At 44.5% G+C, this 72089-nt stretch overlaps 1 protein-coding gene across 1 annotated transcript; it reads left to right on the top strand.

Moving 5' to 3' along the window:
* Nucleotides 1–24217: 24217 nt before the first annotated feature.
* Nucleotides 24218–24673, top strand: LOC127346973 (E3 ubiquitin-protein ligase SINA-like 11). Its single transcript, XM_051373206.1, has one exon. It carries the CDS (start codon nt 24218–24220, stop codon nt 24671–24673), a length of 456 nt encoding a protein of 151 aa, XP_051229166.1.
* Nucleotides 24674–72089: the final 47416 nt, after the last annotated feature.

A 72089-nucleotide genomic window follows, 5' to 3' on the forward strand; every position in this document is an offset into this window, starting at 1 on the left:
CTATGTTGTGCTCAACAGAATTGACACTTTCTTCGTGTATGTAGAGCCACCTTTTGCGCCACCCTTGGACAGAATCAGGAAATTTGACGTCGAAGTAATCAACGTCAGATCGGACACAGATAACAACGCCGCCTATGTTATAGGTGGCGTTGTGGGAGCCATTGCGGCGGATGCAGAAAATGAGTTTCCACAGAGCCCAGTTAGGAGGGACTCCAAGGAAGCACTCGCAAAGAGTGATAAAAATGGAGACATGGAGGATGGAATTGGGGGTCAACTGGTGCAGCTGAATCCCATAAACAAAAAGAAGGCCGCGGAGGAAATCGTGAATTGGGGCAGAAAGGCCGCGGATGAGGTGATCAACGAAACTAACCCGGTACTCCATTGGAGGGGTTGGGTAGCTTTCTTCGCTGGGAAAGCGGATGGCATCCTCTTTCTTCATCAGGCCTAGCCTCTTCAACATGTTGACGTCTTGATTGGAGATTTTAGATCTCTCCCACTCAAGATCTTCAGCGGCCATCTTGGACTCTGGAGTACTGTGGCGAGTGAGTCGCGTGCGCGGTGGCATCAACGGCACTGGAAAAGCAAAGTTCGTGCGTGTGTAAGATCAAAGGGAGTTGGGCATAGTGGAAGTTTTCGCAAAGAGGAACAGATGTGCGGCGCAAACGAAGGTGCGAACGGAGGTTGAAGAAAGGTTTATATAGGAATTGGGCGAAGCAATGCACCGTTGGATGAAGAAATCGTGTGGTGAAAAAAGATCTTGTAGATAAAGGGTAAAAAGGTATTTTTACTGAGATGGAATAGAACAGGCGTTACAGTACGTGCGCCAGGAAAAGCGGAGGACGTGTGTCCCCCACTTGCACAACGTGTCAACGTGGTGGAAACAATGGACCCACAAGTCAGAAAAATCACGACTATTAACAGAGATGAAGTAAATTTGACTAAGGGAAGCATGCCGACAAGAAAAATAAAAGAAGATTGGCGACAGGAGAAGTTATTGAATACTTCGGGAACCTTTGATCAAATACAAGTTTTTGCCCAAATGCTCGGGGGCTACTTCGACAAAAGTAAAATTTCGAGTATGGCAATATAGAAATTGTGGGAGCCTACAACCAATCACAAGTCCTTGGCTGTAGCCTCGGGGGCTACTCCCATCGGGAGCGCTGTTCGCGCACCCGAGAGATGAAAAGAAGATCATATCGAGAAATAATGACAATATAGCGACAAGGTGGACTAAAATGTTGAGCCTACAACCAAGCACAAGTCCTTGGTTGTAGCCTCGGGGGCTACTCCCATCGGGAACGCTGTTCGCGTACCCGATGAAATTAAAAAAGAAAGATAGAAGAGCAAAAGAGTATATTTCGAGTTATAACTAACTCCACATATACTCCCATCGGGAGAGCAATATAAGTCATCTTTGACTCGATAAAATGTGCCACTCCAACAGCCGAAAAGGCACTCGACAATATATTCTCAGAACGCCAAAGTTGCGATCAATTTCTGAATGCCGCAAATTTGCGAAGGTAAGACCCCAGATCCGTTCTGCTGGGCGTGGCATCGCCGAAGACTGCGCTCTGCTACTTTTATCCGTATCAACAGATACGAAGAAAAATCCTAACGGACGCGTTAGGTACCCGATAAATTTTACTGGGACTCGATAGAATGGTAAGACCTTAAGCGGCGCCTGTCGAAGTTTGCACCAGTATCCCGAGGTCATGTCCAGGGACGTGATCTTGAAGTAGGTTTTTGCGGATTGCCACGAGAGCAGTTAACTAGTACCTGATCCGTCAGATGAACTAGCCCCAACTACCATTATCCCTGTACAATATAGAATTTTATGTGAAGAAATATAGGAAAGTTAAAGCTGTCGAATAAAAATAAATAGTGGAGATTTTCCCTGACTCTACGATTCAAGCAAAATCTCGGGGGCTACTGACATAGGCATCCCAAATGGGCCTGCCGAAGATAGTACCCGGGGTTTACTGAAGGCCCACTACCCGAAGAATAAGAAGATTCGGGAGCCCAAGATATATTAAGGAAAGTTAGAGTTGTAATAGAAAGTGTTATTTGTAATCTGGCGGGATGAGTTAGAAACCGTCCCGGACTCTGTAACTTGTACAAAACGAAACCCTCGGCTCCGCCTCCTATATAAAGGGGGAGTCGAGAGACGAAGAGATCATCGAATCATTGTTTACAAACCCTAGTTTTCATAATCGTCGAGTACTTTTCGGCTGAAACCTTCGAGATCTACTTGCCCTCTACTTCCAACTAAACCCTAGCCTACAATCCATAGGCATTGACAAGTTGATACCTTGTCACCAAGGCATCCCCTTCTTCATCGACAACATTATCAGGTTCCTCTAGTGAAACTATATTTTTATTCCATGACATCTTATGTGCTTTACTTGGAGCGTCTGTATGTTTTTGTTTTTGTTTTGTTTGAATAAAGTTGGATCCTAGCATTCATTGTGTGGGAGAGAGACACGCTCCGCTGTTGCATATGGACAAATATGTCCTTAGCTTTACTCATAATTTTCATGGCGAAGGTTGAACTGCTTCGTTAAATTGTTATATGGTCGGAAACGGAAAATGCTACATGTGGTAATTGGTAGAATGTCTTGAATAATGTGATACTTGGCAATTGTTGTGCTCATGTTTAAGCTCTTGCATCATATACTTTGCACTTACTAGTGAAGAAATACATAGAGCTTGTTAAAATTTGGTTTGCATGATTGGTCTCTCTAAAGCCTAGATATTTTCTTGTAAGGGTTTGAACAACAAGGAAGACGGTGTAGAGTCTTATAATGCTTGCAATATGTTTTTATGTGAGTTTTGCTGTACCGGTTCATACTTGTGTTTGCTTCAAATAACCTTACTAGTCTAAGCCTTGTATTGAGAGGGAATACTTCTAGTGCATCCAAAATCCTTGAGCCAAAAACTATGCCATTCGTGTCCACCATACCTACCTACTACATGGTATTTCTCCGCCATTCCAAAGTAAATTGCTTGAGTGCTACCTTTAAATTTCTATCCTTTGTCTTTGCAATATATAGCTCATGGGACAAATAGCCTAAAAACTATTGTGGTATTGAATATGTACTTATGTATCTTATTTCTTATTAAGTTTCTTTTTGTGCGATAACCATGTTCCTGGGGACGCCATCAACTACCCTTTGTTGAATATCATGTGAGTTGCTATGCATGTTCGTCTTGTCTGAAGTAAGGGCGATTTACCATGAGTTGAATGGTTTGAGCATGCATATTGTTAGAGAAGAACATTGACCCGCTAACTAAAGCCATGATCCATGGTGGAAGTTTCAGTTTTGGACAACAATCCTCAATCTCTTATGAGAATATTATTTGTTGTTGAATGCTTAAGCATTAAAGAGGAGTCCATTATCTGTTGTCTATGTTGTCCCGGTATGGATGTCTAAGTTGAGAATAATCAAAAGCGAGAAATCCAATGCGAGCTTTCTCCTTAGACCTTTGTACAGGTGGCATAGAGGTACCCCTTTGTGATACTTGGTTAAAACATATGTATTGCGGTGATAATCCAGGTAATCCGAGCTAATTAGGACAAGGTGCGGGCACTATTGGTAATCTATGCATGAGGCTTGCAACTTGTAGGATATAATTTACATAACACATATGCTTTATTACTACCGTTGACAAAATTGTTTCTTGTTTTCAAAACAAAAGCTCTAGCACAAATATAGCAATCGATGCTTTCCTCTGCGAAGGGACATTCTTTTACTTTTATGTTGAGTCAGTTTACCCATTTTCTTCCACCTCAAGAAGCAAACACTTGTGTTAACTGTGCATTGATTCTTACATACTTGCATATTTGCATTCATCATATTACTTTATATTGACAACTATCCATGAGATATACATGTTACAAGTTGAAAGCAACCGCTGAAACTTAATCTTCCTTTGTGTTGCTTCAATGCCTTTACTTTGAATTTATTGCTTTATGAGTTAACTCTTATGCAAGACTTATTGATGCTTGTCTTGAAAGTACTATTCATGAAAAGTCTTTGCTATATGATTCAGTTGTTTACTCATTGTCTTTACCATTGCTTTGGATCGCTGCATTCATTACATGTGCTTACAATAGTATTGATCAAGATTATGATAGCATGTCACTTCAGAAATTATCTTTGTTATCGTTTACCTACTCGGGACGAGTAGGAACTAAGCTTGGGGATGCTTGATACGTCTCAAACGTATCTATAATTTCTTATGTTCCATGCTACTTTATTGATGATACCTACATGTTTTATACATACTTTATGTCATATTTATGCATTTTCCGGCACTAACCTATTAACGAGATGCCGAAGAGCCAGTTGCTGTTTTCTGCTATTTTTGGTTTCAGAAATCCTAGTAAGGAAATATTCTCGGAATTGGACGAAATCAACGCCCAGGATCTTATTTTTCCATGAAGCTTCCAGAACACTGGGGGAGATACGAAGTGGGGCAACGAGGCGACGACACGCCAGGGCGGCGCGGCCCTGTTGTGTGGGTCCCTCGCGTCACCCCTAAACCTACCTCTTCGCCTATAAGAAGCCTTCGTCGATAATAGTTCCAGTACTGAGAGCCACGATACGGAAAACCTTCCAGAGACGCCGCCAATCCCATCTCGGGGGATTCAGGAGATCTCCTCCGGCACCCTGCCGGAGAGGGGAATCATCTCTCGGAGGACTCTTCACCGCCATGGTCGCCTCCGGAGTGATGTGTGAGTAGTTCACCCCTGGACTATGGGTCCATAGCAGTAGCTAGATGGTCGTCTTCTCCTAATTGTGCTATCACTGTTGGATCTTGTGAGCTGCCTACCATGATCAAGATCATCTATCTGTAATGCTACATGTTGCGTTTGTTGGGATTCGATGAATAGTGAATGCTATGTTATGTTGATTATCAATCTATCATCTATGTGTTGTTTATGATCTTGCATGCTCTCCGTTGCTAGTAGAGGCTCTGGCCAAGTTTTTACTTGTAACTCCAAGAGGGAGTATTTATGCTCGATAGTGGGTTCATGCCTCCATTAAATGCAGGACGATGTGAGAAAGTTCTAAGGTTGTGGATGTGCTGTTGCCACTAGGGATAAAACATCAATGCTATATCTAAGGATGTATTTGTTGATTACATTACGCACCATACTTAATGCAATTGTCTGTTGTTTGCAACTTAATACTGGATGGGGTTCGGATGATAACCTGAAGGTGGACTTTTTAGGCATAGATGCATGCTGGATAGCGGTCTATGTACTTTGTCGTAATGCCCAATTGAATCTCACACTACTCATCATAACATGTATGTGCATGGTCATGCCCTCTTTATTTGTCAATTGCCCAACTGTAATTTGTTCACCCAACATGCTATTTATCTTATGGGAGAGACACCTCTAGTGAACTGTGGACCCCGATCCATTCTTTACATCGAATACAATCTACTGCAATACTCGTTCTACTGTTTTCTGCAAACCTCATCATCCACACTATACATCTAATCCTTTGTTAGAGCAAGCCGGTGAGATTGACAACCTCACTGTCACATTGGGGCAAAGTAATTTGGTTGTGTTGTGCAGGTTCCACGTTGGCGCCGGAATCCCTGGTGTTGCGCCGCACTACACTCCGCCGCCATCAACCTTCAACGTGCTTCTTGGCTCCTACTGGTTCGATAAACCTTGGTTTCTTACTGAGGGAAACTTTCCGCTGTACGCATCACACCTTCCTCTTGGGGTTCCCAACGGACGCGTGCTGTACGCGTAACAAAGCATCAAGCTCAAGGCTGTTTTTCTTCGAGAATTGGTTAACCTGGGAAAAGATAATCCTTATCCTATCATCATAGGGGGGATTTTAATTTGCTCAGGTTCTCGCACGAGAAAAGTAGGGGCCGTTTCGATAACCATTGGTCCTTCTTATTCAATGCTCTCATTGACAACCTAGATTTGAAAGAGATCGAAATGGTTGGGAGACAGTTCACTTGGGCGAATAGTCTTCCGGAGCCTACATATGAGAAGCTTGATCGCGTACTCATGGACCAAAATTGGGAATCAAAATACCCTATGGTTAATGTGCGTGATCTTCCTCGTATTGAAAGGTTATCGGATCATGCTCCCATTCTATTAACAACCGGTAAGCATAGATCACAATGTAAACGCCAGTTCAAGTTTGAACTAGGTTGGTTACAGCGTGAAGGCTTTTCGGATATGATTAAGAGAGTATGGGAGAGGCCTATTGCTAGCTCCAGTCCTATTCAGAGGTGGAATAATAAACTCCGCGCAATGCGAAAGCACCTTGGGGGATGGGCTAGACATGTGGCATGCTTGTTAAAATCTGAAAAGCTTCGTCTAACAACGTTGATCGATGAACTTGAAGCCCTCGCAGAGACAAGGTTGCTATCTCCGCAGGAAATTGATTCTAAGAGTCAATATAATGCGCAGATGGCTTCCATGTTGAGAGAGGAGGAGCTAAAGTGGTATCAAATATCAAAGGTACAGTTTATCCTTGAAGGAGATTCAAATACAAGATACTTCCACTCTGTCGCTAACATCAGACATAGGAAGAAACTTATTCATTCTCTTGTTCAGGATGAGGGTACAATTGTTGGACATGAGCAACTCAAATCTTATATTACTAATTATTATAAGGGCCTATTTGGGGAACCGGAAGAAGGAACTTTCAGTATGGAAGAATCCAAAATTCATGATATTCCCCAAGTTTCCCCGGATGAAAATACTTTCCTAACAGCCCCTTATTCCGAGGAGGAAGTCAGAAAGGCGGTTTTCCAAATGGAGCATAATAAAGCACCAGGACCGGATGGTTTTCCAGCTAAGTTTTATCAAAACTTCTGGGACACAATCAAGACGGACATGTTAGCTTTGTTTTCTGCATTGCACAAAGATCAACTACAACTATTTCGTCTTGATTTTGGCGAGATAGTTTTATTGCCTATTGTTATGGAAGCAGAACGGATTCAACATTACCGTCCTATATGTCTCCTTGATGTTAGCTTTAAGATTTTCACTAAAACCGCTACTTTAAGACTAAACTCGGTTGCTGATCATGTTGTGCGACCGTCTCAGACGGCATGCATGCAAGGAAAGAATAGCCTAGATGGGGTAGTCACTTTGCATGAAACAGTGCATGAGCTTCATAGGAAAAAGTTGAATGGTGTCATTTTAAAAATTAATTTCGAGAATGCTTATGATAAAGTCAAATGGTCTTTCTTACAACAAACACTCATAATGAAAGGTTTTTCTGATGAGTGGCGTGCTCTAATCCATAATTTCATTTTCGGAGGAAGTGTTGCCATCAAAGTCAATGACGATGTTGGCAAATACTTTCAAACGAAAAAGGGATTGAGACAAGGAGATCCGCTTTCACCTATGTTGTTTAACATAGTGGCGGATATGCTTGCTATTATTATTGAGCGCGCAAAAGCTGATGGTCTTATTGAAGGGGTAATACCACACCTCGTTGATGGTGGTCTCTCCATACCTCGTTGAAAGCGACGAACCTTAAGTTGATTCTATCAGCTTTTGAGAAACTTTCAGGTCTTAAGATCAATTTCCATAAAAGTGAATTGTTTGTTTCGGCGAAGCCCAGAATGAGGCCTCCCAATATGCTAAACTATTCGGCTGCGGGCTTGGCCAGTTTCCTATTAGCTATTTGGGTATACCGATTCATTATCGGAGACTAACATTAGCTGAATGGAAACTTGTTGAGGAAAGACTTCAAAAGCGGTTATCTAGTTGGAAAGGAAAATTACTATCTCTAGGAGGTCGATTGGTGCTCATTAATTCAGTACTAAGTAATATGGTGCTGTATATGATTTCCTTCTTCCAATTACCTAAAGGTGTCTTGTATCGTTTAGATTACTTCCGATATAGATTCTTTTGGCAAGGAGATAGTGAGAAAAAGAAATATCGGTTGGCCAAATGGAATGTAGTTTGTCGACCAAAGGACCACGGAGGGCTTGGTGTTCATGATCTTGAAATCAAAACCCGAGCCCTCCTTGGGAAATGGTTATTTAAACTTCTTTTAGAAGAAGGTATATGGCAAACAATTCTAAAAAGAAAGTATGTAGGCTGGAAGGTTTTGTCACAAGTGGTTTGGAAACCTGGTGACTCACATTTTTGGTCTGGACTTATGGCGACAAACAAATTCTTTTTTCCTTCTAAAACTTTCTCTATTAAGGATGGATCTTAGATACGGTTCTGGGAGGACAGATGGCTAGGACCTACAACCCTTCGAGAATAGTATCCAGCCTTATATAGCATTGTACGCCACAAATCTAATAACATTGCAACGGTGATGCAACCAACACCTGTTGAAATGTCATTCAGACGGGATTTACTAGGTCCTAGGCTAGCATCTTGGAACGCTTTGCTTCAACGACTCGAACGGGTACAGTTGACGCCAGGTCCTGATGTGGTTAGATGGAATCTAAGCGAGAGTGGAAAATTCTCGATGGGTTCAATGTACAATGCGCTGATTCAATCCGATACTCCAGTTTACAAGAATACAAAAATCTGGTCTACGAAGATACCTTTAAAAACGAAGATTTTTGCTTGGTATCTTCGTAGGGGGTAATTCTTATTAAGGATAATCTTGTAAAGCGTAATTGGCAAGGTAGCAAAAAGTGTATTTTTGTCATCACGACGAGACAATCAATCACCTTTTTTCCAGTGTCAATTTGCGAGATCTATATGGTCAATAACCCAAATAGGTTCTACCTTGCATCCACCTCAGAGTGTTGCTAATCTTTTTGGCAGCTGGTTAAATGGGGTGGATCGTAAGTATAAAACTTTTATTAGGGTGGGGGCGATTGCCATTATTTGGTCGCTTTGGCTATGTAGAAATGACAAGATTTTCCATGATATTAACTCTTTTTGTTTGCAGGTTGTCTACCGATCCACCGCTTTGCTCCGTTCGTGGTCTATGCTACAACGTACAGAGAGTCGAGACCTCTTTATGGAGGTATCTTCACGATTGGAGGATGTGACGAAGGATATTTTTTCCCAACATGGATAGCGGCGTAATCTTCGGATTGAGCCTTCGGTGTCTTAGGCGTTCGCCTCTGTTGATGTCTTCTTTTAGTTACTCCAAAGACTTTTGTTTTTGTGCGTGTGTACGCTGATACTTTTGTGTGTGTGCGGCTGTGTGCATCTTGTTATGCAGAGGCCGGGTGTAATGCTTATTATAAGTAATCAAAGCGCCCTTTATCGAAAAAAGATGTTTTAGGTTCACTGATTTCGGTCCATATCTAGTCCACGTTGAAATATGTAAAATTTCTTATGATATTGAACAAGTGAGTAATATAAATACATGTAGGTAGGTAGAAACTAACTCTGATCACCAAACATGCTGACTATCTCTGTTATAAGATTTTTTGTATTGCATAATAGATCACTTTGCAAAACTGAAGTCCAGATTGTGCAAAATTGGTGGCAGCCTAGTAAGTGCACGGTCATGTACGTAAGCTGAATCATATGTAGTACAGTATTATATTTGCAATTTGATTATAGGTTTAGAAAATTGTTAAGAATATTTATAAATGTAATTGTTACATGTGTTGTGTTGTATTAACCATTTCATAGTCCCTATGTTTCTTGATATGGGCCATATAGCCTTTTCAAGAAAAAAAATGGAAATATATATAGCGTATTTGCATTATATAGACAAATTTACGCCTCGGCTGACTCGCCCCATGCAATTCCAATTATTGAGGAGTATCTGACTCCCACGTGCAATCGCTTTCTTCGAATTGCCCTCATGCCCTGGAATTAGGAGGACGCCAGATTCTGGGCCACCGTCGACGTTGTGTGCTGATCTCCAACGCCCACGTTTGTGATCTCCAGCTCCTGGACATGCGTGAGGCTATCGCGACAGACACTGCTCCTGCCTTTGCCCTCCTCATGTTAGCATCTTTGGAAACAATGGAACCTGATGTTGTTCCGTGGTGACACTCCGTCCCTACTCCTGCTTCTGAAATGCGTTGTGACGACGCCACTCTTTGGCGCGGTCGTTTCCCCACGGAGCTTCACTGTTCATTGATGCCTGGCTCAACTGCCAGCGACCCTGCGGTATAAAACCCCATCTCCTCTACCTCTATGCTCTCTGTTGTAAACCTGCCCCTTTTTCAATATAAATTCAGGTGGGGATCTTCTCACCCCATTGAAAATTCGAAAAAAAAATCTTTTAATGGACCAAACTGAAAGCTACTTTATAAAGGATCGAAAAGAAGAAAATGCACCGTCAACAAAGCTCTAGACAATGACTCTTGGACCACTAATATCAACACTCAAGATGGCCTCTCACTAGATCACATTATACAATTTACCAATCTTTGGGAGATAACTCATGGCATACACTTGGACCCTAGCACAACGGATTCAATCCTATGGAAGCTAACCAAGAATGGTTGCTACTCCTCCAAGTCGGCTTACACCATGCAATTCTTTGGACACCCGAAATCTTGTATGCCTTCCTTGGTTTGGAAGCCATGGGCTCCACCGAAGTGCAAAATCTTTGCTTGGTTGATCATCCAAAATAGAGTTTGGACGGCGGATAGACTTCAAAAGAGAGGATGGCCAAATTGTGGAACCTGCAAGCTTTGTAATCAAGCACAAGAATCCGCCTCTCATCTTCTTTTCGAATGCCGGCTCACCATTTGTGTGTGGTCAAGGGTGAAGAATTGGCTAGGACTACAAGACGTTAATCCCGCAACTTGGCGTACTATGAGGAATGTAAAGGAGTGGTGGAATGAGGCGATCCACAAGCAAGGGCAATCAAAGAAGGCCATGGCGTCCCTTGCAATGTTGGTCTCATGGGAAATTTGGAAGGAAAGAAATGCTCGTGTTTTTCGGAACAATGCCTCCACTTTAAGTATGTTGGTGACCAAGATAAAAGATGAAGCCGCCATTTGGAGCCTAGCCGGGGCTAAGGCCTTGAGTGTTGTAATGCCGCGAGAGTAGGCTTATGTTTTGGACTTGACCTTGTGTCAAGTCTTGGTTTGTAACAACTCTAAAACTTCTTCTTAATCAATGAAAATGGCAAATCTTTTGCCTTGTTTCAAAAAAAAAAAAAACTGAAAGCTACTTCAGTTTCCAAGAACACTGAATTCATTTGACCAAGCTATACATAAGAATAGCACAAGTCATTGCATAATACTAGTATCTTACTGCATATGGCGAATACTTGAATCGTAACAACAGTTCATCATGTCTGCGGTTTTAACAAGATGGTAGTTGTGTGTTAATATTTCAGGTTTCAATTATATGCACAGATTTACTGGTTTCATTTTAAAATGTTGTTTTATTGTATCTTGTGTCATCTTTTATGATATGGGTTAAAGATAAGGTCGTAAAAAATGAATCAGTTTTTTGAAGTTTATAGCGGGGAAGAGTAATCTAATTATTTGTTTTGGCTCAAAGTTATGGTTAATTTTAGTGTATGCGGTGGGATTATTTAAAACTGAAAACACAAATACGTTGCTTTTCAAAAAAAAATAAAACTAGTTTCCAAATAAAAGGGGTCAAATTAAGTAGTATCCAAAATCCAGATGGCCAGGGCTCATATCCAGCCCACTCTCTTCAGCGCTTTCTTTAGGCTGGGTGGTCAGCATGGAAAAAAATAGCGCGGTATTTCGACGCTAATAGCACGCTATAGCGTTTCTGGACATGCCACGCTACATCATTTCGGCGCTATAGCGTGCTATAACGCGCTATTAGCGCGCTATAGCACGCTAATAGCGTATTTTTTGGGCGACGCTATTTTATTATAACGCGCTATTTTTTTTCCTTGGTGGTCGGTCTCAGTCCCATGTCCCCTTTCACTCTCGCTTCTCAATCCTGCCTCCTGCAAAACCCTGCCGCCGTCGCGCTCGCCGCCTCCTCTCTCGGGTCCCCGTCGCGCGGGCTCGTTGAAGAGATCAACGGAAAGGGAGCAGTAGTCCCCACGGAGGACAGGGTCACCGGAGGCGGCGTGCTCGTTTCCGATGGCGCCGCCATCCTCCTCGAAATAGGCTTTCGCCCCGCTTTATAAATAAAGCAACAACCATACAAGGAATTCGCACACACGAAAAGCGCTGGGGCAGCAGCAAAAACATGCCCAACAACAAGAAAGAAAAAGACACAACTCGGAGATAGCACGGACGAAAGCGACTAGCGACTAAGCGAGATAAGAGCCATCCACCATGCCGACCCCGGAACTTGCCCTACCACCACACTTCTTGCCACAGATCCCCGAGCACCAAGGCAGCACCTTCAAGAAGGGATGCGACGTCATGACGCCGCTGCTGCCCGGGCCAGCAAGCTGGTCCTAGGGTTTCCCCTGGCACTCGACGGGGAATGGAGAAGGGGAAACCACGACGCCCTCCAAGGAGGAAGGACGACACCCACAGGCGTCGCCGCGTCGGTGCCGGACACGCCAGCAGGGATTTCTCCCGTTCCTCCAACACACAAACCCGTAAGATCTTGGCCGAGAAGCCCCAAGGGCGCCGCCAGGTCCAAACCACTCAGGTTTAGCACTAGCGCAAACGTGCACGAGCAGGAGGACGTAAACAGCAGTAGAAGGCAAGCATGCCGGGTGCAGCTTCCGTAGAGCTCGGGCCCATCAGGCCCGCAAAGCATCCCCAGACCTAGGCCCGCCTGGCCCGGGTCCGACGCGCACACTCGAGGACGCCGCCGCCCCCGTCTTGCCGCCGTCCGGCCACCCCCACGTCCGGCTGACCCGTAGCAGGAAAGGGCGACCTCGAGACCGGCGAAGGCGACTAGGTCTTGCAGTGGATAGCTCCTGAGGCAACCAGGTAGTTCAGGTAAGGCTGCATTCTGCATCCATCTCCATTAGGATCCTTCCTCCGTCTTCCGAGTCACTGCTTTGAACAGAATAAATTTCCTCTTTTTACTGTCTCACTGTCAGATTACTCGCATGTGCCACCAGGTAGTTCAAGTAAGCCAAATCTCAATACTTTTTGTTGCAAAGCAAGAAAAACAACATATCTGCAGTTGGAGCGTTCTACCTCTCTGTTAATTAGGTTGTATGTAAATGTTTGCTTGTTTTGTTGCTATTCCATTGCTAGTTGTGGATAAATGCGCTTTCTAAATCGTGCCTACACCCTACAGTACCAGCATCACTTTTGTCAGCATATATTGTGGAACTGGAAAACAGGGTGGTGAGATTGAGCTAATCAATACGTTCGGGTCTTGTAATACCAGCAGGGTGCTGGAACCTTTGAGTTTTGTTGGCTATGGATGCTAAAGCACAGCGCGAGGGAGCGAGCAACGGCAAGAGACTGACTGTGACCATGGAGGTCGACACCCTGGAGTGCCCCATCTGCTTTGAGCCCCTCAGGCCCCCGATATTCCAGGTAAATGAACTACTTCTATGAGCATATATCGACTTGTCTTTGTACTCATGATTTTATTTCATCTCTGATAAAGCTCACTGTAAGAGGTTTGATGAATAAATCATTGGATGTAGTGCTACTTGGCAAGAAAGTGTTTCCTGTGAACCCATAATATCTGTAGTAGTAGTAGCTGAAATAATGAAGGTCAATCCTTTCTATTCCACAGTGTTCTGTGGGGCATTTTGTGTACTTGTGTAGTCTATCTATCTATTATATACTAAAAGCAAGATACGAGGGTCTAAAATAAAGACACTACGTTAATCCACATCATCAGAATTATTTTAACCGTTAGATCTACAATTTTAATGGCTTAGATTTAAAAACATTACGTAACATGTAAAAGCATATATTTTTGGACCTACATAGTATGTCATGTTTGACACGTAGGGTCACCCATATGCACAAACGAAACTCCCCTATATGTACATGGTTACCTGAATTAGTCTTCAACTTTCTTTTTTCACGTAGCAGAAGTCCAATGACCCCACACCTGTGCTACTCCGTGATTTGAAATTAACGTCAAGTCTAATTGATCTAACTTAAATGCTTCAATGCACTACAGCAATTTGAATATTTCTTTTCGTCTCCAAACCGTAGTACGTTCATTAGTTGCATGATTGCATCCTTACCTAAATAATATTGTTGGCCTATCAATAGATGAGTGCATGTCTAGCAAATGTTGCAAGGAAAATACATGAATAGACCGGTTTAATAGAATTTATCACACATGAAGTACATATAATTTTTTGCGGCATATGTAGGAGCACATCTATATTAATTAAATAATATGTAATATAATACTCTTTTCGCCTCAAAAAATATGTTATACATTTGTCTAAATTTAGATATATCTACACACTATTTGATATATATATTTGTCTAAATTTAAATACATTCAAATTTAGATAAATTTGCCTTTGTGAACAGAGTAGCATAAATTTCGAGAAAAAATAGTTAGTGGCCAAATTCTCATATATAACTTGGGGTTAGAACATACAAAGAAATAATGATGTGCTACTATGCTTGACCACATATGACTACGGAATAATTATTAGTATATGTCTCCGACGAGAGACACCACGTTAATCCACGTCACCCGGATTATTTCGATAGGTAAATATTAAATATGTGGCTATGATTTAAAAAATATTATTAGTTACGTAACCTATTTAACACACTATATGTGAAGAAAAATATGTGACATGGTCTATATTAAAAAGAGATCTTAAATATATGGCTAGGATTTAACAAAATATTAGTTACCTAACCTGTTTGACATGCTTTTCGGGTAAGAAGAATACCTGACATATAGTTTATAACAAAAAATATGTACTCTACCTCTTTTAGTTAACGGAATCAATACACCATTAACCACGTCCAGGAATCAGTCATGTCTAGGACTCCAGCACATGCATCAGAGAAGTATGTTTCTAAGAATTGTATGTTTCTAAGAATTGTATCATAGATAGCTACCTGTTCAATATAGAAATATCTGTGTACCGTTAAAATATGCATTTATATGAAACGAGCGTGGTCTAGCTCGGCTAGCAAATAATTAGCACATAAATAAATAGACCAAGGCACGTACATAATCTCTTATTTTCTGTAAATGAGACTATTATGTATCGATCACATATATGTACACGTGGGATTCATCCATTAGATGATCTACCTAGCAGGCTCATACAATGATGGCATCGGCAAGATGCACAAGATACCCGGTCTTTTTCTTAGATTGGCAATAGTTTAGGCTAGAGATTACTTACTGATGTAAAGATCAAAGTTTACCCGCGCTTGACATGTAGTAAATTGGTGAATAATTAATACTTCGAACTTTTTTAGCAATCTAAGTTGGTAAAGTCATCTCATATCTGAAGTGACACAAAAATATACAGGCATGTAAAACTATCGATCAACTGAACTGAATAGCGGAAAACTGGAAGGAAGTTTAAAAATCAGAATAAAACAACCTACGTTACAAAATGGTGACTTGGCATGTTTTTAAATGTCACATAAAATATTGTTCCACAAATTAAATTTGGCCTAGGAAATTTTTAGAGGGGTACTATTTACTTAACACAACATTTTTTGTGACTACAGAACAACAAAGTTTAAACTTTCATACTTTGATTGAGTATCTCTGAAACTATTGACTAATTACGTAGACATGTTCACCAAGTTGAAGTTAATGCTCTCGGATTTGCGAGGGCCACCTTGCTAGTTTATCAAAAAACAAAAGATTTCTGTTAGAACTTATCTTTACAAGGATGAGTGTTCTATGGGGCTTTTCACATCATTTTGTGGATTTGTGTAGTTTATTTGAAACAAAATATTGTTGTTAAAAATTATCTTCATGAGGAGTCGGCAGCCCAGCTAACCCTTTCTCTTCCACAGTGTTATGTGGGGAATTTCATATCATTTTGTGGACCTGGGTATTATTTTTTAAACAAAATATTGCTGTTAAAAGTTATCTTCACAAGGACCCAGCTAATCCTTTCTCTTCCAGTGTTCTGTGGGGCATTTTATATGCTCGTCATGCCGTGGCAAGCACCTGGATAACAAGTGCCACATATGCCACTGGTAGAAAAACAGGCTTCCGTCCAGCCCCATAAGTCGCGAAGCTATAGGAACCGCGACTAATGGGACCTTTAGTCGCGGTTCGGGAGGCGAACCGCGACCAAAGGCCTGGGCCCAGGGCGCTCAGTGGCCAGCTGGTGCACGTGGGGGGCTTTAGTCGCGGTTGGCCAGGCCAACCGCGACTAAAGGTGCCCGAAGGCCTTTAGTCGCGGTTGGCCAGGCCAACCGGAACTAAAGCCCCTCCCCTATATATACCCATCCAGCAGCCAACACTTAGCCATTTGGAGCCATTCTCTTCACAAACTTCACAAGTGGGTGTTAGGTTTGCTTTTGGTTCCTCTTATGCACATAAGGTGTTTGATGAAATGCCCCAAGAGCATGAAACAAACATGATATGAAGTGTTGGAGCCACACTTGAGCTTTCTCATTTATTTTTTCCTCCTCGATCGCGGTTAGCAACTTGAACCTTTGATGTGTCATTGATAAAATATGCATGTGTGTAGTTCATTGTTTAATTTATATTGTTTGTAGCTAGTTAGTTTAACAAATGCATGATGGTTAATTATATATTTTATATTATAATAATGCAGATGAATCGGCAATGGATGTACGGTAACCGACTCTCCGGCGAGTTCAGTACGGGTTTGAAAGATTTCCTCTTAGTGGCTAATGCGAACAAGCAGGGGGGTTTTGTTATCTGTCCATGTGTTAACTGTAAGAATCAGAAGGGTTACTCTTCCTCAAGAGATGTTCACATGCACCTGCTTCGGCACGGTTTCATGCCAAGCTATAATTGTTGGACCAAGCATGGAGAAAGAGGGGTTATAATGGAAGAAGATGAAGAAGGGGATGATTTCATCGATGAAAGCTATCTTGCTCATTTCGGTGATACTTTCATGGAGGATGCTGAAGGTGAAGGGGAAGGTGAAGGGGAAGGTGAAGAAGAGGCACGTGATGATCCCGTTGATGATCTTGGTCGGACCATTGCTGATGCACGGAGACGCTGCGAAACTGAAAATGAGAGGGAGAATTTGGATCGCATGTTAGAGGATCACAGGAAGGCGCTGTACCCCGGATGCGATGATGGTCTGAAAAAGCTGGGCTGCACACTGGATTTGCTGAAATGGAAGGCACAGACAGGTGTAGCTGACTCGGCATTTGAAAACTTGCTGAAAATGTTGAAGAATATGTTTCCAAAGAATAACGAGTTGCCCGCCCGATACGTACGAAGCAAAGAAGGTTGTCTGCCCTCTAGGTTTAGAGGTTACGAAGATACATGCATGCATCAACGATCGCATCCTCTACCGCGGTGAATACGAGAATTTGAATGAATGCCCGGTATACCTTTGCATTGCGTTATAAGATCAGGCGATGACCCTGGTGACGATGTTGAGGGCCGAAACCCAGAAGAGGGTTCCCGCCAAGGTGATGTGGTATGCTCCTATAATACCACGGTTGAAACGTCTGTTCAGGAACAAAGAGCATGCCAAGTTGTTGCGATGGCACAAAGAGGACCGTAAGTCGGACGGGGAGTTGAGACACCCCGCAGATGGAACGCAATGGAGAAAGATCGACAGAGAGTTCAAAGATTTTGCAGCTGACGCAGGGATCATAAGATTTGGTCTAAGTACGGATGGCATGAATCCTTTTGGCGAGCAGAGCTCCAGCCATAGCACCTGGCCCGTGACTCTATGCATCTACAACCTTCCTCCTTGGTTGTGCATGAAGCGGAAGTTTATTATGATGCCAGTGCTCATCCAAGGTCCGAAGCAACCCGGCAACGACATCGATGTGTACCTAAGGCCATTAGTTGATGAACTTTTACAGCTGTGGGGCAGACCTGGTGTCCGTGTGTGGGATGAGCACAAAGAAGAGGAATTTGACCTACGAGCGTTGCTTTTCGTAACCATCAACGATTGGCCTGCTCTTAGTAACCTTTCGGGACTGTCAAATAAGGGATACAATGCATGCACGCACTGCTTACATGAGACTGAAAGTGTACATTTGCCAAATTGTAAGAAGAACGTGTACCTTGGGCATCGTCGATTTCTTCCGAAAGGTCATCCAGTAAGAAAGAAAGGCAAGCATTACAACGGCAAGGCAGATCACCGGCCGAAGCCTGCGGAACACACTGGTGCTGAGGTATTTGATATGGTCAAGGATTTGAAAGTCATCTTTGGAAAGGGTCCTGGCGGACAATCAGTTCCGAAGGGAGCTGACGGGCACGCAGCCATGTGGAAGAAGAAATCTATATTCTGGGAGCTAGAATATTGAAAAGTCCTAGAAATCCGCTCTGCAATCGACGTGATGCACGTTACGAAGAATATTTGCGTGAACCTCCTAAGCTTCTTGGGCGTGTATGGGAAGACAAATGATACAAAGGAAGCACGGCAGGACCAGCAAAGTTTGAAAGACCCTGATGACCGGCATCCGGAACGGTTTCAAGGTCGTGCCAGCTACGCTCTGACCAAAGAAGAGAAGGTCATCTTTTTTGAATGCCTGAGAAGTATGAAGGTCCCGTCTGGATTCTCGTCCAATATAAAGGGAATAATAAACATGGCGGAGAAAAAGTTCCAAAACCTGAAGTCTCACGACTGCCACGTGATTATGACGCAATTGCTTCCGATTGCTTTGAGGGGGCTCCTGCCGGAAAATGTTCGAGTAGCCATTGTGAAGCTATGTGCATTCCTCAATGCAATCTCTCAGAAGGTAATCAATCCAAAAGTTCTACCACGGTTACAGAACGATGTGATCCAATGTCTTGTCAGTTTCGAGTTGGTGTTCCCGCCATCCTTCTTCAATATTATGACGCACCTCCTGGTTCACCTAGTCGATGAGATTTCCATTCTCGGTCCTGTATTTCTACACAATATGTTCCCCTTCGAGAGGTTCATGGGCATATTAAATAAATATGTTCGTAACCGTGCTAGGCCAGAAGGAAGCATCGCCAAGGGCTATGGAAATGAGGAGGTAATTGAGTTTTGTGTTGACTTTGTTCCTGACCTTAAGCCGATTGGTCTTCCTCGATCGCGGCACGAGGGGAGACTAAGTGGAAAAGGCACGATCGGAAGGAAATCAACGATATGTATGGACGACCATTCTCGATCGAAGCACACCACACGGTTCGACCAATTCCAGCTTGGTGGCTCCGTACTTTGAGAAACACAAGAATATTTTACGCTCGGACAACCACAGGAAGCCTGAATCCTGGATTAGGAAGGCCCACATGGAGACTTTCGGCAGTTGGTTGAGAAAACATTTAATGAATGACGATCATGTTGTAGATCAGCTGTACATATTGGCCAAGACACCATCTTCGACTATAACGACTTTCCAAGGGTACGAGATAAATGGGAATACATTTTACATGATCGCCCAAGATAAAAAGAGCACCAACCAAAACAGTGGTGTCCGCTTTGATGCAGCAACCGAGAATGGGCAAAAGGTCACATATTATGGTTACATAGAGGAGATATGGGAACTTGACTATGGACCCTCCTTTAGGGTCCCTTTGTTCCGGTGCAAATGGTTCAAGCTAACAGGAGGTGGGGTAAAGGTGGACCAGCAATACGGAATGACAATGGTGGATTTCAACAATCTTGGTTACCTTGACGAACCATTCGTCCTAGCGAAAGATGTCGCTCAGGTTTTCTATGTGAAGGACATGAGTAGCAAACCGAGGAAACGGAAAGATAAGAAAACGATCAGTACATCATGCGATGATCCAAAGCGCCACATTGTTCTTTCAGGGAAAAGAAACATCGTGGGAGTGGAGGACAAGACAGACATGTCAGAAGATTATAATATGTTTGCTGAAATTCCGCCCTTCAAAGTGAACACCGACCCAAGCATTAAGTTAAATGATGAGGATGTTCCATGGATACGGCACAATCGTAAGCAAGCAGGGACACAAGGAAAGAAATGATGTGTAATAATTTATTGTACCAAACTTTGTTGAATGGATCATGTGAATTATATTACCCGTGATGTGTTTGGTGCCCATTTTCGAATGATTCAATTGACTCGAGATAGCACTGATGATACATGAAATTTGGAGTGATTCAGTCATACTCCTGCCTAGGCGTATAATATGCATACTCGTAGTCTTCATAGCCGCCGCCGTTGTACTGGTAGTCGTCGCCTTCTAAGTTGCCGCCGTCGTCGTCATTGCTTGTCGTCGCTGTCGTCGGGCGGCGCTCGTGGCTCGAATCGAGGGTAGCGCGGGCGGGGATATCGCCGGCCGTGATGTAGTCCATGACGCTCTGCAGAGTCCGGCCGTACCACCATAGCCGACGGCCGGCCTCGTGGAAGTTTCCAGGAGGCAGACCGTCCTCCTCATACCTGGCGAGCGCCCTCTCACGCCGATTGATGAAGAAGGCGTCCCAAGTATGCTGGTTATCGGGATGCCAGCGGGGATTCATCCGCTGCTCCGGCGTGAGGTTGAGGTAGTAGTGGTTCGTGATGGCTGCCCGGCGCGCAGTACCCTGAGGGACGGGAGGGACCGGCACGCCGCCGGTGCTTAGGGTCCAGCCGGCAGGGACGCGGTAGCCCGGTGGGCAAGGGTAGTTCGAGGCGCAAAGCTCCTCCACCTGCTGGTAGGTTAGAGTGGGTGCGGTGGAAGCCATGAGAGAGTGATGAGAGATTGTAGAGATGTGATAATGCTGGCCAAGCCGGGCTACCTATATGTAGTGAGAAATGGCGGGAAAAATGGGAGCGGGAAGACAGGAGGCGGGAAGAAAGAGGCGGGAAGAAATTGGCGGGAAGAAGAGGCGGGAAGAAAGTGGCGGGAAGAAAGAGGCGGGAAGAAAGAGGCGGAAAGAAAGTAGCGGGAAAAAAGAGGCGGGAAGAAAGTGGCAGAAAGAAAGAGGCGGGAAGAAAGAGGCGGGAAGAAAGTGGTGGGAAGAAAGAATTTTTTGATATATTATTTTTCTGATTTTTTTGATATATTATTTGTATTTTTAAGAATTTGAATTGAATTAGTTTTATTTTTCTGAATTTTTTGATATATTATTTGTATTTTTAACATTTTGAATTGAATAAGTTTTATTTTTCTGAATTTTTTTGATATATTATTTGTAATTTTAACATTTTGAATTGAATTAGTTTTATTTTTCTGAATTTTTTGATATATTATTTGTATTTTAAGATTTTGAATTGAATTAGTTTTATTTTTCTGATTTTTTTGATATATTATTTGTACTTTTAACATTTTGAATTGAATAAGTTTTACTTTTCCGATTTTTTTGATATATTATTTGTATTTTTAACATTTTGAATTGAATTAGTTTTAATTTTTCTGAATTTATTGATGTATTATTTGTATTTTTAAAATTTTGAATTGAATTAGTTTTATTTTTATGAATTTTTTGATATATTATATGTATTCTAAACATTTTGAAATGAATTAGTTTTATTTTTCTTAATTTTTTGATATATAATTTGTATTTTTAATATTTTGAAATGAATTAGTTTTATTTTTCTGAATTTTTTGGTATATTATTTTTATTTTTCACATTTAGACATGAATTAGTTTTATTTTTCACATATAGAAAATGAAATAATTTTGAAAAAGGCCTTTAGTCGCGGTTGGCCAGGCCGGGGCGAAAAAAAGGCTTTAGTCGCGGTTGGGGTCACCAACCGCGACTAAAGGCCCATTAGTCGCGGTTGGTGACCCCAACCGCGACTAAAGCCCTCTCGGCTATAAATATCGCGCGGAACGACCGCGCCGGTTCTTCTTCCTCCGCCCTCGCCCTCTCCGCTCGCCTGCGTCGTTCGCCGACGCCGTCGGCTGCACGTCGCCGCCCTCGCCCGCCGCCGACCGTCGCCGCCCTCGCCCGCCAACGCCCGCCGTCGCCGCCGCCAACGTCGTCCTCCGCGCCCGCCGTCGCCCGCCGTAAGTCCATCGACGCGCCGCCGCCGCCCTCCCTCGCCGGCCGGTTATCTTGTCGCGCGCGCCGGTTATGTCGCGCGCGCCGCCGCCTCCCTCGCCGGCCGCCGCCGCCGCCCTCGCCGACCGACGCGTCGTCGCTGCCCACCTAGCGAGGAAGTCGAGGCGGCCGCGACTGCTGATTTAGAGAAATGGAAGGCGGGCTGCAGGAAGAAAAGAGAGCCCGAGCCCAAGCCAGTATTTTCTGATGAGCAAAAGAAGTGGGCTAAGTCATTTTTGAACACACCGTCCCAAGCCGCAAAGAATCTGCCTGACGACTATGCACGTGAACTAAAGAATCAGGCATGCATATTCAAGGAGAAGAAAGAGGAGGCCGATAAAGCGGAATTACAAAGTGCACAAAGCGGGAAACGAGTTGTTGCCCAGCTCGGGGAACAAAGTAAACAATCGATTGCCCCGCTTATAGTGACAGCCGCCGGTCCGGATGCTCCCGAAATCATAGAAGCTGCGACAGCACAGGGATTGACTGTAACGAGTGCCAGAGAACAAGCGGCCAACTTAGGTATTACTCTTCGTGAACTGTTAGGCCTTGATGAGGCGCCAGTGAAGGAGGTAGTACTTACATATGTGAAGAATGGGCCTCTCGTCGAGCCTGCGCATGAAGAGGATCTACCTCCACAAATGAAAGGCCTGCTGAACTAGTACAAGGGTTACATAAAACATAAAAACGCCAAAGATTATATTTATGCGGAAGTTGGACATGAGCATCACTTCAAACAATACTCTGTACAAATTCATCTGAGTGAATTGTTCCAGCTTTTCAATCTGCGCGAGCTCGACAAATCTATCATCAGTTGCTACGTTCTGTAAGTGATTTATTTCTACCCCATCTCGTCCATATTGCCTGCACTATATATATATATATATATATGTCCTAACTATATTGTTGTGTCCGCTATTATACATGCAGAATGAAGATTAAGGAATGCAGAGTAAGGAGCATCCATGATGTTGGGTTCATTGACCCACACATCGTTAATGGATATACGTTAAAGCATCACCCCGCCGACGTGGAGAAAGACCTGTGGCGGTTTCTTGATAAGCAGGAACTCAAAAGTGATATTCTATTTCCTTACCATTTTGGGTGAGTGTTTATGTCTTGAGCACATTCTCTTTTGTTTACTCCATGCATGGTATGTGGCCGGCTAATCGATGAGTTATGCATGACGTATTGTGCATGTATCGTGTCCGCAGGTTCCACTGGATTCTGCTAGTAATTAAAGTTGACAAATCAGAATGTCTCGTCCACGACTCTCTGAATATAGATAAGGCGGAGTGGGCCGACATGAGACAAATGATTCAAAAGTAATTGTTTTCATTCATTTGCGCTCTATATCGATCGGCCTATTTCGTTCATTTCCTAATTAAGCTTCAAGTAATTAACTAATAACTCTCTTGTTCATTTAATTTTCTTTGCCTCGTAGGGTTTGGAGACGGTTCTCAGATACAAAGGTCGGTGAATTCAAAAAAGAGCTAAATTTCATGCGGTCAAAGGCTAAGAATGGTGGCGATATGCAGCCACCGGGAACCAATCTGTGTGGATACTATGTACGTGAGATGATCCGGAGATACACCTCTCGAGCGCGTTCGAGTGATCTCAATGCTCAGAGGAATAACCTCCGGATGATGCTTAGTCCAGAAGCTCGCTTCCGACCACTTCAAGAGGAACTAGCTGGATGGTTCAGGAGGGAAGTCCTCGATCCTAAAGGAGAACACCATTGCGAGGACGTAGAACTATACATGCATTAAATTATGTATGGAAACTTGTTCAAACTTGTATATGGTCATCCGATGATATTGAATATATATTGTATATTCCTCTTGAATTCTTTTTGGTTCTAATTTCAAATTTGTTTGAAATTGTACATTCATATGCATGTATATATGTAGTACCGTAGAATATGTGAAACTCCTTCAAAATTACAATAAAGCACAAAAGAAATAAAACAATATACAAATTAAACAGGAAATATGTTTAGGGGGGGGGGGGGGGGGGCAGGTTTAGGGGGGCCTAAAACCCTAAACCTGCGGCGGCCTTTAGTCGCGGTTGGCCAGAAGAACCGCGACTAAAGGTCCTCCGCCCCGATGGCCGCCTGGCGCCCACGTGGACGGGCCTTTAGTCGCGGTTCGTAAGGAACCGCGACTAAAGGGGGGGGCCTTTAGTCGCGCTACTTTGGTCGCGGTTGCGCAACCGCGACTAATGGCAGTTGCGAACCGCGACCAAAGGCCCTTTTTCCACCAGTGTGCTCTGCCAAAACTACCTTCAAACGCTGCATTGGGATGGAATATGTCGTCCAGTCAGTCAAGGTTCCTTGCTCGAATGCCATGTACGGATGCACCAAGAAGGTCACTTACTACCAGAAAGAAGAACACGAGAAGGCGTGCACTGATTGGGGGTGCTTCTGCCCAAAGCCCTTCTGTACCTTCCTTGCCCTTGGACCAACGGAGGCGCTTCTGGACCATCTAATCACGGAGCATGAGTTTCCATCTACAACACTCCCAGATTCTGACACGGTGTCTCTACACTTAGAGTGGGTCTTCCATGTTCTGCAACGCAGCCGGACAGACTATTTTTTCCTGCTCAGGTTGTCAAGATTGGAGAATGGACATGCTGTCTCAATCATCTGTGTCCAACCTAGCACTATGGAACCCAATAAGCTCACATGTAATATGAGCTTTGACTTCTTTGCGACTGGTTTTCGTGAAAGTTTAAGTTACCCTATCAGAAGCTCTTAGGTCTGGTGGATTCTTGCCAGAATATGAGTTAATTATGCCCAAGGGAAAGATTTCTGAAGATCGACACAGTATGATGCTCAGAATCACCATTCAACAAGCTTTAAGTGTCAGCAGGCCCAGTCTCCAAGGAAAGGGCCCGACTCCTGCTCCCCAATCCTCCCAGATTGTTTTTTTTTTGAGAGTACGCGAATGCGTACCTTACTTTTATAGAAGATAGAATAAATGTACAAGAGAGGCATGCTTAGACAACCTAAGCACACCAAGCACCTCCGAGACACAGAAAGCCAACTACTCGCTAACCATTGTCGAACACTCCCTCTCCTACCCTATGGGCACACCTAATCAGCCTGAACTCCTCTAGAATTTGAGCCACCAAAGTGGGCGCCGTGTACTGTCTCTGCACATTGTTGAAGCAGAAGGCATTCCTATTCTTCCAGAGACCATGGCAGACAGTACAGACCAAACCATCAAACCATTTTCTATCCTTGTTGCTGAATCTCACCCTCTCCCGAGTCCACCAACTCTGAATCGTGCCATCAGACGTAGGAATATCGAAAGTTAGCCGGAGAGCCTGGCGGCAGCGATACCAGACTTCCCTAGCAAACACACATTGCACCAGGATGTGCTCAGCAGTGTCTTCCTCCTGGAGGCACAAGAAGCAAGGGGACGATTGAGTTTGCAGGCCATGTCGCAACCTTCGATCAGATGTCCAGATCCTATGCTGAGCCGCCAACCAGACAAACAGTTTGCTCTTAGGAGTCGCCTTGCTCTTCCAGATAATCTCTCCCAACTCCCACCTGATGCTCCCCTCCATCATCATGCTGTAGGCAGAGCTCGCTGAGTATTCTCCACCACTCGTCCATGGCCATCTGAATCGATCTGGGCTGTCTACATCCCTCGCCACCGATGAGATAGCTAGCCATAAGCGGACACACTCTCTTGCACCCAGAATCGCGACACTGCCCTGGATATCCATCATCCAGCGATTATTCTGCAGTGCTTGCTGGACAGTCCTCGCATTCTTCACTCTCATGGGGACGTGTTGCGTAATCCCGGGCGCAAACTCGCTGGCCGACCTACCGTGTATCCAACGGTCTCTCCAAAACAGAACCTGACTGCCAACACCAACCTGAATATGCACAAGGCTATCAAACGCTTCTCTAGCCTGTGCATCCTTGATCATCGGTAAACCCTGCCAGGGTCTAGCGGGGTCAGTCCTCCTCAACCATTCCCATCTGATGCGCAAAGCCAAGCCTTGCACACTCAGGTTCCTGATCCCAAGACCTCCATAGCTCTTTGGTTTGCAAACACGGTCCCAGGCAACAAGACACTGTCCACCATTAGCTCTCTCCTTAGCCGCCCAGAAGAAGCCCCTGAAACTCTTGTCCAACTCCTCTATCACCCATACTGGCGCTTCAGTTATGAGCAGATGATGGACTGGCCTCGCTGTCATCACAGCTTGTACAAGAACCAGCCTGTGATCCGTGGAAGTTTGGGCTTTGCTCTTACAAATAAAATGCTTCGTGATTGATCTGATTGTGACGACATACCTTTAAGATTCGACAGTGCTCATATATTCCGGAGGTTCAGCGTGGTGCTGTTATCATGTCTGAGTTTCACCAGTTTGTTAGAGCAAGTACAATAGAGTCCAGTCAGCTGACTATAAGATATTAAATAATATATTTTAGATGAGTTGGAAGAGAGAGAAGAGGAGAGAAAAATGAGGTAGGCTACTATGCAATAGCTAGCTCTTGCACGTGCTTCTAGGCACTTTGTGAGAGTGAAAGGTGGATCATATGTTAGTAAAGTGCTTCATTCTTGTAGCCAACTATTATACATGTTAGCTATAAGATGACTACAAATGATATGGCATCTTGTTATAACCAGCAGTTGGCTATACTATTAGAATTGCTCTTAGTATGGCAGTTGTTTCAACAATGAGTCTTTTTATGTATTGTTGTCCTCAACTTGCGCCGCAACATGTGAGGCTGTCCATGGTCTACTAGAAAATTGTATGTTATGTTCAGTACATTTCTCTGCATGTCGTGACTATTGAATATGAACCAGTAACTTGCAGTTATCATGTTTGGCTCTTTTTCGTTTCTGTGTACATGCATACATGAGACCCAAGGTTGCAGACACCGTTGGTTTAGGCAGAATTAAATGCTTCCGTGAATCATAAGAATATTTTGTGTTATTTTATGCATAATAACCAGGCTATAGATAGCACATTAGCAGAGATGCCGTTGGGATAATGGCGAAGTGTGTAAAAGTAAATCAACAGGTTATCATGTCTACCCTTGGTCACTGCATTTTGCTGTTTTTCAAGCTCGAAACTATTGAAATATGTTACTTATGAGTTATTATCCCAGTAGTTATGCGTAGGCATAGATTACACTTTGCTTTTAAAATGTTCGCACGATGTTGTGTGCGAGAATTCCCGAACAGATACCAAGCAAATTTAAAAACAGATTTTGAATTCAGATGTTGTCAGAAGCTAGTAATATATGCCTAAGCTGGAAATTTATACTTCCACCGTCTAAAAAATAAGTGTCTTAACTTTTTCTAGATACAATTTTTTCTAAAACTAAGATGTGTCTATATATAAAGTAAGACACTTATTTTAGATGGAGGCATGGAAATGTACTTTTGAACTCATGTGCATATGCTCCTGCAAAAAACATTTTAAAATATCGAAAAAATCTGAACAAAATTCGCGCGTACTTATCAACATTCTATGTGCACATTCCAAGTTTCACGAACAATCGACATTTTTGTGTCCTGTGAAAAAAATAAAAAATATCCCATAAAGAATCTTTATTAGCACCGAATTTTATTTTTTATACATATGACAAAAAAAAATCGGTTGTTCGTGAAACGACTTTGCATAATCCTTAAGCGAGGGAGGACCACCAGAAGTCCAGAAGTGATCACGGAAGCTACTCCGGCCCCGGGCTCGTCCGGCTGCCGGCGTCGTGGGAGCTCCACCATCTGCGGGCTCCTCCGGCTGCCGCATCGTGGGAGGAAAGGTTCTAGCCGCACGGGCCGAGCCTCTCAGCAGCGGCCGCCTTGGTCACCCGACGCGCCGGCGAGCTTCTCCAGCCACCGTAGAACCCGACCGCCCCCATCCCTGTGCTAGGGATTTAGGTTCATCCACGCGCACACTGGTGGAAAAAGGGCCTTCCATCCAGCCCCATTAGTCCCCAAATATTTGGAACCGTGACTAATGGGACCTTTAGTCGCGGTTCGGGAGGCGAACCGCGACCAAAGGCCTGGGCCTAGGGCGCTCGCTGGCCAGCTGGTGCACGTGAGGGGCTTTAGTCGCGGTTGGCCAGGCCAACCGCGACTAAAGGCCTTCGGGCACCTTTAGTCACGGTTTGCCATGCCAACCGCGACTAAAGCCCCTCCCCTATATATACCCATCCAGCAGCCAGCACTTAGTCATTTGGAGCCATTCTCTTCACAAACTTCACAAGTGGGTGTTAGGTTTGCTTTTGGTTCCTCTTATGCACACAAGGTGTTTGATGAAATGCCCCAAGAGCATGAAACAAACATGATATGAAGTGTCGGAGCCACACTTGAGCTTTCTCATTTATTTTTTCCTCCTCGATCGCGGTTAGCAACTTGAACCTTTCATGTGTCATTGATAAAATATGCATATGTGTGTAGTTCATTATTTAATTTCTATTGTTTGTATTTAGTTAATTAGTTTAACAAATGCATGATGGTTAATTATATATTTTATTTTATAATAATGCAGATGAATCGGCAATGGATGTACGGTAACCGACTCTCCGGCGAGTTCACTACGGGTTTGAAAGATTTCCTCGTAGTGGCTAATGCGAACAAGCAGAGGGGTTTTGTTATCTGTCCATGTGTTGCCTGTAAGAATCAGAAGGGTTACTCTTCCTCAAGAGATGTTCACATGCACCTGCTTCGGCAGGGTTTCATGCCAAGCTATAATTGTTGGACCAAGCATGGAGAAAGAGGGGTTATAATGGAAGAAGATGAAGAAGGGGATGATTTCATCGATGACAACTATCTAGATCATTTCGGTGATACTTTCATGGAGGATGCTGAAGGTGGGGAAGGTGAAGGGGAAAGTGAAGGGGGAGGTGAAGAAGAGGCACGTGATGAGCCCGTTGATGATCTTGGTCGGACCATTGCTGATGCACGGAGAAGCTACGAAACTGAAAAGGAGAGGGAGAATTTGGATCGCATGTTAGAGGATCACAAAAAGTCGCTGTACCCCAGATGCGATAATGGTCTAAAAAAGCTAGGCTGCACACTGGATTTGCTGAAATAGAAGGCACAGGAAGGTGTAGCTGACTCAGGATTTGAAAACTTGCTGAAAATGTTGAAGAATATGTTTCCAAAGAATAACGAGTTGCCCGCCAGTACGTACGAAGCAAAGAAGGTTGTCTGCCCTCTAGGTTTAGAGGTTCTGAAGATACATGCATGCATCAACGACTGCATCCTCTACCGCGGTGAATAGGAGAATTTGAATGAATGCCCGGTATGCACTGCATTGCGTTATAAGATCAGAGGCGATGACCCTGGTGACGATGTTGAGGGCCAGAAACCCAGGAAGAGGGTTCCCGCCAAGGTGATGTGGTATGCTCCTATAATACCACGGTTGAAACATCTGTTCATGAACAAAGAGCATGCCAAGTTGTTGCGATGGCACAAAGAGGACCATAAGTCGGACGGGCAGTTGAGACACCCCGCAGATGGAACGCAATGAAGAAAGATCGACAGAGAGTTCAAAGATTTTGCAGCTGACGCAAGGAACATAAGATTTGGTCTAAGTACAAATGGCATGAATCCTTTTGGCGAGCAGAGCTCCAGCCATAGCACCTGGCCCGTGACTCTATGCATTTACAACCTTCCTCCTTGGTTGTGCATGAAGCGGAAGTTCATTATGATGCCAGTGCTCATCCAAGGTCTGAAGCAACCCGGCAACGACATCGATGTGTACCTAAGGCCATTAGTTGATGAACTTTTACAGTTGTGGGGCAGACCTGGTGTGCGTGTGTGGGATGAGCACAAAGAAGAGGAATTTGACTTACGAGCGTTGCTTTTCGTAACCATCAATGATTGGCCAGCTCTTAGTAACCTTTCCGGACTGTCAAATAAGGGATACAATGCATGCACGCACTGCTTACATGAGACTGAAAGTGTATATTTGCCAAATTGTAAGAAGAACGTATACCTTGGGCATCGTCGATTTCTTCCGAAAATTCATCCAGTAAGAAAGAAAGACAAGCATTACAACAGCAAGGCAGATCACCGGCCGAAGCCTGCGGAACGTACTGGTGATGAGGTATTTGATATGGTCAAGGATTTGAAAGTCATCTTTGGAAAGGGTCCTGGCGGACAATCAGTTCCGCAGGGAGCTGACGGGCACGCACCCATGTGGAAGAAGAAATCTATATTCTGGAAGCTAGAATATTGGAAAGTCCTAGATGTCCGCTCTGCAATCGACGTGATGCATGGTACGAAGAATATTTGCGTGAACCTCCTAAGCTTCTTGGGCGTGTATGGGAAGACAAATGATACAAAGGAAGCACGGCAGGACCAGCAACGTTTGAAAGACCCTAATGACCGGCATCCGAAATGGTTTCAAGGTCGTGCCAGCTACGCTCTGACCAAAGAAGAGAAGGTCATCTTTTTTCAATGTCTGAGCAGTACGAAGGTCCCGTCTGGATTCTCTTCGATTATAAAGGGAATAATAAACATGGCGGACAAAATGTTCCAAAACTTGAAGTCTCACGACTGCCACGTGATTATGACGCAATTGCTTCCGATTGCTTTGAGGGGGCTCCTACCGGAAAATGTTCGAGTAGCCATTGTGAAGCTATGTGCATTCCTCAATGCAATCTCTCAGAAGGTAATCAATCCAGAAGATCTACCACGGCTACAGAACGATGTGGTCCATTGTCTTGTCAGTTTCGAGTTGGTGTTCCCGCCATCCTTCTTCAATATTATGACGCACCTCCTGGTTCACCTAGTCGAAGAGATTTCCATCCTCGGTCCGGTATTTCTACACAATATGTTCCCCTTTGAGAGGTTCATGGGAGTATTAAAGAAATATGTTCGTAACCGTGCTAGGCCAGAAGGAAGCATTGCCAAGGGCTATGGAAATGAGGAGGTAATTGAGTTCTGTGTTGACTTTGTTCCTGACCTTAATCCGATTGGTCTTCCTCGATCGCGGCACGAGGGGAGACTAAGTGGAAAAGGCACGATCGGCAGGAAATCAACGATATGTATGGACGACCATTCTATGACTGAAGCACACCACACAGTTCTGACCAATTCCAGCTTGGTGGCTCCGTACTTTGAGAAACACAAGAATATTTTACACGAGGACAACCCGGGGAAGCCTGAATCCTGGATTACGAAGGCCCACATGGAGACTTTCAGCAGTTGATTGAGAAAACATTTAATGAATGACGATCATGTTGTAGATCAGCTATACATGTTGGTCAAGACACCATCTTCGACTATAACGACTTTCCAAGGGTACGAGATAAATGGGAATACATTTTACACGATCGCCCAAGATAAAAAGAGCACCAGCCAAAACAGTGGTGTTCGCTTTGATGCAGCAACCGAGAATGGGCAAAAGGTAACATATTATGGTTACATAGAGGAGATATGGGAACTTGACTATGGACCCTCCTTTAAGGTCCCTTTGTTCCGGTGCAAATGGTTCAAGCAAACATGTCAGAAGATTATAATATGTTTGGTGAAATTCCACCCTTCAAAGTGAACACCGAACCAAGCATTAAGTTAAATGATGAGGATGCTCCATGGATACGGCTCAATCGTAAGCAAGCAGGGACACAAGGGAAGAAATGATGTGTAATAATTTATTGTACCAAACTTTGTTGAATGGATCATGTGAATTATATTATCTGTGATGTGTTTGGTGTCCATTTTCGAATGATTTGATTGATTCGAGATACCACTGATGATACATGAAATTTGGAGTGACTAAGTCATACTCCTGCCTAGGCGTATAATGGGAAAAAGACTAGAGGAGCCGTAATTGCATGGGATTTGGTGGATCTAGCATTGCCCAAATTGATTGGCCGTGCCATAAATACCACTGATGATACATGAAATTTGGAGTGACTTAGTCATACCCCTGCCTAGGTGTATAATATGCATACTCGTAGTCTTCATAGTCGCCGCCGTTGTACTGGTAGTCGTCGCCTTCTAAGTTGCCACCATTGTCGTCGTTGCTGTCGTCGTCGCTGTCGTCGGGTGGCGCTCGTGGCTCGACTGAGGGTAGCGCAGGCGGGGGATATCGCCGGTCGTGATGTAGTCCATGACGCTCTGTAGAGTCCGGCCGTACCACCATAGCCGACAGCCGGCCTCGTGGAAGTTCCCAGGAGGCAGACCGTCCTCCTCATACCTGGCGAGCGCCCTGTCACGCCGATTAATGAAGAAGGCATCCCAAGTATGTTGGTTATCGGGATGCCAGCAGGGATTCATCCGCTGCTCCGGCGTGAGATCGAGGTAGTAGTGGTTCGTGATGGCCGCCCGGCGCGCAGTACCATGAGGGACGGGAGGGACCGGCACGCCTCTGGCGCTTAGGCTCCAGCCGGTGGGGATGCGGTAGCCCGGTGGGCAAGGGTAGTTCGAGGCGCAAAGCTCCTCCACCTGCTGGTAGGTTAGAGTGGGTGCGGTGGAAGCCATGAGAGAGTGATGAGTGATTGTAGAGATGTGATAATGCTGGCCAAGCCGGGCTACATATATGTAGTGAGAAATGGCGGGAAAATGGGAGCGGGAAGACAGGAGGCGGGAAGAAAGTGGCGGGAAGAAAGAGGCGGGAAGACAGGGAAGAAATGGCGGGAAGACATAGGCGGGAAAGAACTGGCGGGAAAACAGGGAAGAAATGGCGGGAAGACATAGGCGGGAAAGAACTATCGGGAAGACGGGCCGGGGAGAACTTGTGGGAAGACAGAGGTGACCGGAAAGAACTGGTGGGAAGCGGGGGGCAGGAAGACAGATGAGGGAAGACATTGGATTTTTCTTATTTTTTTATATATATTATTTGTATTTTTAACATTTTGAATTGAATTAGTTCTATTTTTCTGAATTTTTTGATATACTATTTGTATTTTCAACATTTTTAATTGAATTAGTTTTACTTTTCTTAATTTTTTGATATATTATTTGTATTTTTAGAATTTTGAATTGAATTAGTTTTATTTTTCTGAATTTTTTGATATATTATTTGTATTTTTAGAATTTTGAATTGAATTAGTTTTATTTTTCTGAATTTCTTGATATATTATTTGTATTTTTGAGATTTTGAATTGAATTAGTTTTATTTTTCTGAATTTCTTGATATATTATATGTATTTTTTAGATTTTGAATTGAATTAGTTTTATTTTTCTTAATTAGTTTTTCTGAAAAATGGGTTTTAGTCGCGGTTTGTGTCCCCAACCGCGACTAAAGGTGGTTTCCGCGGGAAACCGCAAAATTGCCGAAAAATGCCCCCTCCGTATACGCGCGGTGTTTTTTTTTGGGATCGAGAGGGGGCGGCGAGAGTTATGTGTGTTGTCCTCGGCACCGCCACTGCCCTTTCGCCACCACCGCCCTTTCGCCACCGACCCCGCGTGTATACGGAGGGGCGGCGAGGCCCTCGCCTCCCCCTCCGTATACGCGCGGTTTTTTTTTGTTTTTTTACGAGAGAGAGGGTCGGCACTGCCACCGCCACCGCCCTTTCGCCACCGCCACCGGTCTCTCGGTCACGCGGTAACTGCGAGGCGAGGTCGATCGTCCACATATACACATCTAATACGCGTCCCCCTCTCGCCTCCCTCGTTGCCCTCTCTCTTTATATGTAGAAGAGATGTGATAATGCTGGCATATACACAATTAATTAGTTTTTACTACATGTTTTCAGGAGCGACACATATGGCGGACGATAGAGCCAACCCGATTAGGGATAACTATAATCCGGAAGCTGAGGCACATCTTTTCGGCATCATAAACGGCGACATTCTTTATGTGCCGCCGCCCCAAGAAGATGAAGAAGATGATATCTCTTCTTATCTGAACCTTGGCGGTGATGACGAAGGAACGGGCACTGTTGATGGAGGTGAACCGTCGACAAACACCTCCGGCGATGTTGATAAACAATTAGCAATCACCACCTCCGGCGAGGTATATATATACATTGAGCCTCTGGTGATACAAATTTAGCAATTTCAATAAATATGTGTATTAACTCGACTCTCTTTCTTATTTTAGCCCTCGGCCAGCGGATCGTCGAAAAAATCGGTGAAGACAAAGCGTGGCAAAACCAAGACGCTGAAACAAGGAGTAATATATACCATTGATGTTATCAGTCCAAAAGGCAAGCCGCTGGAGCCCGAAGAGGCGTACACCAAGTTCATCAACCAATGCGGAGTCGTTGTTAGAGACAGCGTCCCGATCACCGTCCAAGAATGGCATGAGCCAGTGAAGGCACGTGTTGGTTCCAGTTTCGTCAGCAAGAGAAAGAAAAAGGAATGCTGGAGAACGCTTATGGAGCATTTCGTTCTACCTCCGGAATACCGCAAAAAAGATGAATTTGGTAACGATGATCCGGAGGGACGTAAGAGGAGGAGGCTGGTCAAAGAGTTCGCTCTTCCGAAGATGGCCACAGCATTCCGCACATACAAGAAAAATTTAGCAGCTCAATATGTCGAGAAGGGGAAGACTCCGGATTTCACCGGACAGTATGAGAAGCTGAAAGATGATTGGCCCGAATTTGTGAGGCAAAAGAAATCAGAGGAATTCAAGGCCATATCGGATAAAATAAGGCAAATGCGGCTAAGAAGCAGTACAATCATATTATGGGGCCAGGAGGATACCGCCTTTCGGAGCCTAAGTGGCAGAAGATGGAGGATGAACTGAGGGCGCGAGGAATCCCTCTAGGTACCGAGGGATGGGACCTAGGGCCAAAAGCTGGTGGTACGGGCATGGGGGAACGCTAGACCCGGTGACAGGGGAGTGTACCCACCGAGACACAAAGTTTAAACCCACCCAAGCCCTTATTGACGCAATGAGGGATGCTCAAGAGGGGAAGATCAAGTTCAACAGAGAGAATGACCAGCTGACAAGAGCCCTCGGGAATCCTGAATACGGAGGACGTGTACGAGGCAAAGGCGTCATTTCGTGGGAAGAAGGGTTTTCCCAGGAAGATGACCCCTACAGTTACAGAAGACGTAAGAGAAAGGCGGATCGGCAAAAAGATGAGTTGGCGCGGTTGGCATCGGAATTCAATGAGATGAAGAAAACCGTGGATGTACTAGTACAAGAAAGAGAGGCAGCTCGGACGCAGCATGAAGATCATCCACCGGATGTCGGAAGCCAGCAGCGGAGAAGCAGCGTGGCTTCCGTGGAGGCCCCACCGGCTGGTGCACATGCACCGACGATCGAAATTACTGCACCGGAGCCTCCTCGCTACCGCGTGGACAATGTAAAGGAGATGAAAGAATGTCATCTGTATTATCCAATGGGGAACATGTCCATGAAGGTAGCCATCGGCAGTGCTTTACCATGTGAACCTGGAGCACTCCACCACAACAAGCCCATTCAAGATGGCTATGCTCGTGTCACGGTGGAGGACATAGTACAAGGGTTTGAGGACCTGGAGATTGACATTGCTATACACCTGAAGGGGAGAGAAGACTTGGAGATGTCAAGCGCCATTATTTCATTTTATGGCAAAAGAATTTTATCAAGTTTCCAGGCGAGGCGCCAAGGCCAACAAGTCCACCCCCCTACGGTGGTGGTGGCGGTGGCGGCGGTGGTGGTGGTGGTGCTTCACCTACACCTCCTTCACGTCAGCCGACGCCGCCCCCCAATTCACCTCCGGTGGGTAAGCAGCCGCCGCCCCCCAGTCCGCCCCGGGCGGGTAAGCAGACGCCGCCCCCCAATCCACCTCCGGCGAAGAAGCAGAAGCAGTCCTGGACTATTAACCCGGACCCTTATGTACCTAAGACCACAAAGGTACCCGAGCCATCACTGAAGCCTCTCCCCACGAGGCCTTGGGAACGTAGTGCCGAGGAAGTCGACGCGGCCGCGGATGCTCACCATGAGAAATGGAGGGCGGAATGCCAGGCGAGAAGAGAGCCCGAGCCCAAGCCAGTATATTCTGACAAGGAAAAGAAGTGGGCTAAGTCATTTTTGAGCACACTGTCCCAAGCCGCGAAGAATCTGCCTGACGACTATGCACGTGAACTTCGTAGGCAGGCACTCATGTTGAAGGAGAAGAAAGAGCTGGCGGAGAAGCAGGAGAAGAAAGCCTTGGAGGAGGCCGAGAAAGAATTAGCAAGTAAAAAAAGCGGGAAACGAGTTGCCCAGCTCGGGGAACAAAGTAAACAATCGATCGCCCCGCTCATAGTGAAAGCCGCCGGTCCGGATGCTGAACTAATGGACCCCACAATCATAGCAGCTGCGGCAGAATAGGGAATGACCGTAACGGGTGCCAGAGAACAAGCGGCCCTGATCGGTATGACTCTTCGTGCACTTTTAGGCCTTGATGATGCGCCAGTGAAGGAGGTAGTAATTACATATGTGCCGAATGGGCCTCTCATCGAGCCTGCGCAGGAAGAGGATCTACCTCCACAAATGAAAAGTCTGCTGAAATGGTACAAGGGTTACATAAAAAATAAAAACGCCAAAGAATATATTTATGCGGAAGTTAGATATGAGCATCACTTCAAACATTACTATGTAACAATTCATCTGAGTGAATTGTTCCAGCTTTTCAATCTGTGCGAGCTCGACAAATCTATCATCAGTTGCTACGTTCTGTAAGTTATTTATTTCTACCCCATCTCGTTCATATTGCCTGCACTATATATATGTCCTAACTATATTGTTGTGTACGCTATTATGCAGAATGAAGATTAAGGAATGCGAAGTAAGGAACATCCACGATGTTGGGTTCATTGACCCACACATCGTTAATGGATATGTGTTAGAACATCACCCCGCCGACGTGGAGGCCGACCTGTGGTGGTTTCTTACAAAGCAGGAACTCAAAAGTGATATTCTATTTCCTTACCATTTTGGGTGAGTGTTTCTGTCTTGAGCACATTCTCTTTTGTTTACTCCATGCATGGTATGTGGCCGGCTAATCGATGAGTTATGCATGACTGCGCATGTATCATGTCCGCAGGTTCCACTAGATTCTGCTAGTAATTAAATTTCACACATCCACATGTCTCGTCCACGACTCTCTGACTCTGAATGCAAAGCTTTGGGGCGACATGAGAAGAATGCTGCGGAAGTAATTATTTTCATTCATTTGCGCTCTATATCGATCGGCCTATTTCGTTCATTTCCTAATATCAAGTAACTAATAACTCTCTTGTTCATTTAATTTTCTTTGCCTCGTAGGATTTGGAGACGGTTCTCAGATGAAAGGGTCGGTGAATTCAAAAAAGAGCTACATTTCATGCGGTCAGTGGCTGCGACTGGGGATATTCAGCCACCGGGGACCAATCTATGTGGATACTATGTTTGTGAGATGATCCGGAGATACACCTCTGAACGGGTTCCGTGTGATAACAATGTCAAGAGGAATAACCTCCGGAAGATGCTTAGTCCAGAAGCTCGCTTCCGACCACTTCAAGAGGAACTAGCTGGATGGTTCACGAGGGAAGTCATCGATCCTAAAGGAGAACACTATGTAGAGGACGTAGAACTTCATATGCATTAAATTATGTATGTAAACTTGTTCAAAATTGTATATGGTCATCCGATGATATTGAATATATATTGTATATTCCTCTTGAATTCTTTTTGGTTCTAATTTCAAATTTGTTTGAAATTGTACATTCATATGCATGTATGTAGTACCGTAGAATATGTGAAACTCCTTCAAAATTAAAATAAAACACAGAAGAAATAAAACAATACAAATTAAAAAGAAACCAGGTTTGGGGGGGGGGGGGGGAGGGGGGCTAAAACCCTAAACCTGCGGTGGCCTTTAGTCGCGGTTCGTAACCAACCGCGACTAAAGGGGGGGCTTTAGTCCCGCATGTTTAATACCAGTTGCACAACCGGTATTAATGGACGTTGCAAACCGGGATTAAAGCCTCTTTTTCCACCAGTGGCATGAGCTTTGGGCGGGGCAATTTAGTTTGTCTGCGCGCGAGTGATATTTGGTCACTGAAATTTGATGCGGTTTTTTTCCTTTTTTTTTCATTTCATGTCCGTATGGGTCAGAGTACATGCATGGATGTATGTACCGAAGTATTGGAGCTGAATATAGATTTTATATTGAAATTAATTGCATAGCTAGAGGTATGGAGAAGTAGGAGTGGCATATTTCCAAGTTTAGTTTTTGTAATGGCGTATCTCCAATCGGTGAAAGTTACAACGGCATTGATCCAATTAATCCTTCCTTTCATAGATAAAGAGAGGTTAGCCTGGGGCAACTTAACTCAAGTTAGGTTACTCAACCATAGTTATAAGAGAGGGATAAAGAGCTGGTCTTCAACGGATACGAATGGGGAGCTGGATACACAGGGGAGGTCACAAGGTTTCTACTAGTCCAAAACAGGGACATGGCTTGTCACAGGTTCGTCCTAAACACAACAACAAATTAATGAAAACAATATTCTACCCATAAAGGTGTTCGATGAAATGCTCGAAACAATTTTCAGAAACAAATAATCCAAAACCAATGCCAATAGTTGGATTTAGGTGTATATATGTGCTTTATGAGGTGGAGATTTTTTTGGGGGGAACATGTAGATAGCATTTTGGCTAAATGTCCAAAAATGATTAGTTTTCACAATAATTTTGGAAGAGGTTCTAATGATCAAATGGATGGGCTAAAAGGTCATTGGAGTGACCAGGGGAGTTGGTGAGATGGTTCACACAATTTCTATGCTATGATAAGAGGTGGAGAGCTTTTTTTTTTGCGACCAAGAGGTGGAGAGCTTATTTGCACATGTCTAAGGGGGTAAAAAGTAATAGGCATGGCATTTATTTGTGGCCATCCAAATTGCTAAGAACAAGAGGAAATGCCAGAGGTGTTGAATGGATATGGTAGATGTGGTAGATGTGGTTGCTGGTTGGAGATGAAATATGTCGCTAAAAACACTTGGCTCTTGAAATAATCCAAGAGTGGCGGTGTAGAAAAGAATATTTCACTTGTATTATGTGGATATTGTGGATGTATTAGGTGGTGTATGAAGGGAGATGGCAAAGTGATTCAAATGAATCTCTAAAAATATTTACGATTGAAAATCCAAATGTGAATTTCAAGCATCGAAGAATTAGGCAAAAAAATTAAGATAAGAGTAAAAAGTTTTCAAGTGGCATACAACACCATTAAAATAAATTATTTATTTTCGGGTGTTAAACTATCAAGATAATTTAGATGATGTGGATTAACGTGATGACAAAAAAAGAAAGGCATGTATCTTGATTTTAGTATACAACTAGGGTTTTCCTAGCGCCACCACCTTGCTCCCTCTCCCCTATCCCGTCCAACGGTATGGTCGGTGGCAAAGAGGGGTGTGGACTCGTTATTCCTTTTTCTAGTTTCATGTGGGTCCTTGTTTTTGTTAGTTCTTGGTCTGCCGAGTGGCAACTGCAAGCAGGGGCGGAGGCAGGGGCGAGCAGGGGCTAGACCCCCCCCCCCCCCCCCCCCAAGGTTCGGCCCCCCCCTAACAAATCTGGTGTACATATAGGCTGAGTAATGTATACGGTGTAATTGACCGTGGATAATTGTTAGCGTTAGTACTCAAAGCCCACACTACGACCTGTTCCTATGTACGCACATGAAGCCCAGCCCAGTTTAGGCATCCTCCTGGAGCTCGATATCTTTTAGTTTTCACCGTAACTTCCCTCTTGTTTCCGGCGGCGGAGCAGCCGTATCATTCCTAATCTTAGATCGATCTGTTATGGCGCCTGCTGCTGCTCTTAAACCATGCCAAGAGCTGCTAGGAAACTTTCCGGCGGTGCCGTCCTGCTAACCTCTCAGTGAAGTGTTTATCCTGCCGACGGCGCCGGCGCCTCACCATCATATACAGGACGTCGACCTCCCAGTTATATTGGATCAAACACCCAATCTAAAGGTACGATGGTAGTTCTATGAAACATAGCTGATTAATTTTCTTTGAGCCTGTAAAATTGGTAGCCACTCAGCAATAGTTTTCTATTCAAGCCAGGTAGCAATGCTAGCAGAAAATCCAATAGTTTCATCAACATTCAGTATACTAAAATTAAAAATGAACATTATATCTATGAGCCCTAGTTATGCTGGTTAACGCTCTGATTTTTTCATGTATCCACTATTGACGACTTGACAACTACAAGACAGCTATAAGGGGGAAACATAATCTGGAGTAGCTTGCCCGAACATCGAACAAATTGTTTTTGCCTCCGTTCGGCCTCGCCCCCCCTATGACTAAATCCTGGCTCCGCCCCTGGCAAGGTGGTGGCGACGTTCGATCCAACATCTGTGAAGGGCCACTTAGGGTATGTTCTATCGGATTTGATGGATTCATGCGGATCTTGACAGTTGGTGTGTTCTGTTTAGGGAAAGATTTTGCTGGTTAGTCGTGAGACATCATCAATCTCTTTGTTCGTTTGGGTCGGCGGCAAGGTCCGGTTCCTCTAGTTAGTGATGAAGGAATTCAAGCTTCTGCAGCTTAGGGTGTGTCACCAGTCGATGTTCCTTCGGCGATTATTTAATCTTGATGTTCGCGGTGAGTGGCTGGTGTGGTCTTTAAAGCCTTGATTGGCATGTTTCGAACTTAAGCAGTTGTCGAACAATCGAAGGAAGAAGACGACCATAATGGTTTGTGTCGAGTTGTTTGCCCCTTGCACTGGATTTTGTTTCAAGTGTATTTTCTTTAGAAAAAAGATACTGCTGATATAGATGATCAGATTTGGTGGTCAACTGCATATGGTAGAAAGTAGGAGGAAAAAGAAGGAAAGAGAGAGGTGGCAAATCCATAAGATTCAAAATGTGCATGCTAGCAACGATTTGTTAGAAGTGTTCATTTTGAGCCTTGGAGTTCAACATTGTTTATTTCCTTCTACACATCCACGATGACACATGAGGCGTGATTTGTGAAGCTTGCTTCCGCAGGTGGCCTGTCCATCCGAGAGAGAGAGAGAAATATTCAGAGTTGGAGGCTGGTACACATATTTGTTGAATGCAGGACGGTCAAATACCACAGCAGGTGGAACAACACTGTTTGAGGAGGTAGACTGCAGTTTTCTCGTGAACTCTGCATCAGCTGCACACCATGATCTCGCCATGCCGATCCCTTATGGCAAAGTCATCTCTGGTCCGTCCGGATTAAACCATGGTAAACTGAGACATGTACGCCAAACTTGTGACCTACATGCCGTTAGTTGTTCAATTTCAGAAAAGATTGTTAATATCGATTCTGACTAAGGAACAAAGGAAGTATGCCATTCGTAATGGTGAACTGGTATCCGAAGCCACGCAGGAAAAGAACCACGGCTCGTACTATCCTTATCTACCACTGTGGAAATCATTTTCCCAATACTTCCCATTCTTACACGCGGATAAATGAAGACAACCAAAATGCCATCTGCTCTCATGCCCCCAAGGCCTTTCCCTGTGTGTTTCCCTTCTAATAGTTTCTTCCTCCATTCGTGTTTCCTATCTAGGTACTTTATATAACAAGGATATCGCCTTGTAAGTGTCAAACAAGTAGTGTTGTATTGATGATAGTCGTACATAACATAGTAGGTGATGTATTATTAGGATGCTTAGAGATGGGACGAGTTACTACATATACTATCAAGAAGGTAGAAGAAACTAAACAAGAACAATGGCATGGAAGTGATTTCCTTACTACTGGCATGCCGGTAGTACCGTATTAATTAGCAGTCCTACAAATAAGCAGCCGGCACTGACGTTCTTGCCTGTCAAACAAGAGTTGGATGCTACAACACCAACTTTGGAAGTATTTTCGTTTCTGCTACTTAAATGCAATCATGCAAAAGTGAAGAGCTTAAGCCATATTCACATTGTGCTGGTCTTTTTAACACAATTAACTGTAATAATGGGTGTTGTTAATTGTTTCTCGTTTTAGTTTATATTCCATAATACTGTGAGTTCTATTTTAATTATTTAGAAAATTTAGTTATTTAAAATTTCATATGGATAATGTATTTTATTTTTAAATTCTTTTGCTCCTCATTCAAAATTGTGTATATGTCACAGACGTGGCATTTCGTATGTCAGAGGTCAAAACTTATTGTCAGTCATACTCCCTTCCATCCATAATAGGTGTCGAAAACTTAGTACAAAAGTTGTACTACCTTAGTCCTAAATCCCCGATATTTTTTATGGATCGGGGGAGCATTTATTTAATTAGCCATTCACACAATTCATAACAAGTAGGTAAACGATCTAATTGCTAGCTTTTCTCCGGATATCTTCCTGGGTCGCTGATTCAGACGTTTCTTTTGTACCAACTTTTGGACGGCTTTGAAAATCATGTAATCCACGTCTCAAAACTGGCGCTGGCAACCAAGTGCCTTAGAGCATCTCCAACAGACGCGCTAAAAGCCCCGCGCGGCAAAAAAAAACCGCCGGTTTTTGTCGCGCGCGGGCGCTGCCTCTTCCCACGCGCGTCGCATTTCGGTTTGCATCATTGCATGCCCCATCTGCAGGCACGTACGACGCGGCACATGCGTCATCGTTGCGGAAACGTAACGATGTCCACTACTGATCAGCGATCAATGGACTGCGCCTACAACTGAATATATTTAACTATTTCATACTCTCTTGGTTTTTTGATATAGCCCGTATAGTTTTTTGATATTTTGTTTGAAATATAGAGCGTACTAGAATTCTATACTTTTTTGGGGCAAATTTACCCCTCGGCTGACTTGCCCCATGCAATTTCTTGTATTGAGGAGTCAGGAGTATATGACTCTCCCCGCATGTACTCCCCCAGTTTTTTTTCCGCTACATGCAAGTACCATTGTTTACAAATCAGGAATCTTTTACTGTCCTAGCTAGCTTATTTATCGTACGACCCAAATGGCGCTGGCGAAGCTAGGATTTTCAGATTGGGTATTCGAAGTTAACAAAAAAATTAGCACATCAATATAATATACTCCTGTGTAGGTTTGCAGTAACAATCACATAACTATAAATTGTCCATAGTAGTGACAACGTCTCCAATAATTAAATTACATTGGAAGAAGAATTGCTCGCATTTTATCTTGATTTTGGCTTTCAACCTCAATAGATACTGGTGTCGGGGTTGACATCGTCGTTTTTTTTGGTTGAGTAAAATGCATGATGGATACCTGAACTTGTTGACGAGGATCAGATTGCTCATCGTACATACAAAATACCAAATTTCGGTTACTAAATTCTCGTTGACGAGCGGTGCGGCTTTGCTGGCGGACACCGGCGCACTTTGCTTCCAGGGACTCCGTCTCACGGGGAGGTGCGTGGTGGAGCTCCGGGATTTTGTTGCCCCTTGTACGTCGAGTTGTTTGCCCCTTGTACGGGATTTTGTTTCCCTTGGTAAATATCAAATATAAGATGTCTTTGGGTGTCTATTCTTTTAAAAAAGACATAGCTGATGGTAGATGATCAGATTTAGTGGTCAACTGCATGGTAGAACGTAGGAGCGATAAGAACGAAAGAGAGATGCGGCAATACTATAAGATTCCCAATGTGCAAGTTAGCAATGATTTGTCCACAAGTGTTCATTTTGAAGCTTAGAGTTCAAAATTGATTATTTCCTTCTACGCATCCACAATGGCAAGTGAGACGTGATTTGTGATGCTTGCTTTCGCAGCTGGCAGATTCGATCGACCTGAGAGACAACTATTCCGAGTAGTCGACCATGTAAAGGGCTTGTACACATATTTGTTAAATGCAGGACATTGAAATACTATAGCAGGTTACAGAACACCTTAATTTTGAGGAGGTAGACTACAATTTGTCGTGAACTAAGAAGACGTTGCACGAACGCAGCGAATTTACAGGCGCCGGTACATACCGGTGTCCCATCCACTGTTCATTTTGCTTTGAGATTGGTGAGCCTTTTAACATTTTGTCTAATATAAAACTAATAATTGAAATATAAGTGAAACTTTTGTGAAACCAAACTGATACATTGTTAACATTGTGAAACATTTTAAACTAGTATTTGAAATATAAGTGAAACTTTTATGAAACCAAACAGATACATGGCTAACATTGTGAAACATTTTGGCACAAAAGTGAAACTGACTTCACTACCTTATGTTTCACAAATTATTTTTGTTTCAATATGTTTCAGTTTTCTTTCATAATTTTGTGAGAGGATTAAGTCTGCACATGGTTGATGTCATTGCTGACATCACTGCTGTAGGTACCGGCAACTGTAAATAGAGGTTCTCAGACGCTGCACACGATGGTTTTGTGATGCCAGTCCATCAAGGCGAAGTCGTCAACTATCATTTTGGTGGCATGCTTCCTCTGGATCAGTCATTTGAGCTCCGTCCGGATCAAACCACGGTAAAACTGACACATGTACGCAACGCCGTCGACGTGCAGGCCCTTAGTTGTTTATTTTCAGAAAAGATGGGCATTATCGATTCTGGCTAAGGAATAAAGGAAGTATGCCATTCGTAATTGCGAACTGGAATCTGAACCAATGCAAGAAAGGAATGGCAGCTTGAAATACCCTTAGCCAACTCCGTGGAAATCATTCTCCCAATACTTCCCATTCTTACGCGCACATAAATGAAGAAAAACAAAAGCCATTAGATACTGCTCTCATTCCCCCACGGCCTTTCCCCGCGGGTTTCTCTTCTATTAGCTTCTTTCTCCATTCGTGTTTCCCATATAGGTGCTTCATATAACAAGGATATTGTAGTGTAGATGTCAAACATGTTGTGTTGTATTGATGACAGTCCTACATAGTAGGTGATGTATTATAATGATACTTAGAGATGGGACAAGTAACTACGTACTCCTTGCGTTTTGATTTACTCTACTCTACATTTTAGAAAAAAACAAACAAACTAGTACTATATTTGTTAGTACTATTTCAACCAATTCATTTTTTTTAAATGAAGACTCTGCATCGATTGATGCATGCAGTTACATTAAAAGTAGTGACATCCAACAGAGAAAGCAGGGCTACTTCATTTCATGTGTTGTTGTTAACTACAAAGCTAAAATATAGAGAAATTTTATATCTGAAATGTGAAGTATTTCAGAATGAAAGGGAGTATATCAAGAAGGTAGAGGAAGAAAAAATAAATAGATAGAGGGGATTTCGTGACTTCCACTGGTGGAAAAAGGGCCAATAGTCGCGGTTTGTAACGGCCATTAATACCGGTTGCACAACCGGTATTAAATAAGCGGGACTAAAGCCCCCCCCCCCCCCCCCTTTAGTCGCGGTTGATTACGAACCGCGACTAAAGGCCCATCCACGTGGGCGCCAGACGACCGTCGGGGCGGAGGACCTTTAGTCGCGGTTCTTCCGGCCAACCGGGACTAAAGGCCGCCGCAGGTTTAGGGTTTTAGCCCCCCCCCCTAAATCTGGTTTTTTTAATTTGTATTGTTTTATTTCTTTTGTGTTTTATTTTAATTTTGAAGGAGTTTCACATATTCTACGGTACTACATACATGCATATGAATGTACAATTTCAAACAAATTTGAAATTATAACCAAAAAGAATTCAAGAGGAATATACAATATATATTCAATATCGGATGACCATATACAATTTTGAACAAGTTTCCATACATAATTTACTGCATCAGAAGTTCTACGTCCTCTACATAGTGTTCTCCTTTAGGATTGATGACTTATCATGAACCATCCAGCTAGTTCCTTTTGAAGTGGTCGGAAGTGAGCTTCTAGACTAAGCATCTTCCGGAGGTTATTCCTCTTGACATTGTTATCACACGGAACCCGCTCAGAGGTGTATCTCCGGATCATCTCACAAACATAGTATCCACATAGATTGGTCCCCGGTGGCTGAATATCCCCAGTCCCAGTCAATGACTGACACGTCTCCGACGTATCGATAATTTCTTATGTTCCATGCCACATTATTGATGATATCTACATGTTTTATGCATACTTTATGTCATATTTATGCATTTTCCGGAACTAACCTATTGACGAGATGCCGAAGGACCAGTTGCTGTTTTCTGCTGTTTTTGGTTTCAGAAATCCTAGTAAGGAAATATTGTCGGAATCGGACGAAATCAACACCGAAGATCTTAAAATTCCCGGAAGCTTCCAGAGCACCGAAGAAGGGCCAGAGGGGAGCCAGGGGGGCCCCACCCCACAGGGCGGCGCGGCCAAGGGGGGGGCGCCCCCTAGTGTGTGGGCCCCCTGTGGCCCCTCCGACTCCGCCTCTTCGCCTATTTAGTCGTCCCTGACCTAAAACCTCGACCCAGTTCGACGAAACCAGAGAAAACCATCCAGAGCCGCCGCCATCGCGGAACTCCAATTCGGGGGACAGAAGTCTCTGTTCCGGCACCCTGCCGGGACGGGGAATTGCCCCCGGAGACATCTCCACCGCCGTCTCCACCGCCATCTTCACCGCCATCATTGTCTCCATGATGAGGAGGGAGTAGTCCACCCCCGGGGCTGAAGGCTCCGCTGTAGCTATGTGGTTTATCTCTCTCTTTATGTGATCTAGTTGAATATCATCTATGTGCTACTCTAGTGATGTTATTAAAGTAGTCTATTCCTCCTCCACGGTGTAATGGTGACAGTGTGTGCATCGTGTAGTACTTGGCGTAGAGTATGATTGTGATCTCTTGTAGATTATGAAGTTAACTATTGCTATGATAGTATTGATGTGATCTATGCCTCCTTCATAGTGTGATGGTGACAGTGTGCATGCTATGTTAGTTCTCGGTGTAATTGTGTTGATCTATCTTGCACTCTAAGGTTATTTAAATATGAACATTGAATATTGTGGAGCTTGTTAACCCCGGCATTGAGGGTTCGTGTAATCCTACACAATTAGTGGTGTTCATCATCCAACAAGAGGGTGTAGAGTAGTCCTATTATGTGATCATTGTTGAGAGTGTCCACTAGTGAAAGTATAATCCCTAGGCCTTGTTCCCAAATACTGCTATCGCTACTTATTTACTGTTCTACTGCATTTGTACTGCCTGTAATATTACCACCATCAACCACACGCCAGTCCAGGACAGCAAAGCACTTTTCTGGCGCCGTTGCCGGGGAGGAAAGGTAAAAGGTACTCACACTCCGGATCTCGGCTACTAAGCTATTTTACGGCGCCGTTGTAAGTACTCGAAGCTATTTCCTTTAGATCCTGCAATTGCATCTTTTTGTTTCTTGTTTACACTAGTTAGGCATAATGGAAAACAACAAAAATATGAGAGATCTTTATGAACTTTATCTTGAATTAGGACATGATGTGTTTGAAGAGAGAATTAAAAAAACCCATGGAACTTTATATGCATACTAACGGGAATGTTATTAATATGAATGCTTTGAACACTATTGTTGCTAATGCTATGGAAAATTCTAAGCTTGGGGAGGTCGGTTTTGATGAAAATGATCTCTTTAGCCCTCCGGGTATTGAGGAGAAAGTTTATGTTGATTATGATATGCCTCCTATTTATGATGATTATAATGATAGTAGCCTTTTGGTGCCGCCTGTTATGGAGGATAAATTTGATTATGATTACAATATGCCTCCTATATTTGATGATGAGAATAATAATGATAGCTACTTTGTTGAATTTGCTCCCACTACAACTAATAAAATTGATTATGCTTATGTGGAGAGTAATAATTTTATGCATGAGACTCATGATAAGAATGTTTCATTTGATAGTTATATTGTTGAGTTTGCTCATGATGCTACTGGATATTATTATGAGAGAGGAAAATATGGTTGTAGAAATTTGCATGTTACTAAAACACCTCTCTATATGCTTAAAATCTTGAAGCTGCACTTGTTTTATCTTTCTATGCTTGTTGCATTATGCTTCATGAACTTATTTATTTACAAGAATCCTTTTCATAGGAAGCATGTTAGACTTAAATGTGTTTTGAATTTGCCTCTTGATGCTCTCTTTTGCTTCAAATACTATTTCTTGCGAGTGCATCATTAAAACTACTGAGCCCATCTTAATGGCTATAAAGAAAGAACTTCTTGGGAGATAACCCATGTGTTTATTTTGCTACAGTAATTTTGTTTTATATTTGTATCTTGGAAGTTGTTACTACTGTAGCAACCTCTACTTATCTTAGTTTTGTTGCATTGTTGTGCCAAGTAAAGTCTTTGATAGTAAGGTTCATACTAGATTTGGATTACTGCGCAGAAACAGATTTCTTTGCTGTCACGAATCTGGGCCTAATTCTCTCTAGATAACTCAGAAAATTATGCCAATTTACGTGAGTGATCCTCAGATATGTACGCAACTTTCATTCAATTTGAGCATTTTCATTTGAGCAAGTCTGGTGCCTCTTAGAAATTCGTCTTTACGGACTGTTCTGTTTTTGACAGATTCTGCCTTTTATTTCGCATTGCCTGTTTTGCTATGCTTGATGGATTTTTCGATTCCATTAACTTTCAGTAGCTTTGTGCAATGTCCAGAAGTGTTAAGAATGATTATGTCACCTCTGAACATGTGAATTTTGATTGTGCACTAAGCCTGTAATGAGTTGTTTTGAGTTTGGTGTGGAGGAAGTTTTCAAGGATCAAGAGAGGGAGATGATACAATATGATCAAGGAGAGTGAAAGCTCTAAGCTTGGGGATGCCCCGGTGGTTCACCCCAACATATTTCAAGAAGACTCAAGCATCTAAGCTTGTGGATGCCCAAGGCATCCCCTTCTTCATCGACAACATTATCAGGTTCCTCTAATGAAACTATATTTTTATTCGGTCACATCTTATGTACTTTACTTGGAGCGTCTGTGTGCTTTTGTTTTTGTTTTTTGTTTGAATAAATGCTTGTGTGGGAGAGAGACACGCTCCACTGGTTCATATGAACACATGTGTTCTTAGCTTTTAATGTTCATGGCGAAGGTTGAAACTGCTTCGTTCATTGTTATATGGTTGGAAACGGGAAATGCTACATCTAGTAATTGGTATGATGTCTTGAATAATTTGATACTTGGCAATTGTTGTGCTCATGATTAAGCTCTTGCATCATATACTTTGCACCTATTAGTGAAGAAATACATAGAGCTTGCTAAAATTTGGTTTGCATGATTGGTCTCTCTAAGGTCTAGATAATTTCTAGTAAAGAGTCTGAACAACAAGGAAGACGGTGTAGAGTCTTATAATGTTTACAATATGTCTTTTATGTGAGTTTTGCTGCACCGGTTCATCCTTGTGTTTGTTTTAAATAGCCTTACTAGCCTAAGCCTTGTATCGAGACTCGAGAGGGAATACTTCTCATGCATCTAAAATCCTTGAGCCAACCACTATGCCATTTGTGTCCACCATACCTACCTACTACATGGTATTTCTCCGCCATTCCAAAGTAAATTGCTTGAGTGCTACCTTTAAACAATTCAAAATTTATCACCTCTGATTTGTGTCAATGTTTTATAGCTCATGAGGAAGTATGTGGTGTTTATCTTTCAATCTTGTTGGGCAACTTTCACCAATGGACTAGTGGCTTCATCCGCTTATCCAATAATTTTGCAAAAAGAGCTGGCAATGGGATTCCCAGTCCCAAATTAATTAACCTTCATAATATTACAAAAATAGACACTCCTCCATGGTATGTGATTGTTGGACGGCACTCGAAGGATTCGGTTAGCCATGGCTTGAGAAAGCAAAGGTGGGGAGGAGTGTCATCTAAATAAAACTAAAATAAAAAGGCACTCCTTCATGGTATGAGATTGTTGGCAGGCACCCGAGGATTCGGTTAGCCATGGTTTGTGAAAGCAAAGGTTGGAAGGAGTGCCACACAAAAATAAAAATAATTCATGGGAGCCGCTCTTTGAAGGTTTGTCTGGCAAGGGGGTTAGAGTGCCCACTGCCATTCGTTGACAACAACAAACACCTCTCAAAACTTTACTTTTATGCTCTCTTTATGTTTTCAAAACCAAAGCTCTAGCACAAATATAGCAATCAATGCTTCCCTCTGCGAAGGGCCATTCTTTTACTTTTATGTTGAGTCAGTTCACCTATTTCTCTCCACCTCAAGAAGCAAACACTTGTGTGAACTGTGCATTGATTCTTACATACTTGCATATTGCACTTGTTATATTACTTTGCATTGACAATATCCATGAGATATATATGTTATAAGTTGAAAGCAACCGCTGAAACTTAATCTTCCTTTGTGTTGCTTCAATACCTTTACTTTGAATTATTGCTTTATGAGTTAACTCTTATGCAAGACTTATTGATGCTTGTCTTGAAAATACTATTCATGAAAAGTCTTTGCTATATGATTCATTTGTTTACTCATGTCATTTACCATTGTTTTGATCGCTGCATTCATTACATGTGTTTACAATAGTATGATCAAGGTTATGATCGCATGTCACTCCAGAAATTATCTTTGTTATCGTTTACCTGCTCGGGACGAGCAGGAACTAAGCTTGGGGATGCTGATACGTCTTCGACGTATCGATAATTTCTTATGTTCCATGCCACATTATTGATGATATCTACATGTTTTATGCATACTTTATGTCATATTTATGCATTTTCCGGAACTAACCTATTGACGAGATGCCGAAGGGCCAGTTGCTGTTTTCTGCTGTTTTTGGTTTCAGAAATCCTAGTAAGGAAATATTCTCGGAATCGGACGAAATCAACACCGAAGATCTTAAAATTACCGGAAGCTTCCAGAGCACCGAAGAAGGGCCAGAGGGGAGCCAGGGGGCCCCACCCCACAGGGCGGCGCGGCCAAGGGGGGCGCGCCCCCCCTAGTGTGTGGGCCCCCTGTGGCCCCTTCGACTCCCCTCTTCGCCTATTTAGTCGTCCCTGACCTAAAACCTCGACCCAGTTCGACGAAACCAGAGAAAACCATCCAGAGCCGACGCCATCGCGAAACTCCAATTCGGGGGACAGAAGTCTCTGTTTCGGCACCCTGCCGGGACGGGGAATTGCCCCCGGAGACATCTCCACCACCGTCTCCACCGCCATCTTCACCGCCATCGCTGTCTCCATGATGAGGAGGGAGTAATCCACCCCCGGGGCTGAGGGCTCCGATGTAGCTATGTGGTTCATCTCTCTCTTTCTGTGATCTAGTTGAATATCATCTATGTGCTAATCTAGTGATGTTATTAAAGTAGTCTATTCCTCCTCCACGGTGTAATGGTGACAGTGTGTGCATCGTGTAGTACTTGGCGTAGAGTATGATTGTGATCTCTTGTAGATTATGAAGTTAACTATTGCTATGATAGTATTGATGTGATCTATGCCTCCTTCATAGTGTGATGGTGACAGTGTGCATGCTATGTTAGTTCTCGGTGTAATTGTGTTGATCTATCTTGCACTCTAAGGTTATTTAAATATGAACATTGAATATTGTGGAGCTTGTTAACTCCGGCATTGAGGGTTCGTGTAATCCTACACAATTAGTGGTGTTCATCATCCAACAAGAGGGTGTAGAGTAGTCCTATTATGTGATCATTGTTGAGAGTGTCCACTAGTGAAAGCAGGATCCCTAGGCCTTGCTTCCAAGCATCGAATCTCCGTTTATTTACTGTTTTGTTGCATGTTTACTCGCTGCCATATTTTATTCAGATTGCTATTACCACTCATACTCATCCATATTACTTGCATCTCACTATCTCTTCGCCGAACTAGTGCACCTATACATCTGACAAGTGTATTAGGTGTGTTGGGGACACAAGAGACTTCTTGCATTGTGATCGCAGGGTTGATTGAGAGGGATATCTTTGACCTCTTCCTCCCTGAGTTCGATAAACCTTGGGTGATCCACTTAAGGGAAACTTGCTGCTGTTCTACAAACCTCTGCTCTTGGAGGCCCAACACTGTCTACAAGAATAGAAGCACCCGTAGACATCAATGACCTTTTAAATTGTAGCTCTTTTTTGAATTCACCGACCTTTTCATCTGCGAACCGTCTCCAAACCCTACGAGGAAAAGAAAATTAAATGAACAAGAGAGTTATTAGTTACTTGATATTAGGAAATGAACGAAATAGGCCGATCGATATAGAGCGCAAATGAATGAAAATAATTCCTTCTGCATCATTCTTCTCATGTCGGCCCAAAGCTTTGCATCCAGATTCAGAGAGTCGATGACGAGAACTGTGGAGGTGTGAAATTGAATTACTAGCAGAATCAAGTGGAACCTGCGGACACGATACATGCACAGTCATGCATAACTCATTGATTAGCGACATACCATGCATGGAGTAAACAAAAGAGAATGTGCTCAAGACAGAAACACTCACCCAAAATGGTAAGGAAATAGAATATCACTTTTGAGTTCCTGCTTTGTAAGAAACCGCCACAGGTCTTCCTCCACGTCGGCGGGGTGTTTTTCTAACACATATCCATTAACGATGTGTGGGTCAATGAACCCAACATCATGGATGTTCCTTATTCTGCATTCCTTAATCTTCATTTTGCATAATAGCGTACACAACAATATAGTTAGGACAATATATATATATATATATATATATATATATATATATAGTGCAGGTAATGAACGAGATGGGGTAGAAATAAATCACTTACAGAACGTAGCAACTGATGATAGATTTGTCGAGCTCGCGCAGATTGAAAAGCTGGAATAATTCACTCAGATGAACTGTTACATAGTAATGTTTGAAGTGATGCTCATGTCTAAGTTCCGCATAAATATATTCTTTGGTGTTTTTATTTTTTATGTAACCCTTGTACCAATTTAGCAGACTTTTCATTGGTGGAGGTAGATCCTCTTCCTGCGCAGGCTCGACGAGAGGCTCATTTGGCACATATGTAATTACTACCTCCCTCACTAGCGCCTCCTCAAGGCCTAACAGTGCACGAAGATTCATACCGATCAGGGCCGCTTGTTCTCTGGCACCCGTTACGGTCATTCCCTGTTCTGCCGCAGCTGCTATGATTATGGGGTCCATTAGTTCAGCATCCGGACCGGCGGCTTTCACTATGAGCGGGGCGATCGATTGTTTACTTTGTTCCCCGAGCTGGGCAACTCGTTTCCCGCTTTTTTTACTTTCTAATTCTTTCTCGGCCTCCTCCAAGGCTTTCTTCTCCTGCTTCTCCGCCAACTCTTTCTTCTCCTTCAACATGAGTGCTTGCCTACGAAGTTCACGTGCATAGTCGTCAGGCAGATTCTTCGCGGCTTGGGACGGTGTGCTCAAAAATGACTTAGCCCACTTCTTTTCCTTGTCAGAATATACTGGCTTGGGCTCGGGCTCTCTTTTCGCCTTCGATTCCGCCCTCCATTTCTCATGGTGAGCAGCTGCGGCCGCGTCGACTTCCTCGGCACTACGTTCCCAAGGCCTTGTGGGGAGAGGCTTCAGTGATGGCTCCAGTACCTTTGTGGTCTTAGGTACATAAGGGTCCAGGTTAATAGTCCAGGACTGCTTCTGCTTCTTCGCCGGAGGTGGATTCGGGGGCGGCGTCTGCTTACCCGCCTGGGGCGGACTGGGGGGCGGCGGCTGCTTACCCGTCGGAGGTGAATTGGGGGGCGGCGTCGGCTGACGTGAAGGAGGTGTAGGTGAAGCACCACCACCACCACCGCCACCACCACCGTAGGAGGGTGGACTTGTTGGCCTTGGCTCCTCGCCTGGAAACTTGATAACTTCTTTTGCCATAGAATGAATTGGCGCTTGACATCTCCAATTCTTCTCTCCCCTTCAAGTGTAGCAATGTCAATCTCCAGGTCCTCAAACCCTTGTACTATGTCCTCCACCGTGACACGAGCATAGCCATCTTGAATGGGGTTGTTGTGGTGGAGTGCTCCAGGTTCACATGGTAAAGCACTGCCGATGGCTACCTTCATGGACATGTTCCCCATTGGATAATACAGATGACATTCTTTCATCTCCTTTACATCGTCCACGGGGTAGCGAGGAGGCTCCGGTGCAGTAATATTGATCGTCGGTGCATGTGCATTAGCACCAGCCGGTGGGGGCTCCGTGGAAGCCACGCTGCTTCTCCGCTGCTGGCTTCCAACATCCGGTGGATGATCTTCATGCGTCCGAGCTGCCTCTCTTTCTTGTACTAGTACATTCAGGGTTTTCTTCATCTCATTGAATTCCGATGCCAACTGCGCCACAACATCTTTTTCCCGATCCGCCTTTCTCTTACGGCTTCTGTAACTGTAGGGGTCATTTTCCTGGGAAAACCCTTCTTTCCACGAAATGACGCCTTTTCCTCGTACACGTCCTCCGTGTTCAGGATTTTCGAGGGCTTTTGTCAGCGCGTCATTCTCTCTGTTGAACTTGATCTTCCCCTCTTGAGCATCCCACATTGCGTCAATAAGGGCTTGGGTGGGTTTAAACTTTGTGTCTCGGTGGGTACACTCCCCTGTCACCGGGTCTAGCGTTCCCCCATGCCCGTACCACCAGCTTTTGGCCCTAGGGTCCCATCCCTCTGTACCTAGAGGGATTCCTCGCGCCCTCAGGTCATCCTCCATCTTCTGCCACTTAGGCTCCGAAAGGGGGTATCCTCCTGGCCCCATAATATGATTGTACTGCTTCTTATCCGCATTTGCCTTATTTTTATCCGATATGGCCTTGAATTCCTCTGATTTATTTTGCCTCACAAATTCAGGCCAATCATCTTTCAGCTTCTCATACTGTCCGCTGAAATCCGGAGTCTTCCCCTTCTCGACATATTGAGCCGCTAAATTTTTCTAGTATGTCCGGAATTCTGTGGCCAACTTCTGAAGAGCGAACTCTTTGACCAGCCTCCTCCTCTTACGTCCCTCCGGATCGTCATTACCGAATTCATCTTTTTTGTTGTATTCCGGAGGTAGAACGAAATGCTCCATAAGCGTTCTCCGGCATTCCTTTTTCTTTTCTCTTGCTGACGAAACTGGAACCAACACGTGCCTTCACTGGCTCATGCCATTCCTGGACGGTGATCGGGACGCTGTCTCTAACAACGACTCCGCATTGGTTGATGAACTTGGTGTACGCCTCTTCGGGATCCAGCGGCTTGCCGGTTGGACTGATAACATCAATGATATATATTACTCCTTGTTTCAGCGTCTTGGTTTTGCCACGCTTTGTCTTCACCAATTTTTTCGATGATCCGCTGGCCGAGGGCTAAAATAAGAAAGAGAGTCGAGTTAATACACATATTTATTGAAATCGGTAAATTTGTATCACCAGAGGCTCAATGTATATATATACCTCACCGGAGGTGGTGATTGCTAATTGCTTATCAACATCGCCGGAGGTGTTTGTCGACGGTTGACCTCCATCAACAGTGCCCGTTCCTTCGTCATCACCTCGCTGACGACCTTCATCTTCACCGCCAAGGTTCAGATAAGAAGAGATATCCTCTTCTTCATCTTCTTCGGCTGGCACATAAAGAATGTCGCCGTTTATGATGCCGAAAAGATGTGCCTCAGCTTCCGGATTATAGTTATCCCTAACCGGGTCGGCTCTATCGTCCGCCATATGTGTCACTCCTGAAAACATGTAGTAAAAACTAATTAATCCTGGCGGTGGCGAAAGGGGGGCGGTGGCGGTGGTAAAAGGGCGGTGGCGGTGGTGGCGAAAGGGCGGTGGCCCTCACCACACCCCCTCCGTATACGCGCGGGGTCGGTGTGTGCATGCATGTCTCTCTCTCTCTATCTCTCAAACAAAACAAAAAAAAACCCCGCGCGTATATGAAAGGGCGACGGCGACGACGTACGAGGCGGTCGAGGGCGCGTCGGCGTCGAGGGCTAGGCGGCGGGCCGGCGTACGTCGAGGAAGAGGAGATCGCCGCGCGCGCCTGACAGTGCCCTATACATAGAACTATTTTTAATTTAAGTTACTAATTAGCACTATTTTAATTAACAAATTTTAAGTTTACAAAATTTTAAGTTTACAAAATTTTAATTAACAAATTGTGAGTTAATTAATAAAAATAGAAAAACAAAAAAAGGGGCGCCGGCCTCGGCCCCTTCTCTCCCTCTCATCTCTCTGTCTCTGTCTCTGTAAGGCGCGCGGCCGCGCGTGCGACCGAAGGCCGGGCCGGTGAGAGATAGCGGCGGGCGAGGGCGGCGCGCGCGGGCGGCGGGCGAAGGCGGTGCGCGCGGGCGGCGGGCGAGGTGCGCGGCCTCTGAGAGCGGCGGACGAGAGAGGGCGGCGCGGGGGCGCGTGTGTGTGTTCATCGACGACGTACGGGATCGCGAGGACGCGCGCGACGACGACGATGGTGCGGCGGGCGACGGTGTTGTCGAGGGCGACGGCGGCGTCGAAGGAAGACGACGGGGTGGCACCAACGGCGGCAGCCTGACGATGAGAGAGAATGTGGCGCGGCAGAGCTCCTTCGATCGGCGGAGAAGACGAATGGGGCGCGGAGCCGTGCCTGCGCGTATAAATAGGGAACCCCCTTTAGTCGCGGTTGGTGTCCCCAACCGCGACTAAAGCCCATTTTTCGCCAGTTTTGCGGTTCCCGCGGAAACCACCTTTAGTCGCGGTTGGGGACACCAACCGCGACTAAAGGTGCTTTTTCAGAAAAACTAATTCAGAAAAATAAAACTAATTCAATTCAAAATCTAAAAAATACAAATAATATATCAAAAAATTCAGAAAAATAAAACTAATTCAATTCAATATCTTAAAAATATAAATAATATATCAAAAAATTAAGAAAAATAAAACTAATTCAATTCAAAATCTTAAAAATAGAAATAATATATCAAAAAATCAGAAAAATAAAACTAATTCAATTCACAATCTTAAAAATACAAATAATATATCAAAAAATTCAGAAAAATAAAACTAATTCAATTCAAAATGTTAAAAATACAAATAATATATCAAAAAATTCAGAAAAATAAAACTAATTCAATTCAAAATCTTAAAAATACAAATAATATATCAAAAAATTCAGAAAAATAAAACCAATTCATTTCAAAATCTTAAAAATACAAATAATATATCAAAAAGTTAAGAAAAATAAAACTAACTCAATTCAAAATGGTAAAAATACAAATAATATATCAAAAAAATCAGAAAAATCCAATTTCTTCCCTCATCTGTCTTCCTGCCCCCCGCTTCCCACCAGTTCTTGCCGGCCACCTCTGTCTTCCCACAAGTTCTCCCCGGCCCGTCTTCCCGCCAGTTCTTTCCCGCCTATGTCTTCCCGCCATTTCTTCACGCATATGTCTTCCCGCCTCTGTCTTTCATGGGCTTGCAGGAAAAAATTCCGAGGCGCAACTTCCGAAGATGCCGTAGGGCGTATAAACCAACGATATCTTCGAGAAGCTGCGCCACGAGAGATTTTCCAACCCTTTACCCAACACTGTTAGAGGAGATGGCGTCTTTCACGGGCCCGCAGGAAAATTTTCCCGAGGAGCAACTTCCAAAGATGTCGTAGGACGTGTGCACCGACGACATCTTCGAGAAGTTGCGCCACGGGAGATTTTCCAACCCTTTACTCCATCCATGGGGATGAAACTCTCCCTACCTGCTAGGTTGGCTTGTTGGTCTGCTTGCCAAGGCGTATCGATGCTCCTTTTATAGGCACGGCGCCGCTTCTGCTTTGTCTTGTTCCTCCGACAGGGCGTCGTGCGCTACATGCTTTATCTCATCGAGAAGTGCGTCCACCCACGCGTCCTTATCCTGCCGACAGCTTTAATCACGGTTGCACCCTCCAGCCGGGACTAAAGCTTACCCAAACGTCCTTATCCCACCGACAGTTTTCTTAGATGACACAAAAACCACATTTAGTCCCGGTTGCACCCACCAGCCGGGACTAAAGCTTACCCAAACGTCCTTATCCCACCGACAGTTTCCTTAGATGACACAAAAACCACATTTAGTCCCGGTTGCACCCACCAGCCGGGACTAAAGCTTACCCAAACGTCCTTATCCCGCCATTTCTTCCCTGTCTTCCCGCCTCTTTCTTCCCGCCACTTTCTTCCCGCCTCTTGTCTTCCCGCTCCCATTTTTCCCGCCATTTCTCACTACATATATGTAGCCCGGCTTGGCCAGCATTATCACATCTCTACAATCTCTCATCACTCTCTCATGGCTTCCACCGCACCCACTCTAACCTACCAACAGGTGGAGGAGCTTTGCGCCTCGAACTACCCTTGCCCACCGGGCTACCGCGTCCCCGCCGGCTGGAGCCTAAGAGCCGGAGCGTGCCGGTCCCTCCCGTCCCTCAGGGTACTGCGCGCCGGGCGGCCATCACGAACCACTACTACCTCGATCTCACGCCGGAGCAGCGGATGAATCCCCGCTGGCATCCCGATAACCAGCATACTTGGGACGCCTTCTTCATCAATCGACGTGACAGGGCGCTCGCCAGGTATGAGGAGGACGGTCCGCCTCCTGGGAACTTCCACGAGGCCGGCCGTCGGCTATGGTGTTACGGCCGGACTCTACAGAGCGTCATGGACTACATCACGGCCGGCGATATCCCCCGCCTGCGCTACCCTCAGTTCGAGCCACGAGCGCCGCCCGACGACAGCGACGATGACAGCAGCGACGACAACGGCGGCAACTTAGAAGGCGACGACTACTAGTACAACAGCGGCGACTATGAAGACTACGAGTATGCATATTATACGCCTAGGCAGGAGTATGACTAAGTCACTCCAAATTTCATGTATCATCAGTGGTATTTATGGCATGGCCAATCAATTTCGGCAATGCTAGATCCACCAAATCCCATGCAATTACGGCTCCTCTAGTCCTTTTCCCATTATACGCCTAGGCAGGAGTATGACTTAGTCACTCCAAATTTCATGTATCATCAGTGGTATCTCGAATCAATCGAATCATTCGAAAATGGATACCGAACACATCACAGATAATATAATTCACATGATCCATTCAACAAAGTTTGGTACAATAAATTATTACACATCATTTCTTCCCTTGTGTCCCTGCTTGCTTACGATTGGGCCGTATCCATGGAGCATCCTCATCATTTAACTTAATGCTTGGGTCGGTGTTCACTTTGAAGGGTGGAATTTCACCAAACATATTATAATCTTCTGACATGTCTGTCTTGTCCTCCACTCCCACGATGTTTCTTTTCCCTGAAAGAACAATGTGGCGCTTTGGATCATCGCATGATGTACTGATCGTTTTCTTATCTTTCCGTTTCCTCGGTTTGCTACTCATGTCCTTCACATAGAAAACCTGAGCGACATCTTTCACTAGGACGAATGGTTCGTTAAGGTAACCAAGATTGTTGAAATCCACCATTGTCATTCCGTATTGCTGGTCCACCTTTACCCCACCTCCTGTTAGCTTGAACCATTTGCACCGGAACAAAGGGACCTTAAAGGAGGGTCCATAGTCAAGTTCCCATATCTCCTCTATGTAACCATAATATGTGACCTTTTGCCCATTCTCGGTTGCTGCATCAAAGCGGACAACACTGTTTTGGTTGGTGGTCTTTTTATCTTGGGCGATCGTGTAAAATGTATTCCCATTTATCTCGTACCCTTGGAAAGTCGTTATAGTCGAAGATGGTGTCTTGGCCAACATGTACAGCTGATCTACAACATCATCGTCATTCATTAAATGTTTTCTCAACCAACTGCCGAAAGTCTCCATGTGGGCCTTCGTAATCCAGGATTCAGGCTTCCCCGGGTTGTCCTCGCATAAAATATTCTTGTGTTTCTCAAAGTACGGAGCCACCAAGATGGAATTGGTCAGAACTGTGTGGTGTGCTTCAGTCATAGAATGGCCGTCCATACATATCATTGATTTCCTTCCTATCGTGCCTTTTCCACTTAGTCTCCCCTCGTGCCGCGATCGAGGAAGACCAATCGGCTTAAGGTCAGGAACAAAGTCAACACAAAACTCAATTACCTCCTCATTTCCATAGCCCTTGGCAATGCTTCCTTCTGGCCTAGCACGGTTACGAACATATTTCTTTAATACTCCCATGAACCTCTCAAAGGGGAACATATTGTGTAGAAATACAGGACCGATGATGGAAATCTCTTCGACTAGGTGAACTAGGAGGTGCGTCATAATATTGAAGAAGGATGGCGGGAACACCAACTCGAAATTGACAAGACATTGGACCACATCGTTCTGTAGCCGTGGTAGATCTTCTGGATTGATTACCTTCTGAGAGATTGCATTGAGGAATGCACATAGCTTCACAATGGCTACTCGAACATTTTCTGGTAGGAGCCCCCTCAAAGCAATCGGAAGCAATTGCGTCATAATCACGTGGCAGTCGTGAGACTTCAGGTTTTGGAACTTTTTGTCCGCCATGTTTATTATTCCCTTTATATTCGATGAGAATCCAGACGGGACCTTCGTACTGCTCAGGCATTCAAAAAAGATGACTTATCTTCTTTGGTCAGAGCGTAGCTGGCACGACCTTGAAACCATTCCGGATGCCGATCATTAGGGTCTTTCAAACGTTGCTGGTCCTGCCGTGCTTCCTTTGTATCATTTGTCTTCCCATACACGCCCAAGAAGCTTAGGAGGTTCATGCAAATATTCTTCGTAACATGCATCACGTCGATTGCAGAGCGGACATCTAGGACTTTCCAATATTCTAGCTCCCAGAATATAGATTTCTTCTTCCACATGGGTGCGTGCCCGTAAGCTCCCTGCGGAACTGATTGTCCGCCAGGACCCTTTCCAAAGATGACTTTCAAATCCTTGACCATATCAAATACCTCAGCACCAGTACGTTCCGCACGCTTCGGCCGGTGATCTGCCTTGCCGTTGTAATGCTTGCCTTTCTTTCTTACTGGATGAATTTTCGGAAGAAATCGACGATGCCCAAGGTACACGTTCTTCCTACAATTTGGCAAATATACACTTTCAGTCTCATGTAAGCAGTGTGTGCATGCATTGTATCCCTTATTTGACAGTCCTGAAAGGTTACTAAGAGCAGGCCAATCGTTGAAGGTTACGAAAAACAACGCTCGTAGGAAAATGGCCTTAGGTACACATCGATGTTGTTGCCGGGTTGCTTCGGACCTTGGATGAGCACTGGCATCATAATGAACTTCCGCTTCATGCACAACCAAGGAGGAAGGTTGTAGATGCATAGAGTTACGGGCCAGGTGCTATGGCTGGAGATCTGCTCGCCAAAAGGATTCATTCCATCTGTACTTAGACCAAATCTTATGTTCCTTGCGTCAGCTGCAAAATCTTTGAAGTCTCTGTCGATCTTTCTCCATTGCGTTCCATCTGCGGGGTGTCTCAACTCCCCGTCCGACTTACGGTCCTCTTTGTGCCATCGCAACAACTTGGCATGCTCTTTGTTCCTGAACAGACGTTTCAACTGTGGTATTATAGGAGCATACCACATCACCTTGGCGGGAACCCTCTTCCTGGGTTTCTCGCCCTCAACATCGTCACCAGGGTCATCGCCTCTGATCTTATAACGCAATGCAGTGCATACCGGGCATTCATTCAAATTCTCGTATTCACCGCGGTATAGGATGCAGTCGTTAATGCATGCATGTATCTTCAGAACCTCTAAACCTAGAGGGCAGACAACCTTGTTTGCTTCGTACGTACTAGCGGGCAACTCGTTATTCTTTGGAAACATATTCTTCATCATAATCAGCAAATTTTCAAATCCCGAGTCAGATAGACCTTCATGTGCCTTCCATTTCAGCAAATCCAGTGTGCAACCCAGCTTTTTCAGACCATTATCGCATCCCGGGTACAGCGACTTTTTGTGATCCTCTAACATGCGATCCAAATTCTTCCTCTCCTTTTCAGTTCCGCAGCCTCTCCGTGCATCAGCAATGGTCCGACCCAAATCATCAGCGGGCTCATCACGTGCCTCTTCTTCACCTTCCCCTTCACCTTCCCCTTCATCTTCCCCACCTTCAGCATCCTCCATGAAAGTATCACCGAAATGATCAAGATAGTTTTCATCGATGAAATCATCCCCTTCTTCATCTTCTTCCATTATAACCCCTCTTTCTCCATACTTGGTCCAACAATTATAGCTTGGCATGAAACCCTGCTGAAGCAGGTGCATGTGAACATCTCTTGAGGAAGAGTAACCCTTCTGATTCTTACAGGCAACACATGGATAGATAACAAAACCCCCCTGCTTGTTCGCATTAGCCACTACGAGGAAATCTTTCAAACCCGTAGTGAACTCGCCGGAGAGTCGATTACCGTACATCCATTGCCGATTCATCTGCATTATTATAATATAAAGTATATAATTAACCATCATGCATTTGTTAAACTAACTAGCTACAAACAATAGAAATTAAACAATGAACTACACACATGCATATTTTATCAATGACACATGAAAGGTTCAAGTTGCTAACCGCGATCGAGGAGGAAAAAATAAATGAGGAAGCTCAAGTGTGGCTCCGACACTTCATATCATGTTTGTTTCATACTCTTGGGGCATTTCATCAAACACCTTGTTTGCATAAGAGGAACCAAAAGCAAACCAACCACCCACTTGTGAAGGTTGTGAAGAAAGTGGCACCAAATGGCTAAGTGAGCCTGCTGGATGGGTATATATAGGGGAGGGGCTTTAGTCGCGGTTGGCCAGCCAACCGCGACTAAAGGTGCCCGAAGGCCTTTAGTCGCGGTTGGCCTGGCCAACCGCGACTAAAGCCCCTCACGTGCACCAGCTGGCCACCGAGCGCCCTGGGCCCAGGCCTTTGGTCGCGGTTCGCCTCCCGAACCGCGACTAAAGATCTCATTAGTCACGGTTCGAAATATTTGGGGACTAATGGGGCTAGATGGAAGGCCCTTTTTCCACCAGTGTTCTACCATACATGCCGATATAATTAACGTATCAATTAGCATTCTTAAATATGCATCAATACACTAGTGGTTCTTGTATGTCAAACGAGAGCTAGATGCTACATCACCCAACTTTAGAAGTATTTTCGTATCTAATAAGTTTGATGGATTCATGCAGATTTTGACGGTTGGTGTGTTGTTTAGGGAAAGGTTTTTGCTGGTTAGTCGTGTGACATCATCAATCTCTTTGTTTGTTTGGGTCTGCGGCAAAGTCTGGTTCCTCTAGTTGGTGATGAAGGATTTGAAGCTTCTACTGCTTAGGGTGTGTCGCCAGTCGATGTTCCTTCGGCGATTATTTGATATTGATGTTCGCGGTGAGTGACTGTTTTAGTATTTAAAGCCTCGGTTGGCATGTTTCGAGCTTAAGCATTTGTCGAACAATCAAAGGAAGAAGACGGCCATAATGGTTTGTGTCGAGTTGTTTGCCCCTTGTACGGGATTTTGTTTCAGGTGTCTTTCTTTAGAAAAAAGATACCCTGATGTAGATGATCAGATTTGGCGGTCAATTGCATATGATAGAAAGTAGGAGGAAAAAGAAGGAAAGAGAGAGGTGGCAAATCCATAAGATTCAAAATGTGCATGTTACCAACGATTTGTTAGAAGTGTTCACTTTGAGCCTTGGAGTTCAACATTGTTTATTTCCTTCTACACATCCACGATGACACATGAGACCTAATTTGTGATGCTTGCTTGCGCAGCTGGCAGATCCTGTCCACCCGAGAGAGAGAAATATTCAGAAAGTTGGAGGTTGGTACACATATTTTTTGAACGCAGGACGGTCAAGTACTACAGCAGGTGGAATAACACTGTTTGAGGTGGTAGACTGCAGTTTTCTCGTGAAATCTGCATAATAAGCTGCACACCATGGTGTCAGTCATCTCTGGTCCGTCCGGATCAAACCATGGTAAAACTGAGACATGTACGCCAATCTTGTGACCTACATACCGTTAGTTGTTCAATTTCAGAAAAGATGGTCAATATCACTTCTGACTAAGGAACAAAGGAAGTATGCCATTCGTAATGGCAAACTGGTATAAGAAGCCACGCAGGAAAAGAACCTGTCATGCCCGTGCGTGGTGGATACACTGGGCCGGATGGACATGGGTCGTGGGCAGGTTGCACTGGGCTTGCGGCTTGACTTGTTGACGATAAGAAGGAGCCAATGATGGCGAGAAAAAGGATCGAACAGAAACAGAAATTGAAGCAAGTCTCTCCTATCGTCTGCTCTTCTCCTCTCCTCGCGGATTTCCTCTGGATCATCATCTTCTTCAGGTCCGGTGGCTACCACAAGCCACCTTGTATCTACCTCACACCCCGATCCTCACCGGCGTCCAAGGGGTGTGACACATGGTTATCCAGGACGACCGAGGGTGACAGCGACATAGTCGTGGCGACAGGAGGTGACGCCCTGCTGCTCGCCCATGCGGTGGGTGGCTGGGATGATGGTCGGCCACACATGTTGGATGTCAACAACCATCAAAGATAGACCGTCCCTGCAAAGAACTTCGAGCATATGCTGCTTCCTGCCATGACCGGAACTCCACAAAGGCCCACACATGACTAGTTTGTTCAACGATTGTAATCTTGTTTCCGGATAGGCTGGGCCAGCCCGCTGGGCCTACGAGGGAGTTAGATGGCACCGCTCTTTCTCGCCTGTCCATATGGACCAAAACCGACACCCGTTTTGGGTTGGCTCGTTGAAGTTGCCGTTATCTACTTTCGCTAGCGCCGAATGAAGTCTTTGGAGTTTGGACCTGATCCGGGCGCATTCGTAGCGGCTACTACGGTGCGGCTACGGGTAGGAGCGCGATCGGTCTGAAACTCTCAACCGTTCCAGCGGAATGGCTCCCGAAGCCATGACGCAGTACGAGAGGCCAGCGCGATGCGGCACGGCACGGCACGGCGAACGCCGGAGTGGCCGGCCGGGGATCGGCGGCACACCTGTCTCGTGCGTCAGTGCGTGGTACCGGCCGGCCGTCACCCGAACCGGCACACCCACCCATACATTCAAGGCAGATTCGACGGAGTTCCCAACGGACCACTCGCCGTGCTGCACCTTCAATGTTGCACTTCTGCACGGTGCCTCTCTTCTCTGACACTCTCGCTGCTGTTGTCAGAAAGCCACCATTGTTTGCATTCAGGAATCTAAACTGGCCATGGTAGACAACAATATGATTGTTGAAGCTTTCGGCCCCCAGTTTGCCAATAACTTCTGCTTTCTCCCATCAGACGGCACAAGAGGCGGGGTCATTGTCGCGGCCTCGGCTGATTATTTTGATTTATCTGCTTCTAGCTATACCCTTCACACTGTATCAGCCAAGATTACCATGAGGGCGACTGGAAAGGCATGGTCTATTACTGCTGTGTATGGCCCCCAATCTGATGAAGACAAAATGATGTTTATTGAAGAATTGAAATCTCTGAGAGGTACAGTGTTGCCTCAATGGCTGTTGTTGGGCGATTTTAACTTGTTGGTCAAAGAATCTGATAAAAGCTCCAGGAATGTGAACAGAAGACACATTGCTGCTTTCAAGGCAGCACTGAATGTTCTAGAATTGGCTGAGCTTCGCTTACATGGGAGAAGATATACTTGGACGAGTACATGCGCTGCTCAAACCCAATCAAAGATAGATCACTGTTTCGCCTCGGTTGAATGGAGATTAGTTTTCCCACAATCTCACATGTGTGCTATCACCTCTTCTATGTCTGACCACTGCATCATGAAGCTCACAGGACAGCTGGGTGTTCCCTCATTTAAGGGCTTTCGGTTTGAGGAGTATTGGGTGAAGCAAAAGGGTTTCTTAGAGACGGTAACTGGGGCTTGGGGTAGGCCGGTGCATGCAGGGGATCACATTCGCACCTTGCACATCAAGCTCAGTCGAGTGGCGAAGGCCTTGAGGACCTGGAGTCGTGCTCGTGTGGGCAACATCAAGTTGTTGACAGTCGCTGCTGAACAAGTGATTTTGGGCCTGGATTATGCGCAAGAACAGAGAGAGCTAACACTGGCTGAGATCGCCTTGAGACAATTCTTGAAGCAAAAAATTGTTGGTCTGGAGGCTATCTCTCGCACTCGAATTAGGCAGCGCTCGAGGGTTACTTGGGTTGGCGCCGCTGATGCAAACACAAAGCTTTTCCACCTCAAAGCCAATGGACGTCGGCGCAAGAATTTTATTCCGGTGATTCAGACTGGTTCTGCCCATCTCACTACCGAGGAAGACAAGCATGAAGAGCTATTCCGGCACTTCAAAGAGTTGATTGGATCCCCTCACCGCCGCATGCACACATTAAACTGGGAGGCACTGAATATTCAAAGGCATGATCTCGCTTCTTTGGAGCAGAATTTCTCGGAGGAGGAGCTTAAAGAGGCAGTATTTGGCTTGCCAGCTGGGAAAGCGCCAGGCCCAGATGGGTTCACATCCTCGTTTTACAGAAAATGCTGGCCTGTTATCAAGGGTGATCTACTCTTTATCGAAAAAAAAAAATCAAGGGTGATCTACTGCTGGCCATTAATCAGCTGCATAGTTTGAGGGGAAAACGCTGGAACTTGCTGAATTCGGCGCATATCTCTTTACTGCCCAAAGTGGAGGAGGCGTGCAAGGTTACGGATTACAGACCTGTGAGCTTGATGCACTCTGTGGCTAAATTAGTTTGCAAGATGATGGCGAATAGATTGGCACCGCATCCCAAAGTGCCTTCATCAAAACTCGAAGTATACATGACAATTTTCTCTATGTCAAAAATACAATAAAGGCACTACATGCGAAGAAAAAGCCATGTTTATTCCTCAAGCTTGACATCGCAGGGGCATTTGATTCGGTCTCTTGGGAGTACATGCTGGAGTTAATGGAGAGGCTGGGCTTTGGGCCTAGATGGAGGGATCTTCTTTCCTTAATATGGAGCACCTCTTCTTCTCGGGTGTTGGCTAATGGAAGAGCTGGGACTTTGATCAGGCACAAGAGAGGGTTGCGTCAGGGGGATCCCCTATCCCCGATGCTTTTCACCCTGGCAATTGCGCCATTGCACTGGATGTTGCAGCAGGCAGATGAGTGTGGTGCTCTGTCCCTGGTGTAGTTACCTTCGGTAAGGCTGCGAACAAGATTGTATGCGGATGATGCTGCCCTCTTTGTGAACCCAACTGCAGCTGATTTACATACTGTGGCCGAGCTACTCAAGCTGTTTGGACAGGCCTCGGGGCTTAAGGCAAATCTGCAAAAATGCGCCATTTATCCTATTCGTTGTGAGCAGTCGGTGGTCCAACCATTGCTTGTGCCGCTGCCTGTGCCGGTTTTGAAGTTCCCTTGTCAGTATTTGGGACTCCCTCTCCATCATCGAAAGCTAACTAAGGCGGATCTGCAACCATTGATTGATAAGGTGGCTGCCAGGTTACCAAAATGGCGTGGCAAAGAGAACCAACCACGGGTTGGATGGTTAGGAGGGCAGTGGCACCCCCAGCCCACCAGAGTTCAAATCCCAGATTTGACACTTTGGTGTCTCATAAAAGGCGGAATATTCTTCAGTGGGAGGCGACGTTCCCGTCGACAGCGAGGCGCCTGTGGTGACTTCGTCAATCTCAAGACCCGCCGGATCAGTTATTCAACGCAGTCTCTTGGAGGTGCTCATAGGGGTAGGGTGTGCGTGTGTGCGTTCATAGGGGTGAGTGTGTACGCGTATGTATGAGCGTCTTTGATTGTACTGTGTTTCGCAAAAAAAAAAAAATGGCGTGGCAAACTTCTGAATGCGGCTGCTCGACTTGCTCTGGTAAATTCTGTGCTCTCAGCGATACCCATATATATGCTCACATTGTTGCAATTTGGCAAATGGGCAATTAAAAGAGTTGACAAGATACGAAGAGACTTCCTGTGGAAGACCAAGAATGATGATGCAAAAGCAGTATGCCTTGTGAGTTGGAAAAATGTCTGCCGACCCAAATCTCTTGGTGGATTGGGTATATTGGACCTTTTTTTTTTCGAAATGGGGGTCTTCCCCGGCTTCTGCATCATGGTGATGCACACGGCCTTTTTATTAAAAATATTCAAAAAAAGTATTGTTTACAAATCACTCATCGACGAGGATTGATACAAGAATCAACCATCGAAAGGAACACATAGCAAGACTACAAATCAACATAGCCTTCTAGTATGACGCCAACCAGCCTGGCACAAGATATCCTGAGCGACCATCAGGAGCCGTGTGCATCCAGAAGCCATGGCATCCCGCTGTCCCTCCGGAGAGAGTAGGGCCCAGAGTTGGACCCAATGGGAGACCATATGAATAACCTGCAAAAAATGAAAGGAACGTTTCTTATTAAAAATTATATCATTCCTGCTCCTCCAAATAGACCAACATAGAGCAGAAACCCCAATCCGGATAAATGCTTTAGATTGTCTATCTACTCCATTCAACCAGTTACCAAACATATTAGTAATATTGGTGGGAGGTGGGAGAGCATAAGTAAAGTTCACAGTACGCCATAAGAGTTTAGCTAAAGGGCATTCAATAAAAAGGTGTTGAATGGTCTCCTGTTCCCCACAGAAAACGCACTTTGTACACCCATTCCAATGTCGTTTAGCTAGATTATCTTTTGTTAGCAACACCTTATTACTCAAAAACCACATGAAAATCTTAATTTTTAATGGAACTTTAACTTTCCATAAATATTTTCGCAAGAAGGGGGTATGATCACTCATAAGATCCTCATACATCGACTTTACTGTAAACAAACCATTAGATGTCAAATTCCAAATAAAACGATCCTCATCTTCATTCAGATGCACCATCATTAATTTCCGACATAGTTGTAACCAGGAAGACCACTTATTACCATTTAGCAATCTTCGAAATGTAATATTCAAAGGCGATTGACCAAGAACTTGTGCAACCATGACATTCTTATGGTGGGCAATATTATATAATGATGGGTATTGTTGGGCCAACGGAGTCTTGCCTAACCAGGTATCTTCCCAAAACCGAGTACTGCGACCATTACCCACCTTGAAAAAACCCCTGGAAAAAAACTCCTGTTTGACCTCCATTAATCCTTTCCAGAAAGGCGAGTCAATAGGTCTGGCATTAACCTCCGATAATGTTTTATGTCTCAGATATTTATTATGTAGCAATTCCTGCCACACCCCATCCTCATTAAGAAGTTTAAACAACCATTTACTCAATAAACATCTATTTTTGATCTCTAGGACTTCTATACCTAAGCCTCCCTGATCTTTCGGTCGACAAACGATGTTCCATTTTGTAAGCCGGTATTTTCTTTTGTTGTCGTCGGACTGCCAAAAGAATCTAGATCTATAGTAGTCCAAACGTTTCCTTACCCCAACAGATATTTGAAGGAAAGACAACATAAACATCGGTAAGCTAGTTAATACTGAATTGATAAGCACTAACCTATCGCCATAGGATAGCAACTTCCCTTTCCAGCATCCTAATTTACTCTCAAACCTTGTTTCAACCGGATACCATTCAGAGTTCTTGAGTTTCTTGTAATGGATTGGGATACCTAAGTATCTAAAGGGGAGTTGTCCAGCATCACAGCCAAAGATCTGTTTGTACTGTTCCTCCTCCTCCTTTGCCTTGCCAAAACAAAAAATCTCACTCTTATGAAAATTAATCTTGAGTCCCGATAATTCTTCAAAAAGACACAAAATTAATTTCACATTGACTGCTTTGTTTAGGTCGTGCTCCAAAAAAAGGATAGTATCATCTGCATACTGTAGTATAGAGAGACCTCCCTCAACCAAATGTGGAATGAGTCCTCCAACCTGACCATCTTCTTTGGCTCGCTCAATTAAGATGGCAAGCATATCTACTACAATATTAAAAAGCATTGGAGACAGCGGATCCCCTTGCCTTAAACCTTTTTTTGTTTGAAAATAATGACCAATATCATCATTCACCTTCACACCAACACTACCACCTTGAACAAAATGTTGTACTAATCTACCCCATTCTTGAGCAAAACCTTTCATTCGTAAAGTTTGTTGTAAAAAAGGCCATTTCACTTTGTCATATGCTTTTTCGAAATCTATCTTAAATAAGACACCATCCATCTTCTTCGTATGTAACTCATGAATTGTTTCGTGGAGTATGACTACCCCTTCCAAAATATTCCTACCTGGCATGAATGCAGATTGGGTTGATTTAATTACTCTTGGGGCAATCCCCGATATGCGATTAGTACCAACCTTAGTGAATATTTTGAAACAAACATTAAGTAAACAAATAGGTCTATATTGTTGAATCTGAACCGCATTTTCTTTCTTGGGTAGTAATGTGATAACCCCAAAATTCAGTTTATATAGAGGCAAATCCCCATTAGAAAACTGAGAAAAAAGGGCCATCAGATCATACTTTATTACTTCCCAAAAATGTTGATAGAACTCAGCCGGAAACCCATCTGGCCCAGGGGCTTTGTTTAGTTCCATCTGAGAAATAGCTTGACGTACCTCCTCTTCAGTAAAAGGGGCTGTTAAGATTTCATTCTCAATTGCCGAGATCTGTGTAATGTCATGAGTCTCCTCTTCATTTAAATGTTTAGTCAGGCTCTTCGGATGAGGTGGAAGTGGTATAAATGGACGGACCGGACTCGACCTTGGGTTGGTTCGCCGACACCTTGCGATTCGACGGACTCCTCTCTCTTTGATGCTTGTACAAAGATCACCGTGGCCGTTCAAAAAAAAAAGATCACCGTGGGAAAAGGGAATATAGCCAAATTCTGGACTTCGAGGTGGCTGGATGGGGCTGCGCCGGCTGAGCTAGCCCCAAATCTGTTTAGGCTGACTAGATTAAAAAGGCTCACTGTTGACACTGGTGGAAAAACAGGCTTCCGGGAAGCCCCATAAGTCGCGAAGGTAAAGGAACCACGACTAATGGGGTCTTTAGTCGCGGTTCGTGTGGCGAACCGCGACCAAAAGCCTGGGCCCAGGGCGCACGGTGGCCAGCCGGTGCACGTGGGGGGCTTTAGTCGCGGTTGGCCAGGCCAACCGCGACTAAAGGTGCCCGAAGGCGTTTAGTCGCGGTTGGCCAGGCCAACCGCGACTGAAGCCCCTCCCCTATATATACCCACCCAGCAGCCAACACTTAGCCATTTGGTGCCATTCTCTTCACAAGCTTCACAAGTGGGTGTTAGGTTTGCTTTTGGTTCCTCTTATGCACATAAGGTGTTTGATGAAATGCCCCAAGAGCATGAAACAAACATGATATGAAGTGTTGGAGCCACACTTGAGCTTTCTCATTAATTTTTTCCTCCTCGATCGCGGTTAGCAACTTGAACCTTTGATGTGTCGTTGATAAAATGTGCATGTGTGTGTAGTTCATTGTTTAATTTATATTGTTTGTAGCTAGTTAGTTTAACAAATGCATGATGGTTAATTATATATTTTATATTATAATAATGCGGATGAATCGACAATGGATGTACGGTAACCGACTCTCCGGCGAGTTCGGTGCGGGTTTGAAAGATTTCCTCGTAGTGGCCAATGCGAACAAGCGGGGGGTTTTGTTATCTGTCCATGTGTTAAATGTAAGAATCGAGAATGGTTACTCTTCCTCAAGAGATGTTCACATGCACCTGCTTCGGCACGGTTTCATGCCAAGCTATAATTGTTGGACCAAGCATGGAGAAAGAGGGGTTATAATGGAAGAAGATGAAGAAGGGGATGATTTCAATGATGAAAGCTATCTTGCTCATTTCGGTGATACTTTCATGGAGGATGCCGAAGGTGAAGGGGAAGGTGAAGGGGAAGGTGAAGAAGAGGCACGTGATGATCCCGTTGATGATCTTGGTCGGACCATTGCTGATTCACGTAGACGCTGCGAAACTGAAAAAGAGAGGGTGAATTTGGATCGCATGTTAGAGGATCACGGGAAGGCGCTGTACCCGGATGCGATGATGGTCCGAAAAAGCTGGGCTGCACTGCTTGGATTTGCCGAGATGGAAGGCACAGGCAGGTGTAGCTGACTCGGCATTTGAAAACTTGCTGAAAATGTTGAAGAATATGTTTCCAAAGAATAACGAGTTGCCCGCCACTACGTACGAAGCAAAGAAGGTTGTCTGCCCTCTAGGTTTAGAGGTTACGAAGATACATGCATGCATCAACGATCGCATCCTCTACCGCGGTGAATACGAGAATTTGAATGAATGCCCGGTATGCACCTTGCATTGCGTTATAAGATCGAGGCGATGACCCTGGTGACGATGTTGAGGGCCGAGAAACCCAGAAGAGGGTTCCCGCCAAGGTGATGTGGTATGCTCCTATAATACCACGGTTGAAACGTCTGTTCGGGAACAAAGAGCATGCCAAGTTGTTGCGATGGCACAAAGAGGACCGTAAGTCGGACGGGGAGTTGAGACACCCCGCAGATGGAACGCAATGGAGAAAGATCGACGAGAGAGTTCAAAGATTTTGCAAATGACGCAAGGAACATAAGATTTGGTCTAAGTACGGATGGCATGAATCCTTTTGGCGACGAGCTCCAGCCATAGTACCTGGCCCGT

The sequence above is a fragment of the Lolium perenne genome, chromosome 4, assembly GCF_019359855.2.
Source record: "Lolium perenne isolate Kyuss_39 chromosome 4, Kyuss_2.0, whole genome shotgun sequence".
Lineage (NCBI taxonomy): Eukaryota > Viridiplantae > Streptophyta > Magnoliopsida > Poales > Poaceae > Lolium > Lolium perenne.

Excerpts from the sequence above, each read along its gene's own strand:
- LOC127346973 (XM_051373206.1), top strand. The coding sequence starts at position 24,218 with ATGGAATATGTCGTCCAGTCAGTCAAGGTTCCTTGCTCGAATGCCATG.